Source organism: Oncorhynchus tshawytscha, linkage group LG27 (genome assembly GCF_018296145.1).
Source record: "Oncorhynchus tshawytscha isolate Ot180627B linkage group LG27, Otsh_v2.0, whole genome shotgun sequence".
Classification (NCBI taxonomy): Eukaryota; Metazoa; Chordata; class Actinopteri; order Salmoniformes; family Salmonidae; genus Oncorhynchus; species Oncorhynchus tshawytscha.
The window spans coordinates 12,251,516-12,321,809 of record NC_056455.1 but is presented as its reverse complement, the minus strand read 5'-3'; the positions used below and the strand labels follow the sequence as shown (position 1 = coordinate 12,321,809).

Genomic DNA, 70,294 nt, shown 5'->3' with positions numbered 1-70,294 from the left:
TATAAAAAATAACCTCAAGTCAAAACCGTTACATAAAAAATGGCACCCCAGATGGGACAGCTCAACATTGAGAACTAACCAAAGCAAATCTTTTGTGTGGAATTAAAACAATGGATTCACCCCAAGATAATGTGCTCATCCATGTCATACCTGTCAATGGGAATACACAGGGCCATTCTGACCAAGCTGACAATACAAATCTTAAGGTGAATGGAGATAATGGAGTTGATTTGGGCCAGAGCCCTGGGAATCTCAATGCTCGGTCTGGACCACAGGCCACAGGAGGTCTAACCAGTTACTCACTTATTGACATGGATCTGTGTGGAAGTACTGAGCTAGCCCTCCCTCTGACACCCAACCTTCCTCCATTGTCTGGTTTATCTCCAGAGGTTGTAGTCCTACAACTTCAAGGTGACATCCTTGATATTCGTCGGACTCAACAAAATCTCCAAACTCTTATCCACCATAATTTCAAATGTCTGAGGGAAGAGCAACAACAGAGTGCCATGGAATTCAAAAACTCACTGAGCACTCTAACCCACATGCTGACAGAGCTCAGTGAGAGTGGAAGACGGGAAATGACTGGTGCCATGGACAGGCAGTTTGACTACCAACGAAACCAACTCACTGCCACTCTCCAATGGCGCCTGCAACATCACCACACTGAGGTCCTCAAGGACGTTAATTCTGTTTTTTCTCCCATGGTTGACACTGTAGACCACTTGCAGACAGAACTCTCTAATTGTGTTAAAATGTTGGATGACGTGTCTGTGGACATGGCCTCCATTAGGCACAACTCCTTACACAGAGTTTCCCTGGTGTCCACTTCTGTTCAGACCACTGAGGGCCAAGCTGGCACCTCTGAACAGCCAAGACAAGGCCATGCTGCAGCCACTCCTTGCAGGATGCAATCTACCATGCATCCTGGTGTTCATTTTCATTGTCCGATAACACCCTCCCCCTCTACTTCCTCAATCCCTCCTAGCTCGTTTGTTCATGGTGATTTGAGTAGACGTCATGTGGGGGCGATGCCCATTAAATTGCAATTTCCCACCTTTGGGAAAAAAGATGACAGTCCTGATCCGCTAATGTATCTAGAAAGATGTGACTTTCTTGCCCTCAATCCCCTGGCTGACGAAGAACTCCTTGCCACATTGAGGAATGTGTTGCATGGGACAGCTCGAGACTGGTGGGATATTGCACGTCTCACCACTACCTCCTGGGCTGACTTTGAGGCCAAGTTTTCCTCTGCATTTCTGTCTGAGGACTACACAGATGAATTGGCAGACAGAGTCAGAAATCGAGTACAAAGAGAGAAAGAGAGTATCCGTGACTTTGCATACGGTTACCACTCCCTGTGCAGAAGGTGGAAACCTGGCATTGAGGAGGAATGGTCATTAAATTGATCTTGAAGAACATCAACCCACTACTAGCCAGTCAACTCCGAGAACGAGTCACCACTGTCGATGGACTGGTTCGCTTGGGACAGCAGTTTGAGAAGGACAGAGAATGCCAACAGCAATATGACCAGAGAAAGAAACAGACACCCAAACAGTTACCCAAGACAGACCATCAACAACAGCTAAAGTCTCCAGCCAAGACCCCTCTCATGTTCTGTTGGAGATGTAGCCAAAAGGGACATTCTTCAGCTACATGTCCAAGACCGTATCAAGTAAACCCTTCCAGAAACCACAAATCACAACAGGCCAACACACCTAACTCTCTTCGCAGGAATGACCATCCTACTCTGGGTGCTTTAACCAGAGCGGAAACTCCAAGAGTCACTGCCTACGCCCCCCCCATCGACATCCCCTTCCTTTCAGTTAATACCGCACCAATCAGAAGCTACAAAGTTACATGATTGGGGTTCAAATGTGGCACTCTTCTCTGCCGTTGCTCCGGTACCACTAACCCTTGATAATCCTTCTGACGATCTCCTTTTACAGGCTGTGAGAAGAGCTCAGCTGGAACAGCCAGAGGAGTTAAGGCTGTTGGAACAGCTGCAGAATAATGCTGATGTATGTACTTCAAAGCTAGGACGCACCGGGCTCCTGAAGCACAAAATATTCCTTACACAGGAAATGCCGATCAAGCAAAAGCCATATCGTTTGTCCCCAGCGAAGCTAATCATCCAAAAGGGACTCATTAATGATATGTTAACACAAGATATAATAGAACGTTCCTCCTCTCCCTGGGCTGCTCCTGTTGTCCTCATCCCAAAAAAGACTGGTGGTCTTAGATTTTGTGTGGACTATAGGAAGACCAACAATGTTTCCCAGACTGATGCCTATCCTCTTCCTACCATCCACGAGATCCTGGAGTCATTGTCTGGCGCTGTTGTGTTCACTACCCTTGACCTCAATAGTGGTTATTGGCAGGTTGAGATGGACCAGGAAAGCAAGGACAAGACTGCTTTTGTCTGTGCTGAGGGCTTGTTTTCCTTTTAAGGTGATGCCCTTTGGATTAAAGAATGCCCCTGCCACTTTCCAAAGACTCATGGAGATTGCGTTAGGTGAGCTCAAAGGGAAGATCTGTTTCGTCTACCTGGACGATATAATTATCTACTCTCAGAACAGAGAAAGACACTTTCAAGATCTTCAAGCAGTGTTGGACAAGCTAAGAGAAGCTGGTCTGACCTTGAATATGAAGAAGAGCAACTTCTGCCAAACCTCCCTGAAGTTCCTTGGGCATATTGTGTCTTTTTTGACGGCATTCATGTGGATCCTGAAAAGACTAAGGCTGTACAAGACTTCCCTGTGCCAACCACACTCAAGGCCCTTCAACGGTTCCTTGGTATGGCTGGATGGTACCATCGGTTTGTGTCGAACTTCTCCCAGGTGGCAGAACCCCTCAACGCGTTGAAGCGAAAAGGAGTGAAATTCCAATGGACGGCAGAGTGCCAGACCTCCTTTGAAACCCTGAAACGACACCTCGTCACACCTCCCATTTTAGGTCATCCCAACTTTGATTGCCCTTTTGTTGTTTACACTGATGCAAGTGATGTTGGACTTGGTGCTGTCCTAGTCCAACAGACTGGACTTGGCACTGAAGAAGTGCTAGCGTTCGCCAGTCGGACATTGAATGGAGCAGAACAGAACTACTCCACAACCGAGCAAGAGTGCCTTGCAGTTGTCTGGGCTTTGGAAAAGTGGAGGTACTACCTGGAGGGAAGACACTTCACTGTGGTCACTGACCATTCCTCCCTTGTGTGGGTGTTCAAGACCAACAAACCAAGTACCAGACTCATAAGATGGGCTCTACGGTTGCAAGAGTTCACCTTTGCAGTAGAATACAGGAAAGGAAAATACAACACTGTTCCAGATGCCTTGTCCAGAGCTCCTGCTTGTGATAATGGTGGCCCTCATCTTACATGTGCTACTGTCCTGTCAAGCAGTCAAGACTCGCCCAAAACGGACTTTCCCATCTCTGATGAGGAAATGATGATCCAGAAGTACAGGCTTTGTACCAGACTATCCTGGAAGATGGAGAAAAGATGGTCAATCCTACCACAAAGCTGACCATCATTGAAGACAAAGTCTACCGTGTTGTACAACTACCTCACAGAACACTCTACCAAATGTACATACCTGAAACTCTACGCCTTCAACTGCTTCAACATTTCCATGAAGACCCATTAGCTGGTCATTTGGGCAGGTTCAAAACCTACAAGCGGTTGCAAGCGTTACTGTACTGGCCAAATCTGGGCATGGATGTGAAGTCGCACATCCGAAACTGTCAGGTTTGTCAAATGTACAAACCAGAAGGTAGAAAGCCTGCTGGCAAGTTGCAGCAAACGGTGGTTACCCGACCTTGGGAAATGTTAGGAGTGGATTTGATGGGTCCATTTCCTAGAAGCTCCAATCAGAATGTGTACATGCTTGTTTTTGTTGATTATTATTCAAAGTGGGTGGAGCTATTTTCCCTGCGTCAGGCCACAGCAAGGACCGTCTCTAACATCCTTACGAAAGAGATCCTGACTCGCTGGGGAGTGCCTGATTACATCCTGTCTGATCGAGGTTCCCAATTTGTCTCTGATCTCTTTGAGGAGACCTGCCAAAGATGGAACCTGAGACAGAAGTTGACCACGGCCTATCACCCACAGACCAATCTCACTGAGAGAGTAAATCGAACCTTGAAGACGATGATTGCTTCCTATGTAGGGACCCAGCACAAACACTGGGACAAGCACCTTCACGAGTTTCGATTTGCCCTGAATTCTGCTGTGCAAGAGTCCACTGGAGTCACACCTGCAGAGCTGAACCTAAGTCGTCCTCTCCGAGGACCCTTGGATATGGTGCTACAGCCCCAGCAGCTTACTCCAGACGCTGCTTGCTATGACCAGGTAGTCCATCTCCACGACTTGAGAGCTCTTGTCTCAAAGAACACGATCCAGGCTCGACTCAAGCAGAAGAGAAATTATGATAAGAACAGACGAGACATGCAGTTCCAGCTTCGTGATCGGGTGTGGCTTCGCTCTCATCCTTACTCGAAAGCTGAACAATTCTTCTCTGCCAAGCTCGCTCCTAAATGGCAAGGACCATATAGGATTGTGGAGCAGATGGGCCCTTTGAACTACCGAGTGGTGAAAGAGGACACAGGTGAAGATATGCGCGTTGTCCATGTCTCACGCCTTAAGGCCTGTTACCCTCGGCTGAGGAATTGGAGGCGATTGAGAGCCGCAAGGTCCTGGATATCTTTGAAGAGGAAAGTGAGGAGACTTTTCTTGGATTCCCAGACCCAGAAGTCTCACACCTTAAGGCCTGTGACCCCTCAGCTGAGGAGCGTGAGCTCCAAAAAGTCATGAATATTTTTGGAGAGGAAAGCGATGAGAGACTTTCTCGGTTTCCCGACCAAGATGTGCCTTCCAGGGCAATGGTCGGCTTTTTCCAGGGGAGGGGGTGTGTGACGGTCCTGAATTATTCTGAACCGTCTCAGTGCAGCTCCTTCCAATAGGGCGCTTTCCCTTTAATTCCCTATTAAATAGCCAGCATCAGCTGCGCAAAAGTGGGGTTGTGATGGAGACGTGAATGAGGATGTGTTCAACCCTCAGTGCCGAAGCTTCTCTATTCCGTTTGTTTTGTTGCCTAAGAGAGTTTACCCAGGATCGGATCCACTCTTTGCGTCCGTGGACTACACCTCTCCGTTCTTCGTGGCCTTTCTCCGCTGGAGATCTATTGGCGGATTGGATTGTCTGACTGACCGACTGACTACCACCTTTTTGTATACGGTATTTCATTTGTTTTGATGTGATGTATACTGTGATTTATGTAGTTAGTTGTAGTTGAGGACTTAGTAAGAGTTGATACGCTTTAAAGTTCTGTGGTAAAATAATTGTTATATTGATTGTATGTTTAATACTGGGTTTACGCTACACGGAATGAACGGACAAACATTGCGTGACAAAAGTCACTTGAGTTCACTGAACTCCTTTACCGGGCTGGACTCTTTTTAGGCCCGAGGTACAGGACATTTCTGGAGGAACCAGAACTCATTGTGATATTATTATATGTGTGTAATCATTGTTGTTGCTAATACAACCCACGCAAAAGAATATAGTTGTTTTTGAAGTTCTTTACAATGTTTTAAGGGTTTATGAAAAGTTTATTTCCATCCTGACTTTTACATAAGTCCTTTGTATTGGTGTAGACTTGACGGACCAGATGGGACTCATTCCCACCCAAACTAAAAGGAGAAACCAATGTTTTCTCTGGTAGGCACAACCTACCTGGCACCCCTATAAATAATAACCTCAAGTCAAAACTGTTACAGTATGTACAAACCACCCAGCAGCACCATATGTACAAACCACCCAGCAGCACCGTATGTACAAACCACTCAGCAGCTTTCTAACAACTGCTTACCTCTCTTTCTCTCTTTTAGGTGAAATATGTCACCGGAAATGTGCCTATCAATCATGTTTCCTGTCCTGTGTCCTGTTGAACCATTATTCAGATATTAGTTTATATCAGTGAAGTGTTTGATGACAGGAGAAGAATTGTGTATTGCCTAATAGTTTCGGTTAGAGGGAGAACGCAATGACCACAACAGAGACTCTTTCTCATTCTCCTATTCCTCTGCAAATAGCGATGAATGCAAGGTGAATGTGAGAAACAGGAACATCATGTTAGTGTGTGTGAGTGTGCGTGTGTGTGCGCGTGCGTGTGTGTGCGCGTGCGTGTGTGCGCGCGTGCGTGTGTGCGTGCGCTCCAACCTAGTTGTATCCCCATGAGGTTAGTTACATACATGACCTCAGTGTGATTGTCTGTGGTCTATGTGGTCACCACTGTTGAGTTTTTCCAAATCCATAAGATACATGAGACTGTTGGCTGTGAGAACCACCTTCCCTCTTCCCCATACCCACCACCACACCCCTTTCTCAAGTAGTAGAACCGCTTGCTGACACAAAATAAGAAACAACATGAATCATTCTCCAGGATAAACAAACACTAATGGCAAAGGTTTTTTAGCTTCTGGTTAGCTGTGATCTTCGATATGATAAGAGACTGCCATCTAGTGGTTATAGACACACAACTACAATGACGGAGGACATGACTCTGAACCAGGAGAACTATTGTATTGTTCATCTACAGCAGTATACTGTACAATATGTACATTACCTGTGTGTGCGTGTCTGTGTGTGTGCTCACTCGCTCGTGCATGTACAAGTGTGTGTGTGCCAGGGTCGGAGTTGTGGGCTGCCACTAGTGGGCCTGGCCCGCCCTACCATACCTCCTTGCCCGTCCAAATAAAATATTGAAATATTGATAATTTATTTGACCATGATGCATGCCGACAAAGAAGCCTCAATCTCAGATAACATTTCAGAGCGAGCGAAACAGCGCCCCTCTGTCTCTGTATGTGTAGACCATATATCTGATGCTGTCTGGACAAAATGAGCATGGCATGTCATACATTTTCTGGCCAGACAGCCTTAGATACATGGGCTAGATGTAATAATACAGAGGGGCGCTGTTTTGCTCCCTCCTTTCAGCAGAGAGGACGAGGCGAAGCAAGAGGGCCCACTCTCGCAAAAATCTGTCCTGAATAAGCCCAATGACTTTCTATGGGTATATTATACAGAAAAACGGGACGCCTATAGAAATCAAATGCCCATCCAACTGATTCCTTCGGGCGCTGGCTCTGGTGTGTGCGTGCTTGTTTGTGCACCTGGGTACTCGTGTGCCTGTGAGTGAAGTGCAGGGAATGTAAGCATATATTACTTCATGCAACAGGGCTGGAATTTATCCTAGGAACAGCATCATCAGATAATATTGAAAGGTCTCTTGACTGAAAATATTTACACTGTATTATCCCCTAATGCATTACACAATCTGTTATAATTCCTCCACAATCTCTTCCCCCCACCCATAATAAAATTAAAAAAACATAAACCACCCAGCACAGCCAGGTCCATACTTTCATAACACATCTGACTTCTGTGTTTAATTCATCAGTTCCAAGCAACAGTTGCATGCTGGAGCTGCCATCATTCAGAACCCTCTCATTCAACCTTTCTACTAACCATTCCCAGATGACTATAGTATGATGTCAGGCAGTTTGACTCCTGTTAGACGTTGCCTTGGCTTGATGCGGGTGATAAAGCCCAGGCTATTTTTGTTCTGGGCACAGCCGTTCATATCACCCCCACGCACATAGTTACAGGATCTATCTTCATTCAGTCACATGATAACATGATAACAGCCAGTCAGCCAGCAGCTGCAGTTTATGATGGAGAGCTTCCTCAACCACACAGGAGGTGCTGGCTGGATCTGCTTGTTGAGGAGAGGAGGGAGGAGGAAAGGAGGAGGGCTAACTCCTACTTGGGAAGTGCAGGAATGTTTATTTTCCCATGACTCAGCAGCGAGAGTGAGGTCCATTTCCTGAAACCATGTGATTAATCCGAAGGGGAACGGGTGGGGGGGACTGTAATATCCTGTCCCTCAACAGCCATCACTACCCCCCCTCCCCAACCCCTCCTCATGTAAAGCTGGAGATCCAGGCCATGGTTCTATAGAACTGGTAGGAAAGAGGGGGGGGCATAATAAGAGAAGAGAGGGGAAGACTAGAAGCAAAGAGAAAGGGGGAAAGGGTGAAAGAGCCTCTGATACATCAAGCCAATGCTTACCTCATGCTGATGTGCCAGACATTTATTCACATTCAGGGCTGGCTCCAGAATGATTCAGTTGGAAGGGAATTTGATTTCTATAGGCCGGCCTGTTTATTTTACGGGACTTCCTGTGAGCAAACGCTTGCTAATGGGTGTTATCAGAGGCGATTTTAGCATGTAAATCTTGGTGGGGAAAACACTAAACAATACATTAATTGCACTCTAATGATGACAAACGGTGCCCACAAACTGTTAGGGCCTACATAAAGCTGTCCCAACATCTTACCACTGCTACACTTGGCTCTCAGCGGAGCCTTGTCTGGCAGCGAAACAGTTCATTCAGCCTCATTTACTGCCTTTAAAAAACATAGCTGATATGGCTGACTTGCTTAAACAAATGTGGTTTCTAATGACAATTGAGATGTACAAACTATGGGGACGTCAAGCAGATAAGCGGCAATCCGTAATTTCGATTAAGACAATGAGCGAGCTAGGACGTACGTAATGTTAATCAATATACAGTGGGGCAAAAAAGTATTTAGTCAGCCACCAATTGTGCAAGTTCTCCCACTTAAAAAGATGAGAGAGGCCTGTAATTTTCATCATAGGTACACTTCAACTATGACAGACAAAATGAGAAAAAAAATCCATAAAATCACATTGTAGGATTTTTAATGAATTTATTTGCAAATTATGGTGGAAAATAAGTTGTCTATATAATTTCTCTTCATATGACAAGGAATAGATTGCCAATAGATTGTCGACTTGATTCATGATGATGAATGCTAGCTAAGATTGTGGAAGTATGATGTTGACATGATCAGTCCAATCAAAGCTACTGTACATATAACGTGATTTGACATAATTTTATCTGTGGCCAATGACCTTTAGCCTTCTTGAATGGGCACTTCTATGGCAGCAGCCGAAGGGATAGAATTTTCAATGTCTCCTCTGTCTCCCCAATGTATCCCTGGTGTATTTATACCTGTGTTTTCTGTTTGTCTGTTGCGAGTTCATCTTGTCTTGTCAGGTCTTCCCGGAGTGTTTTCCAGTCTTCCTTTTTCCCGGTTCTGACCATTCTGCCTGACCTGACCCCAAGCCTGCCTGCCGTCCTGTACCTCTCTGACTCTGACCTGATTATGAACCTCTGCCTGCTCTGACCCCAAGCCTGCCTGCCGTCCTGTACTGGACTCCATACGATGGCAGAATGCCATGACCAGCAGACTCAGACCAGCTCCACAATGATGTCTCCCAGGAAAGAGCCACCATTGGATGACACAAGGAGTTATGGAGGGCTCCATACCCTGGCAGAATGCCATGACCAGTCGTCAATACATTGCTGGAGCAATACCACAGATTCCCTACTAGGCAGCGGGCCACACCAGTAATCCCCAAGACTCTCAGCAACCCTGCCAACAGTGGCGTTTCTTCCCAGCCTACCTCAATTTCCCAAGAACCCTGCTTACCTCCTCCAGAGTGCTATGCTGAAGACTCTGGGACCTGCTGGGCCTTTCTCTCCCAGTGCTCCCTCATCTTTGAGTTGCAGCCTTCTTCGTTCCCCGTTGTCTGGGAGAGAGGCTGCTCGTAAGCTGCTCCAGCTACGTCAAGACTCCCATAGTGTGGCAGACTACGCTGTGGATTTTCTCACATTGGCGGCAGAGAGTGCCTGGAACCCGGAAATATTGTTCGACATGTTCCTTCATGGATTATCAGAGGTGATCGAAGATGAGCTCGTAGCCTGGGAGCTGCCCATGGACCTTGTCTCCCTCATAGCCTTGATCAACGGGAGGCTATGAGAACGTAGGAGGGAGAGGGAATCTGAGCCCTGTGGCTCTCACTCACCCTCGATTCCCACCTCGCCTCCGAGGAATCCAGGAGACCCCCGAAGTCTACATGTTCAAGTGAACCCGATGTCACCTGAGTTCTCTCGGGAATCACAGAGGGCTGCCAACTCGCCTCCTTCGGGGCCCATGCAACTGGGCAGGGCTAGATTGTCTCCAGCTGAGCGCGAACGCAGACTTAACAGGATGGATCCAGAAAGATGGACATACAGGAAATCATTCAATTATAGGATTTAGGGTGGGTCTCAATTCAGAATTTTGGAATTGACTCCCATTCAACTCATGAGTTGAAATTCGAATTGAATTAGCCACAACCCACAGGATGTAGAATTAGAGTTTGAGTGACAGGGAGTAGTATTTAATTCAGTGCAATTCAAAGAAATTCTACTGCCTGTCACGATGTTCGTAATAATGATGGTCGGACCAAGGCGCAGCATACGTAGAGTTCCACATACTTTTAACGAATAAAGTGAAACTTAAGCAATTACAAAACAATAAAGAATAAACGAACCTGACGACAATGCTGTGCTAACAGGCAACTAAACATAAACAATATCCCATAACCCACAGGTGGAAAAAATTCTACTTAAGTATGATCCCCAATTAGAGACAACGATAACCAGCTGCCTCTAATTGGGAATCATACAAATCACCAACATAGAAAATCAAACCTAGAACCCCACATGGAAAATATAAACTAGAACAAAAGACCCTAGTCACACCCTGACCTACTCTACCATAGAAAATACAGGTTTTCTATGGTCAGGATGTGACAGTGCCATAGTACATGAGAGAGTTTTATTGAATCTAACAGGTCACACTTCCTGATACCAAAGAATATATCACTCACTTCCTCTGAAAACAATGTTAATTTACTCCTTAGTGATATGAATAGTCAATTATATTTTCTGGACAAGCAATGCAGTTACTGTATATTAGACCACACCTTATACAGTGCTTTTAGAAAGTATTCACAGCCCTTGACATTTAAACACATTTTGTTGTGTTACAGCCTGAATTTACACATATGTTTATCTGTAAGTTCACTCAGTCGAGTAGTTTTCCAATGCCTCGCAAAGAACGGCACCTAGTGATAGATGCGTAAAAAAAAAGAAGCAGACACTGAATATCCCTTTGAGCATGGTGAAGTTATCAATTACGTTTAGGATGGTTTTTAATGGTTAATAAAATATATACTAAATAAAAACACACTAAATGTAAATAACAATAACGAGACTATATACAGGGGGTACCGGTACTGAGGGGTACAGGTTAATCGTCACTACAAATATACAGGCGTTCTTCCTAACTCAGTTGCCGGAGAGGAGCGAAACCGCACAAGGATTTCACCATCAGGCCAATGGTGATTTTATAACAGTTACGGAGTTTAATGGCTGTGATAGGAGAAAACTGAGGATGGATCAACGACATAGTTAATCCACAATACTAACCTGCATGACAGAGTGAAATAAGGAAGGGGGAGATCACAAACTTCAATTCTTCCCAGTCTGATATTGACATGCAAGTGGTAGGTCACATTTTGAAATAAAGCATTTTGTGTGTATGGTACCTGTTACCATGGATGTTATTGCTGTAAGAGCAAGTTAGCTAGCATACTCTAATTGTAGTGGTCACATTAGCTCCCTGCTAATTCACAGTTATTTCCATGCTAACAGACAACTCACGAATCTACAGCCATCAACATACTGTTATCCTGCACATCTAATGTGGTTCCTTGTGTCTATCGTGAGGTACTTACATTAATTGTATTTTGTACTATTTTTGTTATTGTTATGACGTTTGATTACAAAATACCCAGTCTGATATTGACATGCAAGAGGCAAATCACGAATCTACAGCCATCAACATACTGTTGTTGCTACACACCTGAGTTGCTTCAATCAACTGGGATTGCTGGCTGGACAGGCCTTTTTTTTTAAACACAACACAAGAGAGTTACGAAGTGTGATGACATCTGTTACATATGTATATCACAACATGTTTGATGTTGATGTCAAAGATCTAACCCTAACCTTAATAGAAGAGGTATTTGGATTTAATTGAATTTCACTGAATTAAATTTTCCTTTTCCTTTCATTCAAATTCTGTATCCTGTTGACTACTTTAAAAAAAAAAATATATATATATATATATATATATAAGTACTTTTTAGCAGACACTCTTATCCAGAGCAACTGGGCTTAAGTGACCCAGATACAAATAAGAGCAGGAGGAGAGCTGTATCCTCCGTCAGTGTCATCAACTATCACTAGACTGTTTCTGCTGCTCTTGACTCAACTCCTGATTAGACTCTGGTTGGAGGAGACTTGTTGTGCGCCATGGCTCCTGTCCTTAAAATATCCTTGTAAAGTAGACATTTCCTGTCTGTTATCTGGTTCCTGCCTGTTTTTTTGCTTTGCTTATTTTCCTTAAGTACCTTGACCATTGTTCATTAGAGTGTAGAATGTTCCCCACCCATCTATTTGCTGTACAGTGTTGAATGGTTTTTCTTTTAAGATTACTGGAAAAGTGGAAGTAACGTTGATAACGAGTTTTAAGTATCCCGACTGGGAACTCTATGATTGAGGAATTAACAACCACGGCCACCCAAATAACAGTGGATATGGGGAGTAATGGCTAAACCCTTCTGGAGTATGACTCTAGTATACTGTATGATAAAAAAACACACCTAGTTATCAGCATGTGATACGAGTATTCTTAAAAGTTCAGACAGAACCAAGTTTATGCTTTATGGCTGCATTTACACAGGCAGCCCAATTCTGATTTTTTTGGCCCAATTATTGTCAAAAAGCTGATCTGATTGCTCAAAAGACCCACTAGTGGAAAAAAATCAGAATTGGTCTGCCTGTGTTAACGCAGCCAAAAAATCTTTAATTTATAATACTCAAACATTGTGCTGGCTAACATTATGCTCTCCTTGAGTGATTTTTCCCTGAATTACTCCTCATGATGATTGGCAAACAAAGAACAGCAACATCTGGATAGCTGGATCCTTCCCAGAACAGTTTGTATGGAATTAGAGTATACCTTCCCTCAGAGCACATACAGTACGTAGTCCAGATTGGACCCAATCAGGGAAAACAAGTGACTGGTTTTGGCCAGGAAAGTTTGTTAACTTACATAAGCACTGAGTGGCGTGTGACAGAGAAAGATGTATCAGGAGAAAACGTTTACATCATTGTAAAATAGGGACCTTGTAGCAGGTGTAAGAGCAGAAGAGTTTCAGGAGTCAGACAGAATCTGGTGCATCTGGTGTTGACTTTTATTTACAAAAGGGGATGGTGGTTCAGATGTGCAATTGTATTTTATAAATATCAATATTTACAAAAAAAACAACAAAAAAAAGTTTATTTCCAAACCTCACAATTTAACTGGCCAGTGAAAATAAAATGCCATATTGGAGCAGACAAACCTGTCTAGTCCATAAGACTCAGGTTGGGGGTATGTCAGGCTCACGTCAGCCTCCCCTCACTATTACCAAGACGAATCTGGCGGAGAACCTCAAAACAGCCGTTTGTGCTCTCCCTAGGACATACCAATGTCAAATGACATTTACAGGTTAACTTTTTTTGTAACAAAATCATTTTTAAAAATGTTAATGGTAATCATGTTAACTTTGAATAAGAATATGGCAATGTGAAACTTGTAGGCCTACTGGACATTCATGTATGTGTAACAGTATAACTTTAGACCGTCCCCTCGCCCATACCCGGGCGCGAACCAGGGACCCTCTACACACATCAACAACAGTCACCCACGAAGCATTGTTACCCACCGCTCCACAAAAGCCGCGGCCCTTGCAGAGCAAGGGGAACTACTACTTCAAGGTCTCAGAGCAAGTGACGTCACCGATTGAAACGCTATTTAGCGCGTACCACCGCTAACTAAGCTAGCCATTTGACATCCGTTACACTCACCCCCCTTTTGACTTCCTCCTTTTCCGCAGCAACCAGTGATCCGGGTCACGGCACCAATGTAACAGTATAACTATAGACCGTCCCCTCGCCCATACCCGGGCGCGAACCAGGGACCCTCTGCACACATCAACAACAGTCACCCACGAAGCATCGTTACCCATCGCTCCACAAAAGCCGCGGCCCTTGCAGAGCAAGGGGAACTACTACTTCAAGGTCTCAGAGCAAGTGACGTCACCGATTGAAACACTATTTAGCGCGTACCACCGCTAACTAAGCTAGCCGTTTCACATCCGTTACATATGTGACTGATTTGAGCTAAGATTAGCTGATATCGATCACACCATTGCAGATGATCGAGACTGCAGTTCTGTTGTCATCATGAATCATTATTGCCTGGCTACCCAAACTCTTTGCTCCAGTCAAATGATACGCCTACAGACGTTAGTTTCTTCTCTGTTATTAGTCTGGATCTGAGTACCTCCCCAACGATTTCTAGAATGCTATCACATTCGAACCGTTCCAGAAACCAATGGGTTGAGCCAGAGTTGTAACACACGTGGGCAAAGCGGCGTTTTGAAAATTCTGTATGTAGTACTATATGTAGCAAACAGAGCAGCGGAATAATTCAGTTTGAGTCTTCAGACAAGAATCATTATGGAAGTAGTCCTCTGGGCAGCCATCGTTCTGCAACCTGGTCTCAGAGCATTTCCTATCATTCTCTATGTAAATCCGAGACACTCCATGCTATGTTATGTTTCGTATGGTAAGTATTCATTTGTGGATGTCCATCATCCATCTCGTATGATAGGTTACAAGTTACAATTTGTTTGATATGTTACGAATTGCAATTCCAACCCAATGTTAGCTGGATGGCTAGGCAGCTAACACTAACATTGGCTAGCTCTACAGGTTAGGGCTTAAGGTTAGGGTCAAGGTTAGGAGTTAGGTTAAAGGGTTAAAGTTAGGGGAAGGGTTAATTAATATGCTAAAAAGAAGTAAGTTGATGCAAAGTTGCTAATTAGCTAAAGTTTTCTGTGATGAGATTCGAACGAACAACCTTTGGGTTGCTAGACGTTCACGTTATACGCCCACCTACCATCCTTTCATTTTTGTCATAAGTAACCTACAATCTTATGTAACCGTACCAAACATAACATATCATACTAATTTGAGTGTCCTGGATTTGACGTTAACTGTGTTACGTCTAGTCTATGAGACCAGTCTGGGTCAGCTGACAAGTCAGGGTTGTTTTTATCTTTCTAAAACTCAGGACTAAACGCAGAGCATGTGCAGACTTGGTTGCAAGTGTGTGTTCTGAGAATAATATGTGTTTCACAAACCCTGATTAATCCTTGTGGGTGTTTAGTTAGAAACCCCCTTTCAAAAGCTCTCAATAATGTTTGGGAAAGTACCCGCTACCCAGAGTACTCAACCCACTTCCTCATCCACTCACCAGGCCTTATTCTAATTGGCAAGATATGGGAAATGGCTATTAAATTCCAGTATCCCCATGAAGAATGTGTAGACACAGAAGGGCGTTTGTTTAGCTCATGTATTCTACATAATGATATTTCAGAGTGTCAGGGATTAAATGAACAACAACCAGATTGTTTTAATGTGCTCCACAAAATGTAACCATGTTTTACTTGCTATCTTTTACACTTTTAAACAGCTTACTGAACTGTGTTAACAACGAGACTGTTGACTGTACTCAGAAGTGTGAGAAAATACAGTCTGGTCACCAAAGCTGACGTGGTCTTTAGTTTGTCAACAGGGTACAAGGTCACGCCGTCAGTGTCCTGTATCAAGGTGTTACAAAGCTATCAGAAGCTGGCCTTGGAGTGGGACACACACTGACTGTACGCACACACACACACACACACACACACACACACACACACACATGTACACACTGAGAGGCACAGAGAGCAGTGAAACAGTGAGGAGAGAGAAATGGAATGGGATAGGCCTGCAAAAAGGTGAATAGATGAATACACTGTAAGAGGGACACAAGGGACAAGGGGCCACATTCTACATTTCAGAAACAGTGCAAAGAGGGTGCCAACATTTTCCTTTTCCCAATTTCTACCTTCTGGAACACACTGTACTGTTTTCCTCTGTGTTGGTGTATTCATTTGTCTGGTGCGTTCTCTGTTCTTTTTATGTTGCCAGCAGGGATGTACTGTCCTGCAAATGATGCACTGTTGTCACGTGTTCTGGTGTCAATGTTGCTCAAAAAAAAGGACTGAAAGTGTCATGTTAAGGGAAAGTCATGTGTGGGATGAACAGCTACTGTGTTTCAAATCCTCTAGTATATTTGCATTTGTTTGACATGTCGCTCTCTGAAACATCTGAGTACACTGAGGTGCAAACTAGTCCTTTGATCCACAGGAAACTGAAATGTTGTATCCACAGGAAACTGAAACCCAACATGCAACGTGTCAACTCCCTCCAGGTCTCTCTGCTTTAATGTACAGGGGAGCTACAGGATCTCTGGTCAATCAAAACATACACAGGGCTGACAAAGGGCAGCGGGAGGGAAGCTGAGTGTTGGTTTCCTCAGTTACAGTTCTGAAAATATCTGTCCCATTTGACAACTATTTACTTTGCCTTTGACCTTGTTGCTTAGATACGCAGAGCCCCTGTGTGGAGATTAAAGTTTCCTTTTGGCTGGTGGTCAATAACAACATCTTTGATCTATCCATTTACATTGAATACTATTGTTCACATTGAGTGTCTGTGTATGAACTTTCTATAGCGTTTTTGGACATTGACTAGAGACTTTACATGTGGATGCAGGACATATAACACAGACTCAGAATGTCTTGAGAGCACTACAGTATGAGAGCACTATTGAATAGTGAGCGTGTCAGAGACATGATTGGAATTCAAATGCTTGTTTTTGCAACAAGAACACACTGTTTGTTCTTACGGGGAGTCCAGTCCTCCCCTGTATATCACTTTTTCTCTCCTCTCCCTTCACCTCCCCTTTCTCTGACAACTAGTTAGAACAGCCTCTGACCCTAACTCAAGTCTAGAACTGCTTAGAAATAGCAGCAGCTGGAATTTTGTAAATACTTCTCTTGTTCTGATCCCCTGGTATGACTTATCATCACGTATCTTATAAACACAGACAAGACCTGGGCTGATGGATGATGTAGGGCTAAGAAATCATCTAAAAGGCTTGAGCTTTAGCTAAATAATTCCATTGTATTAGTCCAGACTCCTACTGTAACTAGACTGAGGGACCCATTCAGACGAGTAGCAGATACGCCTTTTGATTGGATGGAGCTCTTGAGTTTCATCCCACCTGCACTTGCCCACCTGTGGGTTGCTATAAAGCCTGTATAGTGTATAAGATAGTGAGGCATTTCTGTGTTCTCAACATCTCTATTCTAACTAAATATCAGTCTAAGTCAACAGAGATGTTATTTGTGGATGGAGCCATCCCACCGCCCACTACCTCCCCCTCATCTGATGACTTATTATATCATCACCACTTCACCACTCAGTTCTGCATCCACTCTACCAGAGCACACATCACATGACCAAGATATTTAGTACTTTCCACAAGTCTCATAAATAGACAGGAAACTGCAGAGAGAAACTGGAAATAACAGGTCATTCTAGAATGCACAGAGATTCCGCCCTACTGCGCTAATGTCAACACTATGAAAAATTATAATAAAACTATGAATATAAATATTGTGAAATTAAATAGATGCAATCAATTGAGCGACTGTTCCCCTGAAATAAATAATATGCACAACAAAATTAAAAGACAAATGACTTATTATGTAAATGTGATGGAACTGTTAATGTTGTTTGAAATGGAAGAACACAAACACTGCATCACATTGCCTAATGCTGTTGAGTGGGTGTCAATCTGTGAGCTGGTGACCTGAGATGATTAGGCATAAAGCCTTTCAGCAAAAAATTAATATTGCTATTTAAATCTCTATCTTTGTTACATCTGCTCCTGCCACGCCCTCTACTGCTCATCCTGTGTCTCCTTGACTTGCCGCCACTCCCCCAGTACTCTCTCCCTCTCTCTCTCTGTGTGTGTGTGTGATTGTGTGGGCGGAGACAGGTGTGCTGGAGTCAGAGCAGATCCCCACCAGCTGCAACCTGTTCCATAATCAAGACCTTTACAAATACTCAGCCCTGCCACTTCCACACTGCCAGATTGTAATCTCTGCTCAGTCAGTCTACGCTGCTTGCCGTTTGTTGTGCCTGGTTTCCTTGCCTGACGCTGTTTTCCGCTCATCTACAGTTCTGCCTGCTCTGACTCTGGTCCTTGTCTCCAGTTCCACGTCTAGTCATCCTGCTACTCTGTCCTGGATTCCCCACTCTACTACTCCCTTGGATTCCCCTCCAGACCTGCTTACCCTGTCCCAACCCCTCTCGCCTCAACCTCCGCACCTGGTTTCCTGCAACCCACCCGAGCTTCCCCTGGCCTGCACACAATCTTCCCCGTTTTTCAATAAATACCTTGGTCACTTTATCCCAGTCTCCTCGTCTGAGTCTGCTCTTGGGTTCCCCTGTTCCACCCGGTGTAACTATCTTGTCATTTTCCATCAATCTTTTTAGTTCCCTGACTATAGGCATGCCTTGTGATTGGGCTACACACAATCCACAACTAGGCTATAAAAAAAAATAAAAACTATTGATCCTCTTTGACTGAATGATATGCCTACTACTGGTGTTTTCTGAATTGTTTCATTTCTTTCTGAACAGACAAAAATTCTATAATTTTGGCAAATGTATTTCAATTTATCAGTGGTGAAATAAATGATTAAGAGCAACGCTGAGGAGATGACAGTTGCAAGCTCGTATCTATCAGAGCAGAGAGAGGTCACAATGTGAATGTCAAATCTAGTTCTATGAGAGATACAGGCGCGCTTCTCTCTCCGACCACAGGCGTTGGTCTGTAGACCCTACAATGTTTCGCAAACCATAAACCGTGTCGGGCCCAACTCGAATCAATTCTTACTGTAGAATATCAGGCACGTTTTCACATTACGTTTTTTAGGAGGCAGAATTAATACAGAGCAGGCAACTTGAATGAACTCTGATTGCTTTTATTATAATGTTTACATTACAAACAGTGGAAATCATTTTTCATGCGAAGAGAGCTACCGCATCATGGAAAATGGGTTCCGGAATGAAAAAGTCCAAACGAGGTGCCGGGTCCTGTTCCATGGAAATTCCCCAAGTTTATATTGTTAGGTTTCTTGCGCTTGATGGCTGAAATCGTTCGAAGGGGTCTTCCAATAAAGAGCACGTGACTTCTCAGTCTTTCCCGGTCCTGTTCTTGTAATTCAATACAGAGCCAAAATATAATGTGAGACAACTGACCGCTGCGCCTGTTGAAGAGTTGGGCTGTAGTATGCATGTGGGGACTGGACACTTGGACATCAGACACTGACCGCAAGGAATACCTACATTTTTCTACGTCTTTCTGGGAATAAAATATTAGTTTAATATCAAATGTGTGAAATAATATTTAGTCGGATTTTTCTTGGGTTTCCCGTACTTCTCTGGATGGCAGGTACAGTTAGTTTTGTTATACCGGTATTGAAAGATTTACGAATTTCAAGCAGAATAGGAACATTGATAACGCTAAACTATACCAGACATTCCAGTTAAGAGGGGTAAGAACAATTAAAATCCGCAATAACTGGATCGTCTTTCATAGTGCCCAGAGATAAACTAAGAACCAATAAAACGTTTTGGAATAACCAGGAGAGGGCAATGTAGTAGCGAATAAGATCTGTATGCTGGCAGTGAAGATGATGTGACATATGACACAAAATGTATTTTTTTTAAAGTTGTGTCTTAATGGTTATGTCTTTGTCCAATATAAAACGTTCAAAAATGTATTTCCTAGATTTCGATTACTGATTAGCAACTGCCTTCTGAAAAAGGCAACTCATTTGAACCTCTTGTTAGTTTACCATTCATCATTCTAGGCCTAGACATAGGATAATTTTTGTTTAAAGCTACAGTATGTCTGTTTGAGAATGCAAATGAGCTGATTATGGTCTCTGCCATGTGGTCTGACCTGTAGGTGGGCTGGCACATGCCTCCTGTCCTCTTGAGCTCAACCCTCCCAGATTGGTGGTGAGATATGGAGACTCAGTCTCAGTCAACTGCAGCACATCATCCACAGACCACGAGGGGATGGGCTGGGAGGCCACATTCGGAGGTACAGGTTTAGAACCAGATGTCATTGTTGTCACCTGGACTGTGAAGAATTTGACAGACTGGACAATACAACCTAAATGCTACATCACATCAAAAGATGGAAAGCAGTGTTTGGAAACGTTCCCTGTCATTTTATACAGTAAGTTGTTTTTCTTTTGCGTCTTGTAGTGAGTTTGGTCAGTGAAAAAACTATTATTTTGTTCTCACTACATGTAACTATTTTGTCTCTAGAGACTCCAGACAGAGTCTCCATCTCTGTTCTGAACCACTCTGGTCCCATGGTGGAGGGGACACAGTACCAGCTGCAGTGTGACATTCAGAACATCGCTCCTCTACAGAACCTGGTTGTGAAGTGGTACAAAGGGAATAAACCCTTAGATAATGTAATTTACAGTAACATCAGTAAAAGACCAGAGGATGTGTCAGCTACTCTGATGATCAGCCCCAATAGAAATGATGATGGAGCTCAGTATAGATGTAGAGCAGAACTGGACCTGGGACCAGAGGGACCACAACCCCATCCTACAGTGACATCAGAACCTCTCAGCATTACTGTGCACTGTGAGTTTATCAATACTCGATCTTGCCTCTGTACCCCTGACCAGGAGGGAAGTTCTACAACTGTGTACGTTTGAAACTGTCTAAAAGCACCTCCTTTTCTCCTCAGACGCTCCTGAGTTCCTTCCAGGAAATGACACAGTGGAGGTGAGTGCAGGCAGTGATGTGTCTCTGGACTGCAGTGCTGAGGGGAACCCTCCTCCTGAGCTGAGGTGGACCAACAACACTGCAGAGGGAAATGCCAATGAGACCACTGTGGGGCACCTGCGTACTCTCAATATCTCCAGAGTAACAGCTAATGCAACTTACAACTGCACAGTCACAAATAGACTGGGCTCCATCACCAAGCAGATACATGTCTTAGTAGATGTACCTCCACAACAACACCCAACGATGTTCTCCACAGCACCCTCAACTCCAGGAACTATGACCACCCTTCCAGGAACAGCCAAGCCAAAAGGTATTTTCCAGCTCATCTCTGTGCTCACATTATTTAATTCACCCTCACTTATCTCACAAGGCAGAACAGTTTATATTTGATGTGGATTTCACATTGATGTCTTCATTCTTGTATGTTTTTACAGTAGTTACCTTTCCTCTTGAGCTCAACCCTCCCAGAGTGGTGGTGAGATATAGAGACTCAGTCTCAGTAAAATGCAGCACATCATCTACAGACCATGATGGGATGGGCTGGGAGGCCACATTCGGAGGTACAAGTTTAGAACAAGATGTCAACGTTGTCACCTGGACTGTGGAAAACCTTACTGATTGGACAATAGAACCCAAATGCTACATCAATCTCAATGATGGTGAACAACCCTCAATAGTACTTCCAGTCATTCTCTACAGTGAGTATTTTCCTCCTTGTGAAAGGTATGTTTCTATTTAACTGTATATCAGCATTGAGGGTTTTTTACATTGTTGAACCTCATCTACAGAGACTCCAGACAGAGTCTCCATCTCTGTTCTGAACCACTCTGGTCCCATGGTGGAGGGGACACAGTACCAGCTGCAGTGTGACATTCAGAACATCACTCCTCTACAGAACCTGGTTGTGAAGTGGTACAAAGGGAATGAACCCTTAGATAATGTAACTTACAGTAACATCAGTAAAAGACCAGAGGATGTGTCAGCTACTCTGATGATCAGCCCCAGTAAAGATGATAATGGAACTCAGTATAGATGTAGAGCAGAACTGGACCTGGGACCAGAGGGACCACAACCCCATCCTACAGTGACATCAGAACCTCTCAGCATTACTGTGCACTGTGAGTTGCTGAGAACTGTTCATATATACAAACCATGCTAACGTTGTATAACGTTTGATAATATCTTGTCTCGAAGCACATTCCATAATTGCCTAATGTTCTACGGTGAAGTCTCACTCCACTGTCTTTTAATGTTAGAAGAAAATAATCAAACGTACAATTGTGTTTGTTTCTTTCACTGCAGTAATTCATTCAAGAAATGTGTTGTCATATTTTCACCACCCGCCTTGTTACTCCCTCCCTCTCTCTCTCTAAGATAAGCCATGCATCAATGCATCTCGACTGCCAGTGAGGATACCTGTGTTCAGGGGCTATCCTGAGGAGTTAGTGTGTGAGGCTGAGGGTTACCCACAGCCCAGGATAAAGTGGGTCTATGACCCAGCGAAGCATGTCAGTGAGGCGGGAGGCAACCTGACTGTCTTTGAGGCAGGGCTCTACAACTGCACCGCCACCAACGACGTGGCGACGAGCTTCATTGTGGTAGAGATGGTTTTAAATGGTAATGGAACCTTTATTAAACTGTATTAAACCCTTTATTAACCCATTATTTACTGTTTATGTAAGTCTTGTAGGACGTTTTCTTCTTGCTGGTCTGCTTCCTCCTCCCGTCTTTCTGGTCTCCTTTCTCTCTTTGTGTCTGCTATTCTTTGGTTGACGGATTAATGTTCTCTGAACAAATTGTCTTATTAACTTTTCACTCTGCAGTTTTCCTCATTGTCCTTTACCCGTTGACTAATCCAATACCTCTTAGTTACTGGTTTCTGAACTGCTCTCCTCCTGCCACATTCTGTAGTCAGATACATGTAGTACATCTCTGTTGTGTGAGGGAGTTTGAACCAAAGCTGAAAAACATGAGGAGATGACGAGGGGAAAGTATATTTTCGTACACATATTAGATCAGGCATCAAACAAACTCCTTGGGGAGGGCACCTGGTGAGGCTAGGTAGAACATCCATCATTCATTGAAGAGTGTTGGGTAAAGTTGTTGAATATTTGGCAGTTTAGCTCAGTACTGACTGTTTCCTTGTAGAAGACTATTTCAAGGGTAAAGTTGAGCAATGTCCCAACTCTTACGGTATGTTGAAGATATATGTAGATATGACTGGTGGGATCATGTAATATGTGCTTATTCTTTCCTGTTGGAGGAAGTAGGATAAATCAGTGTATTGACGCTTCTCTATTTGATGGTGAAAATGGTTCAGTCTGAGGTGGCGCCAGAACCTTAACAGAGTGTGATGGATTAATGGGTGTTTGTTGTTATGTCTCTCTGGTCACAGAGGACTACCTGCGCCTCATAGCGGGCTTCGTGGCCTTCATGGTCATGGTCATCTTGGTCATCTTGGTCGTCATCTACTTCATCTACTACAAGAACACCAAGATGGGCCGCTACAGCCTGAAGAAGGCCAAGCTCAGCAGTACGCCCAACGGCAACGTGGCGCAGAACGGCGGCCGGGACACTCTGCTCCCGATGACTGAACTGTCTCAGCCAAACATCTACTTCTAGGAGAACCGAGTTTTATTGGGATGGGCCACTGAATGAAGAGCCCTCTTTCCCTGCTGAGAGACTAAGTGACTAAGTGAGAGACCAAGTGGTTGAGGTGGTTGAGGGGCTGGTCACAACTCATTCAGCTGTCAGATGCAGGTCTGGATTGTGATAGTTGGGAGTGTCTCCTGACTCTCCTCCAACCTCCCTATGCTTCATATGCACTCCCTTTCCTCTTTAGCACTAAGATGTTAAGTACAGATCAGTCCCTCTATTTCCCCTTCTACTGAAGAACCTGATGAGGTAGAATAACCTCTGTTTTTTAGTGTGAGCTATATGATCTATTCTACACATTCAAAGTGTAGCTGATCTTTTCTCTGAAGGACAAGAAGGGGCAGCAAATGGACAAGGTGAAAGCTTTTTGGGAATTGGCTTAATTGAAATATATGTTTTATATGACTGGTTTTGGAAAAACTGGTTTGTGTTGCATAAGCACCAACAAGGGAATTGTTATGTCATTTTGAATGTCTTTTTAAAGTTTTTTTAGTTTGGTCTGACAATGTAATTTCTGTCACATTAAGCAATTGCTTGAAGAGCAGCACATGGTTAAAATTGTGAGAATGTCTCCTTTGCCTGGATGTGATGTCTTGCTTGTGACAAGAAGCTTGGAGTGTAAACCTGCAGTACAATGGAGGCTGCTGAGGGGAAGGCGGCTCATAATAATGGCTGGAACGGAGTGAATGGAATGGCATCAAACACGTGGAAACCATGTTTGATGTATTTGATACCATTCCACTAATTCCACTCCAGCCATTACCACGAGCCCGTCTTCCCCAATTAAGGTGCTACCAACCTCCTGTGCTACAGTATATGCACACAACCTCTTTAGGTTGTGAGCACAATGATCACTGAAACCAATTAATGTAGCCTACATGTGAAAAGTATTATTTCCCCAGAGTACGAATTATATCGTGACATGAAGGGGGTCTCCAGTTTTTTACGCGACTTCCTACATTTTTTGGGGGGGGGACTAATAGTAAAGATGTATTGTAATGGTAAACATTATTACCTTTTAATTTGGCATGAACACAAACAGTCATGATGCGTTCATCTGATTCTCAAAGAAATCACTTTAAAAAATGAAGCTACCTGTGCACTTTTGTTCACAAAATAATTCCAGCTTCCAACAGTGCACCCGCCATTTCATGAAGGGAAAGAGACATCTGTTACAAAACACCAAAAAGTGTGAGGACATTCGGCGATTGTCAGGAAGCCTACACTCTTGTAGCCTGAATTCATTGATGCGTCTTGCTGACAAATTGACAGAAAAAAATATATAAAAATCTGGACACCTGAAAAGGGGCTGAAATACGGGACGCAACTACAGCTGTCTGTCCCAAGCTCATGCTAGGGCCCAGTTGAAACATTGTTGCAAAGCTCAAAACAGACATCAGAGAGGCAGACAGGCGGAGAATGAATGCGATTGAAAGAACAGTGGGGAACTCATTTAGGGGAGCTCATGTCTCATTTGGGGGTCAGAGCAACTCTGTTACTACTCTACACTGTTCCACTGCATCTGGAGTGTTCAGTGTTTTAACTGCATCACTGTAATGCCTGACTGCATCTGAGTTCTGAATGTGTGGAGGTACAGGCTGGTGGCGGTGGTGTATCACCGTCCAAACTGCAGCAACTACGTGATGCCATCGCGTCAGCATGGACCAACATCCCTGTGGAACGTTTTTTGACTTGTAGAATCCATGTCCCGAATAATTCAGGCTGTTCTGGAGGCAAAGGGGGTCTGACCCGGAACTAGATGGGTGTACCTAATAAACTGGCCAGGGAGTGTATATAACTACAATGTAAATGCATACGTTTTAGGCTACTTCATGTGAACTCAAAGCCTTTTGTGTATGTAATATAAAATATAGAACTGTATATTTATTAAAGTCTGTTAAAATGAGTGCCTCAACATTTAAGGGCCCATAGAGTACCTGGCGAATAGATTGAAAGGTGGGGGGGCTTATAGGGAAGGAGAGAACATATTGTACAAAGGGATGGTCAGTATCGAATTTCTATCAATATTGGTCCTCTGGTTGTTAGGAGAGAAAGTATCTCCCCTGATCCCCTTTCGCCACTGTGTGTAGTCTACACAAACTTCTGTGGCTTTTGTTTCACAGTCCTCTCATGTCAATACTACTGTATTAAGAAACCTTTTGTAAAATATTGCTTTGAGTTATCATTAAAATATTTAGTTTTTTATTATGATAATTATTGTTGTATTCAGTGGCGACCCGTCATTTGAGACCCATATTTTTAGCAAAACAATGATGTGTATATATATATATATATATATATATAAGTAATATGTGGTAATATATATATATATATACTAACAACTTGGGGGAATGCTTGCCTGTTTTGCATGTTATTTTGGCATTTATACGTGTCAAAATATATATATAATTGGGTTAATAAAGCTGAATACAAACATGGTCTCTTTCTTTGTTTTCTTGAGTAAGGCAGCTCCAAAATGCAGGTGTTTCATCACAGCTCAATGCTTTCTGTGGTGGTGGGGCGGGTCAGCAGAAAATAAGAACAATTCGCTGTGATTGGCTCAGTGTTCTGTCACTCATGGGGACCTTATGCAATCGCCAAGCTTCAGTCATTAGTAAGGGTAGACATCCAACATTTCAGGCCTTTGGGTCCTGCCATAGAGTTATATTAGAAGTGCCCTTCCAAGAAGGCTCAAGGTCATTGGCCACAAAAATGATGTCAAATCACATGTACAGTAGCTTTGATTGGACTGATCATGTCAACATTATACTTTCCTAATCTTAGCTAGTAGTCATCATCATGAATCATGTCTACTGGCAAATCCTTTTTAATCCTTGTCATATTAAGAGAAATAATGAAGAGAAAATAAGGCCATTCGACAAACATTACACAACAATTTGGACTGCTGTTGGGACTCTTTATGTAGGCCCTAACAGTTTATGGGCACCTTTTCTCATCGTTATAGTGTAATTCATGTGTTGTATTGTGTTGTGTAGTGGCTTTGCTGGCATGCATCCCACTTTTTTTTTTGCCCCACCAAGATGTACATGCTAAAATCGTCACTGATTGTATTGTGAAAATGACTGAAAAAACAATTGAGGAAAATGTGTTAAGATTGCTCTAAAAATAGGTTTATCTAACACAAACATCAAAATGTCCTTGTCAGGAAGTAAATTATATATTTCAAAATATTCTTTAACTGTTACATTTGTAGCCACAAAATGTAATTTAGGCCCCTATGGCTTTGCCTAATACATGCTCACCAGACCGGACACTTCGCAAGCGCGAGCATTGCAAAATAAATGTAGAAATCCATGTTATTCAAGTATTGCACCCACGCTGCTCGCACATGCCAAAGAGCGTCTGTGTTGCCAAGGGCTAAAAGGCTGCGCGCATGCGCCATCTACTCCGAAAATTAATCCACACAATAAACGGCCAAACGAATCGTTTCTAGTCATCTCTCCTCCTTCCAGGCTTTTTCATCTTTGAATTTATATGGTGATTGGCATCTACACTTTCATAGTATTACCACGACAACCGGCAAAACATTTAGTATTTTAATCACCCACGTGGGTATAACCAATGAGGAGATGGCACTTGGGTATCTGCTTCTATAAACCAATGAGGAGATGGGAGAGGCAGGACTTGCAGCTGATCTGTGTCAGAAATTTGGAATGACTTCTATTTTACATGCTGACCAGACCGGACAAGTCGCGTGCACGAGCATCACCAAATAAATGTAGAAATCCATGTTATTCAATTATTGCACCCACACTGCTCACATGCCAACGAGCCTCTGAGTTGCCAAGGGCTAAAATAGAACTCCTTTCTATTTCTGACGCAGATCGCGCTGCAAGTCCTGCCTCTCCCATCTCCTCATTGGTTATACCCACGTGGGTGATTGAAAGACTAAAAGTTTTGTCGGTTGTCGTGGTAATACTATAAAAGTGTAGATGGATCACCATATAAATTCAAAAGATGAAAAAGCCTGGAAGGAGGAGAGATGACTAGAAATGATTTGATTGGCCGTTTTATGTGTGGATTAATTGTCGGAGTAGAGGACCTTGTGCATTTCAGGTAAACTAACAACTCAATGTTTATATCCCAGGACAAATTAGCTAGCAACAGCAAGCTAGTTAAATAGGACAAATTAGCTAGCAAGGTAACTAGCTAAATTGCCATACATGTTTAATGCTTTTCGACCTGTCCCCAAATGAATGTCATTGGTTCAGAGTTTGTTTTGATATGTTAACCTGCGTGTAGTGATCGCGTTTGGTGTAAGGGGACAAAATACATTTATGTACGAAGGCGGTTTGGGTTCCATGTTAGCCCTAATGAATTATCGAAGAGACCTGAACACGTACTAATTTGTTCATTTCAAAGAATCTATCTCATAAGATTTGTGTGATTTTCATAACTTTATTTTTATTGTACGTTGCTCATATGAGGAATCTACAGGATTTCAAAACAGCGGGTCATCATTCTGATCTTGCACAACATTTCCTTTGCGACGCGCGCTTTGGGAACTACGTCATCGATTAAGCAACGGAAGCCCATTCATTTTCTATGAAGGAAGAGAAGTGTGCGGGGCGAGGGAGCGTGAACAGGGTGGGACCAAAATTGTTGAAAGTCCGTATATCCATAATCTTTGGGAAAGTTTAACTATTGAACTTTTGTCGCTTACGCGACATCTCGTTGCTATTGACCAATCGAAGCTCACCATGGTTTCCAGACCCTACTGGATTGGCTGTTGATACTTAGCAGTATATGGCTTTCTAGCACCAACATGAGGGCGGTGATTCAGGGTTGCCATGTTCGCGATTTTCGTACAATTGAGCAACTTTGAAAACGATGACGCGGATGAAAATGTATCCTAATTCACTATGACCTGCTGCTGACAGTTTCTGAGTGATGATGGGGAGGGCCAGAGGGGTTGTGTGTGTGTGTGTGTGTGTGTGTGTGTGTGTGTGTGTGTGTGTGTGTGTTAAGATGCTTATTTACAAAGACGGCTTTGGAACAGCAGGTTAACTGCCTTGTTCAGAACAAAATATTTATACCTTGTTAGCTTGAGGATTCAATCTAGCAACCTTTTGGTTGCTGGCCCAAATACAACCCTTTAACTATTTGCACATCGTTACAACACTCTATATAGAAATAATATGACATTTGAAATGTCTTTATTTTGGAACTTCTGTGAGTGTAATGTTTATGTTAATTTGTATTGTTTATTTCACTTTTGTTTTTTATTTACTTCCCTTGCTTTGGCAATGTCAACATATGTTTCCCATGCCTGTGTAACCGATGTGAAATGGCCAGCTCGTTAGCATGGTGCGCGCGAATAGCGTTTCAATCGGTTTAGCGTTTCAAATTGAATTTTTAGCAGTTGTAGGTAGGCTATTTAGATTGTCATTATGGCGTTCTATTTCCAAACCTTTTTCTATAAAACATTAACACGCTAGAACTGATGCGCATCAAGAAATAACGGCACAAAACTTTAGGTGGTCTAGTGCGCATTAGATAAATTCACTAGGTGGTTTAAACTGCATTCTAATGTCGACTTTGCTTATTTAAAACCATAGTAAGCGAAGTGTTTTACACATGCTCAGTGGAAATTTTAAATTGAAGTTATGGAACTCCCTCGCATGCTTCTGTTAAGGGAAAAAGACCACAATGAAACTGACATTAAAAGTGGAAATGATATCCCACATTTGTATCTGTTGGCCATCATGTAGCCTATTAAATTCTATGTCTATGGCGGCTACTGTAGCCTAGAATTTGATACATGACTATATTACTGGAGTCATTGCAAATCGATTTGTGCAAGTGTAACGGATGTGAAACGGCTAGCTAATTAGCGGTGGTGGCGCTAAATAGCATTTCAATCGGTGACGTCACTTGCTCTGAGACCTTGAATTAGTAGTTCCCTTTGCTCTGCAAGGGCCGCGGCTTTTGGGTAACGATGCTTCGTGGGTGACTTGTTGATGTGTGCAGAGGGTCCCTGGTTGGCGCCCGGGTATGGGCGAGAGGACGGTCTAAAGTTATACTGTTACACAACTTAATAAATAGCCTATACCTTCACTTTATTGTTGTTGTAGCCTTGTGTTATTATGTAATTATTAATGGCCATGTTTAGTTAACAGTTCTAGTGCGATTGCCGATCAGCTGTAATTAGAATGCATTCGATTGAAGGTAACAGTCAGTCAGATTAGGCTACAGGTAAAACTAAATAAAACACTGAATGACAAGCATAGGCCTATTCAGTTCATATCCATATTATTAATATTTGATTCAGTGATTAAAATTACGACCCCATTCTTACTAGCCTGTTCCAACAGGGCAACAGAAACTCTTCTTTCCTCAAAATCGCCTCGCTACTCATGTTGAATAAATGAGTCTGTCAATTTGAACAAAGCAAACTGCTAAATCGTTCATTTTACATCTTGCCTACATCTTGCCTAGGTTACTTTAGGCCATCTCAATTTAGATGTAAATCAAATCAAATCAAATCTAATTTTATTTGTCACATACACATGGTTAGCAGATGTTAATGCGAGTGTAGCGAAATGCTTGTGCTTCTAGTTCCGACAATGCAGTAATAACGAACAAGTAATCTAACTAACAATTCCAAAAAAACTACTGTCTTATACACAGTGTAAGGGGATAAAGAATATGTACATAAGGATATATGAATGAGTGATGGTACAGAGCAGCATAGGCAAGATACAGTAGATGATATCGAGTACAGTATATACATATGAGATAAGTATGTAAACCAAGTGGCATAGTTAAAGTGGCTAGTGATACATGTATTACATAAGGATGCAGTCGATGATATAGAGTACAGTATCAACGTATGCATATGAGATGAATAATGTAGGGTAAGTAACATTATATAAGGTAGCATTGTTTAAAGTGGCTAGTGATATATTTACATCATTTCCCATCAATTCCCATGATTAAAGTGGCTGGAGTAGAGTCAGTGTCATTGACAGTGTGTTGGCAGTAGCCACTCAATGTTAGTGGTGGCTGTTTAACAGTCTGATGGCCTTGAGATAGAAGCTGTTTTTCAGTCTCTCGGTCCCAGCTTTGATGCACCTGTACTGACCTCGCCTTCTGGATGACAGCGGGGTGAACAGGCAGTGGCTCGGGTGGTTGATGTCCTTGATGATCTTTATGGCCTTCCTGTAGCATCGGGTGGTGTAGGTGTCCTGGAGGGCAGGTAGTTTGCCCCCGGTGATGCGTTGCGCAGACCTCACTACCCTCTGGAGAGCCTTACGGTTGAGGGCGGTGCAGTTGCCATACCAGGCGGTGATACAGCCCGCCAGGATGCTCTCGATTGTGCATCTGTAGAAGTTTGTGAGTGCTTTTGGTGACAAGCCGAATTTCTTCAGCCTCCTGAGGTTGAAGAGGCGCTGCTGCGCCTTCCTCACGATGCTGTCTGTGTGAGTGGACCAATTCAGTTTGTCTGTGATGTGTATGCCGAGGAACTTAAAACTTGCTACCCTCTCCACTACTGTTCCATCGATGTGGATGGGGGTGTTCCCTCTGCTGTTTCCTGAAGTCCACAATCATCTCCTTAGTTTTGTTGACGTTGAGTGTGAGGTTATTTTCCTGACACCACACTCCGAGGGCCCTCACCTCCTCCCTGTAGGCCGTCTCGTCGTTGTTGGTAATCAAGCCTACCACTGTTGTGTCGTCCGCAAACTTGATGATTGAGTTGGAGGCGTGCATGGCCACGCAGTCGTGGGTGAACAGGGAGTACAGGAGAGGGCTCAGAACGCACCCTTGTGGGGCCCCAGTGTTGAGGATCAGCGGGGAGGAGATGTTGTTGCCTACCCTCACCACCTGGGGGCGGCCCGTCAGGAAGTCCAGTACCCAGTTGCACAGGGCGGGGTCGAGACCCAGGGTCTCGAGCTTGATGACGAGCTTGGAGGGTACTATGGTGTTGAATGCCGAGCTGTAGTCGATGAACAGCATTCTCACATAGGTATTCCTCTTGTCCAGATGGGTTAGGGCAGTGTGCAGTGTGGTTGAGATTGCATCGTCTGGACCTATTTGGGCGGTAAGCAAATTGGAGTGGGTCAATCACTGGCTATAGGCTACCTGCATCTAGTTAACCAAACCATGGCAGAGTTACAGTCATGAACCCAGATTTTAGTCAGTAGGCCTAGCCTATGCCTATTGAAATGACAAGTCAATCTCGCAAATAGGCCATTTATAACTGTTTATAGTCTTAACATCTTGCACATAATAAAGTCACAAATGGCAGTAAATTGCCCAACATTAATTTTTTAAGTGTGTGGTTTGAGCCCTGAATGCTGATTGACTGAAAGCTGTGGGTATATCAGACCATATACCACAGTTATGACAAATTACTTTTTACTGTTCTAATTATGTTGGTAACCAATTTATAATATCAATAAGGCACCGCTGCGGGTTTGTGGTATCAAGGCACTATGCATTGTAGCCTTTAGCCATGGTATATTGGCCATATATGGTACCACACCTCCCCAGGCCTTATTGCTTAATCATAGCAGTCAAACAAGTTAAATCAACATCCAATGATAAAAAAATATCTGGCGAGTTTAATGAGTGCTAATTATAATTTCTCTTGCACCATATTTAAATTCATTTTAGTCAAGTTAGCTCGCAATAATTATTGTTTTGATAGAAAACCGAATTTAGCTCCATACGTCATTACAAGTTACGTTGATATGTATTCTTAATTCGCTCGATGACGTTATGGAAAAGGCTTATATTGATTAAATGTCCCAGCTCCTCTCAGGCATTGGGGGAGGGTTTAAAAAAATGTGATTTGGCTAGCAATTTATTCTGACATGGCAACCCATGGATGGATAGAGGATGTGTACTCGTGTGGGAAAGCGTTTGTGTGCGCTGCTGCTTTTAGTTTCGATTACCATAGTTATACGTTTTCAAGGTGACGGTCAACATTGGGATATATTTGCTGGATAAAATAAATATGGTGAAAGGACTTTATGGATTTCTGACACTCGGTGTGTTGGTGTTTACAGGTAGGGTCTACAGATCAATGTTACTACTTTTTTGTTAAACTACAGATGTTTGCTGTTCCCGTTACGGTATGAGTTTCCCATTATGTTTAAACAACTCAATTACTATTTAATTATATTTTCAGGGTATGATGATTAACTTACTGGAAGTCATAGTGAACTTGTTTTTGACTATTTGAAGTCCAATCTCTCCCACTGAATCAATATGTCTCTGATCAAGAAAGAGCTCTATTGATGGGTGTGGTCGATTCATTTGGAAGAAAAGCAATTGCTTTTCTCTCTCGAATTTGGTCCCTTAGAACTGTTTCCCAAACTGTGGGGCGGTCCCCCTAAGGTGCAATTTCGAAATTGGGTAGTGTGTCATCAGTTCCTCTTGTCATGTCAGCCATTGTATACCTTAGAGAGATATTTATAACTTGTCAGAAATGTCCAGATCAACTAGCCCAGGTGTACTCAACTACTATTTGAGAAGGTCCGGTCACACAAATTTCCTAGGAGGTAAAATTCTGGGTTGGTATTATCTTTATCTGCATAGTAACAAACCTCCACCTCGCAAGTCACGACCCATATGACTTCAAATTGTTCACAATCCTTTTGTTGACAGAAAGAACATTTAGCATGATTTAAGCTAATTTCCCCAAAATGCTCCATATTTTGCTATGGGCGGGGATAATATTTTTGCGGTTTTAAAGCAAATTTCTGGCAATTATACAAATTTAGCATTGTCTTAAATGTGTTCATATGATAGCTGAGTGAGTCAACAAAATCAATGGGGGACTCCTGGGGGTCGAGGCACACATTATGGCCATGATCACTACAAGATTTAGATAGCTGGTTAGCCTAACATACCTACCTAGCTAACATGGGTTAGTTGATCAACTGTGCATTTCTGACAGATTAGAAATAGCTCTCTAATGTCTGTCAGTGAATGACACAACAAGAGGAAAACTTCCCATACACTACCAAATGCAAAAAATTGCACCTTGTGCATTCTGCTGTTACAGCTCTCAACCACATGAATACATTGAAAGCCTGAGTTAAAAAAAACATTTTTTAAAGTCGGGACACATGTCAGCATATGTTTAAAAAAAAATAAAAAATGACCCATAGATTTTGTTGTAATGTTTGAGTCACTTAGATACACATTAGACATGGCAAAATGTATAGAATAAAAATGTTACATTTTCTCAGTGCTTCATGAAAAAAATGGTAGAATTGCAGAAAATAAGCTTTAAACCTGAATGATTTTCTCTTCGCCAACCAGAGGGGTGTGAACAGTTTTTGACATGAAAAGTGCTTTTGCCCATAGAAATAGACGCGGCTCGTGCGCAGGGTGGCACGGATTGTTCCCCAATGCTGGAAGGGGGGTATGAGTGCAGAAGTTTGGGAATCCCTGCCTTAGAGCACTATCAATATTAAAACAAGTTTCATTCATTTACTCCCTTGTTCCTGACTTGACTGAGTGACATTGCTTCTGCTAGTTGTTAAAAAACAATAGGCAACTTTCTCACCCTCTGATAGTGAAATGTATGGCCACAGTCAAACCAGTTGTCTTGGCCAGCAGAGAGTTTGTGATACAAACCAGCAAAAATACTAGCAAAGATATATTTATTGACAGACAATGTATTGTGATGTCAGTGTTACTTTATGGTTGTATGTAATCATTGCCATGTTGTTCACATGTCATGTGCTCTGACCGGTAGGTGGGCCTACACATGCCTCCTTTCCTCTTGAGCTCAACCCTCCCAGAGTGGTGGTGAGATATGGAGACTCAGTCTCAGTCACCTGCAGCACATCATCCACAGACTATGAGGGGATGGGCTGGGAGGCCACATTCGGAGGTAAAAGTTTAGAACAAGATGTCAACGTTGTCACCTGGACTGTGGAAAACCTTACTGATTGGACAATAGAACCCAAATGCTACATCAATCTCAATGATGGTGAACAACCCTCAATAGTACTTCCAGTCATTCTCTACAGTGAGTATTTTCCTCCTTGTGAAAGGTATGTTTCTATTTAACTGTATATCAGCATTGAGAGTTTTTTACATTGTTGAACCTCGTCTACAGAGACTCCAGACAGAGTCTCCATCTCTGTTCTGAGCCACTCTGGTCCCATGGTGGAGGGGACACAGTACCAGCTGCAGTGTGACATTCAGAACATCACTCCTCGACAGAACCTGGTTGTGAAGTGGTACAAAGGGAATAAACTCTTAGATATTGTAACTTACAGTAACGTCAGTAAGAGACCAGAGGATGTGTCAGCTACTCTGATGATCAGCCCCAATAGAAATGATGATGGAGCTCAGTATAGATGTATTTCAGAACTGGACCTGGGACCAGAGGGACCACAACCCCATCCAACAGTGACATCAGAACCTCTCAAAATTAATGTGCACTGTGAGTTCCCTCTAGTCTTATTTTCAATCATTCCATTCATGTTTACAGCTGATCATTTAGTTTGATCTGATACCCTACTGTGATATTTAACGGAGTATTCCAATAATCTGTTATCTTCTCATGGTTTCACCCTCCCAAAACTCTGAATCTTGTGGGAACAGTCCATGTTGATTGGTTATGTTTATCTTATTTCTCCTCATTCTTCAGACCCCCCAACCTTTTCCAGACCTGAAGCTGAGAACCACCTGGACATCAGAGTGGGGGAGGAAATCACCTTAAACTGCACGGCTACTGGAAGGCCCACTCCTAAGTACAGGTGGCAGTCTTCAGATTTCCAAGAAGCTCTTTTCACCCCCCCGTCCGAGGTCCCAGGAACCTACACCTGCACTGCCTACAATCAGATAGGCGAGATCAGCAAGACATTCACTGTGAATCCCAAACCTAAAGGTAGGATCATGTTTATAATTAGTACCTAGTCTTATCTTTTTCACAAATGCTTCTATTCTCACCTACTACCCCTCCCTCTTCCCCTCTTGTTCCCCCTTCACTCACTTACTAGGTGCATTCGTGTTACCCTTTACCAGAATGAGACTGTCCATTGGTACGGGTACATCGTTAGATGACCACAAGTACTTTGTTACTTTGCAATTATTACATTGTAACTACACTGTACATATGAAACTAGCTACCATGGAAATATGTTTTTCAGGACATTTCATGTAAAGTGGGACCCAATTTTCCTGTACCATGAATATGTGTTACTTTCTTAATATTTCCCAAATAGACTGCTCTGAGAAATGTCTCCTTTGACAGTATATTTAAATGTCTAAATATTGCTCCTGTTTCTCCAGGCAGTCGTGGAACCACTGCAGGGATAGTGGTGGTCATGCCGGCTTTCTTTGCTCTAGTGTCTGTCTGTCTGTCTGTGTGGTGCATCACAAACAAATAAATAAACCCTCATTAACCACACCCTCTTCCCACAGGGGACAGAACAAAGTTCTGGGTCATCATAGGATTTGGCCTGGGCCTGGCCATTGTGGTCGTGATTGTCTATGCCGTTGTCAAATACAGAGCAGGTCCCAACTCCATCATCTGACCAGGCCAGAGGAAGAGCAATTCTATCGCCAGTGTGACCAGCAGGACTTCCTCAATAGACACTGTATGAATAAGAATGGTTGTTTATTGAATTACTATGATGGAACGCTTCAATCCTGAATGGCTTATAAATCCAAAGAGTGCTTTCTATTAGCCTTCTCCAACCAATAGCTTTGTGCCATTTGGACGTGGTGATGCGTTGTTTTGAATGTGTCTTGGGCTGTGTCCGTGTGAGCATGTTGCGTGACACTACAAATCATTCATTCACATGCATGTGTGTCCTGTTTTATTATTTATTTTATAATCAAGCATACCTGAATGTAGTCTCTTCTCACAGCCACTGTGTCTCTGTCACGCAGGTAAAGCGGCTGTATAAACAGGCTAGCCTGATCGCTGTAGTCCGATGACCGCACCAAGTGACCTTATGTGACTGTACAGTGAGAAATGAGCCATGCAATGCATCACTTCCTGTCTAATGCCTTTTTTTTCCTTGTTGCTCTAAAATGGTGGTACCAGAGCCTTTTAACCGATTTAAGTTTGCTGGTCCAAGAGCCACAGGAAGCTTCTCTTCACTATTGCTAATTTTGTTCTCTGCCCACACTCTTCCGCTATCTCTCTTTTACTGTCACAGCACCCTTGATTCTCAGTAATGTCTGTATGTTTGATGATAGCTTTAATTGTTTCTTTCACTTTCTCAACCTATATCTGCAGACCATAGGGAAGCGAACATGAATCCCATGGACACAGTCTCAGGGCTGTGAGGAGAGAAAGGCCACTGATGTGTTTTATCTAGCTCAGGTATTTTAATAGTCTACACAGTCATATCTCACCATAGGTGGCTCCCGTGGTCCTTTACGATGTTGCTATACTGTGTGTTAGTCGAAACAATACTCTGTTTTGACGAGTGGAGTGGCACAGTCCTTCAATCGTTGTCTTTTTTTTGTTGAATCACAATCAGAGGTTTGTTTATTTTTTTTGTATAACAATTTTAAAACATTCATGCTAGATATTTCAAGGTATGGTTACAGTGTTAAGTGCAAAGTATGTTCAGTTCACGTTGTACAGGGCTGGAATAGCATTGGTACGGTTTGAAATGGTGCTTGTAAGGTCCACAGAACTATTTGAGTTGCACGATGTAAACTAGCTTTTTACATGTGATGTTTGTGTCGCTAACTAACTATGTGTATATTGTCCATTTGATTTCAGCACTGAATGTTGTTATATGCCATCTTTAACAGTTGCTAACACTCATTCTCTACTTTATTTAGACATTTTTGTCAGCTTGCTTATGTTTATATGACTCGTGATATCTGTGTGTTTCCATCTGACTGCCCTTCCGTTCAGACATTTAGTTATCTATTCGGAATGTCAGTACTTGTTAGGCTCAGCATTGTCAGATTCAGTTTCAGGAAGTGTTCTACTGCAACTGATTTAGGTTAGAATGATGCTGTCTTTCATTTCCATTTCAATAGTGCTCCAAAATTGGTTGACAGTTTTGCATCGACAATGCAGGAGATGTTTACCATGCATACACAGCATTCGCTGTCAAACATCAACCAGCTATGCTCATTGAGTTAAAGCTTTGAAAGAATCAGTCTTTCACTGTGACATGTTCCTCTACTGTCTTTTGTATGCCATTGGGAACCTTTCTCTCATACATCACTGTAACACTGACACCTCCATACTAATCACTACAAACTAAGGTCCATGTAAAGCGACGAATGGAAGTCCATCTGTTATCCTGCCTACAGTGGCTCATATAAATACTTCCTTTTTCAGAATTGAGTGTGTGTCCTTTTTGTGTCTCTCTGGTTCTGCTTCATCCTGGTGAAGGGGACTTCTGCCCTGCCAAGAAACACTTTGTGTGTGCAGCCTGACTGTTGCTATAACAACCTGGCTGCAGTGTAGACTTATAAGGGCAATTTGCCAGCACATTTAGTCCTAGAGCAAAAACATGTTATATTATACACACATGATCATTTTCAGAAACAAGTGTACAATAGTGTACTTCCACAACAAACAAGGGCACAGCATAGAAACACAAAACAGAGTCGACATACTGTAGACACAGAATTGGCAGCTGAGCCTTCTATAAATACACCCAATAAGCATCCAATTACTGAGCAATGTTTCTGGCAGCCTGGTCACGGCTGGTGCTGTTGTGCAGTGGTGGTACATTCTGATCACAGTGTGAGGCCTACACACTACATACCGGACAACAAGTCCAACAATCCAACCTGCTGAGTCTTGACAAAGCATGGGGTCTCCAAGCAGTGTGCGCATGGGAATCAAACATGCCTGCAGAAAAGAGAGTAGAACTGCAATGTGAGTTCTCTCAAACCATCTATGTATATGAATCCGCAGTCACACGGGAACTGTTTGAGGCAAGTTACCACAGGTCATTGGGGTTTCATTTCAGATTAAAGAACTGAAAATTGTAACCGTAGCACCCTTCTGAAGTCCTAGAACTCTGTATGGGTATTTTCTAAAAACAGAAAAGAGCTGTCATAGTAATAGCTCGGGGTTGTGCTGCTGTAACAATACACGATAGCGAACAAAAATACAAAAGATCTAGGCTGAGATTCTAGGAGTAGGAACACATATTGGGCTGAAATATATCATGGGTCTGATATTTTAACTCTCATTGAACATTAAATACAGATTCTAACTAAACCACAAATAAATGATTAAAGGAAGAATTTCCCCTGTGGGATGTAGGCCTAATGAGTTACCATTGAGGAGGTCTGGCCTTGATGCCTGTCAAACTTCCTTAGCCCCCTCTTCTCCCCCTCGGGGCCCTGCAGTCAGACACAGACTACGGTATGAGAGCCCTCGTTTGGTGAGGGAGGGCTTTTGTTAGTAATCACAGTTCACTTTGGAGTTGCCAAGCAGGACCAAGTCGGAATTCCACTCGCCTTTCAACTCCGACCATAGTGGACCTCATCAAAGTCTGCAAAAAGATGGAAAACTACTTTCTAAAATGGATCCTAACCTTTTGCATGTTCTGCACCGGTAAGATGTTGCAAGAGACAACATTTTATTATTCATAAGATTTGCTTATTCTCTGTGGAGTTGAGGGTTATGGGGCATCTGCAGTAGAGGCCCCCTTTGTATTGACGAGTTTGTAGTCTGAAGACGTTTTTTGGCAATAGAATTGGTCATAAATGGTTTTAAAGCACTTTGGCGAAATACTATTATATAATATTGCGTATATGAGTGTGTGAATTATTTACCTGTGCTTTGTCCACTGAAATTAAATTTGCAACCCAGAGATGATGGCAAAGTGAAACCTGCATCCCACCCAGGCTTATATCCACAGTGATACAAACTGATCATAAACACCTGCTAAAGTCACACAATCAAATCACTGCAAGCAACATTTTCCTGGTATCTGTAAATGTGATTTTATTTAACAAATATGAATGTTTCGGATATGCCAGCAATAATATAACTTTCTAACTAGATTATGTGATGATCACGATGATAATGAAAAAGATTGTGAAAATGATGATGCTGATGAAGACAATGTAACGATGATGATGATATTGTCCATGTCTCAGTGTCAGGTGAAGGATGCTCTCTGGAGCTGAAACCCTCCAGGGTGGTGGTGGGGTTTGGGGAGGCTGTGTCTGTCAGCTGTGAGGCCTCTCGCCCGGTGCGTGTCCTAGGCTGGGAGTCAGCCATCGGGGCAGCACACACCCAACAGGATCGTGCTGTCCAATGGAAGGTGGACAGTCTGATCGACTGGATCGAGGAGCCTATCTGCTACGGAGTCTTCTTCACTGCACCCAGACAGTGTGAGGAGAAACTCAACCTCATCCTTTACAGTGAGTCAACCTGGCCTACATAAAGCTGGCTTTTTAAAATCTTAGCTCAATTTAAGGCAGAGCATGGCTGCAGTACATGCATCAGGCCATACTTCATAATGATGAATTCTATTTGTGGCGACTACTACTACATGTACGTGTTGTGGCGACTACTACTACATGTACGTGTTGTGCTTGACCCACTAACCAGCTGATCTTTCACAGAGACTCCAGACAGTGTCACTATCAGCTCAGCGAACCACACTGGTCCCATGTTGGAGGGGAAAGAGTACCAGCTGCTCTGTGATGTCCAGAACATCGCCCCCGTTCAATACCTCACCCTGAGGTGGTACAGAGGGCAGACTGAAGTTTACAACCACTCTTTCTCTGATCTGACCCCTGCCTCCCCTGTCCAAGTATCCTCCATCCTCCTGATCACCCCAACCAAAGCTGATAACGGAGCCCAGTACAAGTGCGTGGCTCAGCTGGACTTGGGACCAGAGGGACCACAACCGCCTCCTTCAGTGACATCAGAGCCTCTCAACGTCTCTGTGCACTGTGAGTCTATTGACACAACCCAACCATTAATAGTTTCATGAGAAACAATGAAATCCAATTGTGTTTGTGTATTCATTTATATGCAATATCCATCCCTTTCCCTTATACTTATTTTCTCAGACCCCCCATCCTTCCTCAGTCCTGAGGCTGAGACCCTGGACATCGGTGTAGGGGATGAAATCACATTAAACTGCACGGCTACAGGAAGCCCCAGTCCTGTGTACAGCTGGCAGTCTTCAGATCCCAAAGAGAAGATGGAGGACCAACCTGTTTTTACCTCTTCCTCCTTGCTTCCAGGGACCTACACCTGCATTTCCTCTAATAAGATTGGCAAGAAGAGTAAGCAGTTCATCATCAAGACTAAGTCTTAAGGTAGGAGGACACAGTGAAGGGGGCATTGTTAAATGCAAACATTTAGAGGATAGAACTAGCATTCTCTACCATCATACTTGTTATAGAAGCCATTGATATTATTTGGTATGTAATCTGAGGAGTCAGAAGGTAAAAAAGGGCCACGTTGGAGGTATGTGACTTTTCCCACAGTGGAGTGTTGGCTTTACAAAACAAAAGTCCAAGTTTGGGGGATTAGCAGAGGGAAGATATTTTCTGTCTCTAATATCAATTGCACGGTTTTGTTACAGGTGTGAGAGCGTCATCATTGTCAGCCAGACCATCGCACAGAAAAAAAGGAATCGCCTTACATTTTTAAAGACTTTGGTCATGTAATAGTTTATAGTATCATATTATTGTGTTATGATTGATTCTTGTTGTTATTGCAACATAAAGTATACTTTGACGTGTTTAAATATATATGTAGGGTATACAGTTCACTTTCAGTGTGGAGAACCCTAGAACGCGAGGCAGTGTGAATAATTCTATCCATTAATTAGCTATCCATTAACTTTATTGTTGTTTGTTCTTTCTCTCTTTATTATGTGTCATAAAAACACTAATAAAATTACTAATTTATATTTGTTGTATTATTATCAATGATGGTAGGCTATTATTATTAAATCTACTAAATAATATATATCTATTTTTTATTATAAAAATATTATGCTCCACCCACATGCCTTTGCCTTGACGTTCTTCAATGACGAGTTTACGTAGATACGTCTAAACGGAAACTTCCAGGGTTTCTTCCTTAGCTAGCTAATGCTACATTGTGCACTATTGTTGTTTAGCAATATATTAAGTAAATATATTATCTACCGATATAATTTCTAACAAGGTTTTAAGTTAGCTAATTTAAAATCGATTATTTTCACTTTTAACGTGCTCTTGCTACAAGCAAATTGTAGCCTGCTAGCTAGGTAGCTAGAATGACAAGTAGGATAGACTACAGCGTGTGGGACCACATTGACGTTTCAGATGATGAAGATGACACTCATCCAAACATCGATACACCCAGCCTTTTCAAATGGAGACATGAGGTAACGTTATGTCGATTAGAGTGATGCATTTGATAGCTACTTGGTCTCTGTGAGTTAGCTAATTATCACATTATTAGCTAGCTTTCTAGATTTGCAGATGCTGTAGCTAGCTACGTTATGTAAACAGCCTGCTTTCGCAGATAAACGCAATGGAAAGATAAACATAACATTTGGCGTTATGTGTTGTATATCTAGTTATCCTCGATGAGATCCCTTTGTCCTGACCCCTCTCCCCACCATCACCTAGGCGCGTGTGGAACGAATGGACCAGTTCATAAAGGCTGGTGAGGACCTGGAGAAGGGGCTAGCTGAATCTAAGCGCAAGTTGACTGAAGCACAGAAGAAGACCAAGAATCTGTCCAGTTCAGTCACGGACGATGCCAAAGCCGAGCTGAGCAAGGCACAGGCCGAGGAGAAGAGGCTGAAGAAGGAGGAGCGAGACTGGGAGAAGAAACTGGAGGACCACCGGCGGGAAGAGAAGAAAATGCCATGGAGCGTAGACACACTCTGCAAGGAGGGCTTCAGCAAGGTGGGTTTAGTGTGTGGAACCACTGATGCGCCCTGGCTGATGGTGATGGTTATTTGCTGATGCCACTTGTCTTGCCCCACTCCGATCTCTCTCTTTCTCTCTCTCTCTCTCTCCTTCTGTCTCTCCTAGAGTGTTATGAACGTTAAGCCAGATGTGAAGGAGGACACCGAGGAGCAGAAAGAGCAGAAACACAAGACCTTTGTGGAGAAGTATGAGAAAGAGATCAAACACTTTGGTGAGAGTCATTATCCTATTCTTTGTTGTCCCCATTCTTTGTGGGTAGTTGTCATGTCCATGGTATCTGTCTCTGTTGTCAGGTATGATGAAACGCTGGGACGACAGCCAGAAGTACCTATCAGACAACCCTCACCTGGTGTGTGAGGAGACGGCCAACTACCTAGTCATCATGTGCATTGACCTGGAGGTGGAGGAGGTGAGTGCAGAACCGTAATACGACAAACCTCACCTCTAATAACCCATGAGGGATTTCATCCACTATACATTATTCCAGAGGACACTCATCAGGGTCATGTTCAGTAGGGCACAGGGTAGCAAAATGTTTTGAAACAGAAAATGATAGTGTTTCTTGTTGAACAAGTCCAGGTAGACCCTTCCTGTTTCAGATCATCTTCTTACATTTGGTGCATAATGAACACAATCCTGGTGTAGAGAAGGTTATGAAGTAGGTTAGTAAGTGATCGTCTGATCCTCTTTATTTGCCCAAACATGCCTCAGTACGAAGTACACATGCAGTTTCCTTTTCTTGATACAGATGAGCATAGACAAGGGTTAATGTCAGTGTCCTGTTGATGTTTTCCTCCTGTAGAAGAAAGCGCTGATGGAGCAGGTGGCCCACCAGACTATAGTGATGCAGTTTGTCCTGGAGCTGGCTAAGAGCCTTAAGGTGGATCCCCGCGGTTGCTTCCGTCAGTTCTTCGCCAAGATAAAGGTTTGTTTGTGTGTAAAGGTAATACATTTCCCACTTGCACTCAATAGCAAAGCATATAGACATATATATTTCCCTCTCTCAGACTGCAGATCAGCAGTATCAGGATGCCTTCAATGATGAGCTGGAGTCCTTTAAGGGGAGAGTGCGCGGCAGGGCCAAGATTCGCATCGAGAGGGCCATGAAGGAGTACGAAGAGGAGGAGAGACAGAAACGCCTGGGGCCCGGAGGACTGGATCCTGCTGAGGTGTATGAGTCTCTACCTGAGGTACAGGACATCTACTGCTGCACCTCCTCCTTCATTTAGCACCGTCCTTCCATCATAATCATCATCCCTATCTCTGTTTTTGGTTTTGCAAGTTAACAAACCCAAAGATTGGAAAGCTGCTGCAGTCATCCCCCTCTTCAAAGGGGGAGACACTCTAGACCCAAACTGCTACAGACCTATATCTATCCTACCCTGGCTTTCTAAGGTCTTTGAAAGCCAAGTTAACAAACAGATCACCGACCATTTCGAATCCTACCTTACCTTCTCAGCTGTGCAATCTGGTTTCCGAGCTAGTCATGGGTGCACCTCAGCCACGCTCGGGTCCTAAACGATATCATAACCGCCATCGATAAGAGACAATACTGTGCAGCTGTACTCATCGACCTGGCCAAGGCTTTCAACTCTGTCAATCACCACGTTCTTATCGGCATACTCAACAGTCTTGGTTTCTCAAATGACTGCCTCGCCTGTTTCACCAACTACTTCTCAGATAGAGTTCAGTGTGTCAAGTCGGAGGGCCTGTTGTCCGGACCTCTGGCAGTCTCTATGGGGGTGCCACAGGGTTCAATCCTCAGGCCGAGTCTTTTCTCTGTATACATCAATGATGTTGCTCTTGCTGCTTGTGATTCTCTGATCCACCTCTACGCAGACGACACCATTCTGTATACTTCTGGCCCTTCTTTGGACACTGTGTTAACTAACCTCCAAATGAGTTTCAATGCAATACAACTCTCCTTCTGTGGCCTCCCAACTGCTCTTAAATGCAAGTAAAACTAAATGTATGCTCTTCAACCGATCGCTGCGCACACCTGCCCGCCCGTCCAGCATCACTACTCTGGGCGGTTCTGACTTAGAATATGTGGAGAACTACAAATACCTAGGTGTCTGGTTAGACTGTAAACTCTCCTTCCAGACTCACATCAAACATCTCCAATCCAAAGTTAAATCTAGAATTGGCTTCCTATTTCGCAACAAAGCATCCTTCACTCATGTTGCCAGACATACCCTCGTAAAACAAAACGGACTATCCTACCGATCCTTGACTTCAGCAAATTGCATGCAGTCTATCACACTGCCATCCGTTTTGTCACCAAAGCCCCATATACTACCCACGGTAACCTCTATGCCCTCGTTGGCTGGCCCTTCATATTCGACGCCAAACCCACTGGCTCCAGGTCATCTATAAGTCTTTGCTAGGTAAAGCCCGTCTTATCTCAGCTCACATGTCATCATAGCAGCACCCACCCGTAGCACACGCTCCAGCAGGTGTATTTCACTGGTCACCCCCAAAGCCAATTCCTCCTTTGACTTCCTCCTTTCCTTACAGTTCTCTGCTGCCAATGACTGGAACTAACTTCTAAAATCACTGAAGCTGGAGACTCATATCTCCTCATTATCATCCTCCTCATCATCTTTTTTTTTTGCCTTTACCTCCCTTATCTCCCCTCATTTGCTCACATCGTATATAGATTTGTTTATTGACTGTATGTTTGTTTTACTCCATGTGTAACTCTGTGTCGTTGTATGTGTCGAACTGCTTTGCATTATCTTGGCCAGGTCACAATTGTAAATGAGAACTTGTTCTCAACTTGCCTACCTGGTGAAATATATATATATATATTTTTTAAAATAATAACTTTAAGAACCAGCTGTCAGAGCAGCTCACAGATGACTGCACCTGTACATAGCCCATCTGTAAATAGCCCATCCAACTACCTCATCCCCATACTGTTATTTATTTTATTTTGCTCCTATGCACCCCAGTATCTCTACTTGCACACTCATCTTCTGCACATCTATCATTCCAGTGTTTAATTACTATATTGTCATTATTTCGCCACTATGGCCTATTTATTGCCTTACCTCCCTTATCCTACCTCATTTACACACACTGTATATAGACTTTTTCTATTATATTATTGACTGTATGTTTGCATATTTCATGTGTAACTCTGTGTTGTTGTATGTGTCGCACTGCTTTGCTTCATCTTGGCCAGGTTGCAGTTGTAAATGAGAACTTGTTCTCAACTAACCTACCTGGTTAAATAAAGGGGAAATTAAAAAAATAGATTTTGTCCTTTTTGTAGGAGATGCAGAAATGTTTTGACGAGAAGGACATTGCCATGTTGCAGACTGTCATCACGAAGCTGGACCCAACGGTAGGTTACAAAACCAAATCCATTCCTGTGTTTCTTTTGTTGTATTGTCTTCCACGTGCTCAGGGCAAGCACACCGACAACATACATTGTTCTACAAATGTAAAAGCACGCTGAATAGTGACACAAAACCTCCTGAAGTTGTTACAAATTGGTACTCTGAATGTCATTGTTCCCACCCGTCAGGAGGCTAAGGTCCACATGAAGAGATGCATCGACTCTGGCCTCTGGGTCCCTAACTCAGGGGCAGACGAGGGAGATGACAAGGAGGAGGACGCTACTTATGAAGAGCTGAATAAGGAGATGGGCGAACAGAAGATAGAATGATTGACATTAATTGACTTTACGAGGATGATATTTTCATCTATGTAGTCGTCACTTCTATTGCTACTCCCAATGTTTTTTTCATGAATTTCTCCTTAACGCTTTGGAACAGTGTAACCTCTCTGTGGTGATGTCCACTCTTTGTGGACAACAGTATCACACCAATATCACTTGCTGAATGCTTTTCTTTTTTTTAAACATAATTCTTGCTTGGGCCTTTATTAGTGAAGCTGTATTCTTAAATGTGTTTGTGCCTGTACATAGTCTCTTTGGGTGTGTGTGTCAGCCAGCCAGCCAGCCAATCTGTTGTTTACCTTGTATTTGTGTGCTTTCAGTTGCTGGGGAACATTGTTTCTCTTTTTCATTCAATAGTCTCACTACTGGTTCTACATGTATAGGGAAGGCAAGGCAGGATTTCAGTTCTTGATGTGATAGAATTATACATAGTGATGTAACGTGGGATAGCCTAGTAACTGAGGTTGAAATTGGATCATATCAACATGTGACATTTTGAATCCAGTGTACTGGCCCCTTATGACCTTTTTGCTCATTGTTTTCTCTCCTTAATTTGACCAGCAGGTGTCACCTCACATCAACTTTTAAGTTGATGGGATAATCACTTTTGAGTATTATTTGCTATTAAAAATATCACTGATGTGGTTTACATGACTCAGGATAGGGTGTTATTGAATTGAGATTTATTAGAAACATTGTAAGATAGTTTCACCTGTCTTCCATTGCATTATAATGCTTAGTGCAACAAACTAATATGGTCCAGACACACCAAGACAGTCGTGAAGAGGGCACGACAACACCTTTTTCTCCTCAGGAGACTGTAACGGTTTGGCATGGGTCCCCAAATCCTCAAAAAGTTCTACAGCTGCACCATCAAGAGCATCCCGACTGGTTGCATCTGGGGCCAAGCTTCCTGCCGTCCAGGACCTTTATACCAGGCGGTGTCAGAGGAAGGCCCAACAAATTGTCAAAGACTCTGTCACCCAAGTCATACTGGAGCGCCAAGTCTAGGTCCAAAAGGCTCCTGAGCAGCTTCTATCCCCAAGCTATAAGACTTCTGAACAATTAATCAAATGGCCACCCGGACTATTTACATTGACCCCGCTTTTGTTTTGAGACTGCTGCTACTCGCTGTTTATCATCTTTGCATAGTCACTTTCCCCTACCTACATGTACAAATGACCTCGACTAACCTGTACCCCCGCACATTTATTCGATACCCGTGCCTCCTGTATATAGCCGCCTTATTGTTATGTTTATTCTACTGTGTTACTTCTTTATTCTTACTATTTGATTTAGTAAATATTTTCTTGAACTGCACTGTTGGTTAAGGGCTTGTAAGTAAGCATTTCACGATAAGGTCTACATCTACCCTACCATTCAAAAGTTTGGGGTCCCTTAGAAATGGCCTTGTTTTTTAAAGAAAATCACGTTTTTTGTCCATTAAAATTACATCAAATTGATCAGAAATACAGTGTAGACATTGTTAATGTTGTAAATTACTATTGTATCTGGAAACGGCAGATTTTTTTAATGGAATATCTAAACTCAGCAAAAAAAGAAACATCCTCTCACTGTCAACTGCGTTTATTTTCAGCAAACTTAACATGTGCAAATATTTGTATGAACATAAGATTCAACAACTGAGACATAAACTGAACAAGTTCCACAGACATGTGACTAACATAAATGGAATAATGTGTCCCTGAACAAAGGGGAGGGGGTTGCCGGTGATGTCTGGTGAGGACCTGCCTTTACAACAGGCCTACAAGCCCTCAGTCCAGCCTCTCTCAGCCTATTGCGGACAGTCTGAGCACTGATGGAGGGATTGCGCGTTCCTGGTGTAACTCGGGCAGTTGTTGTTGCCATCCTGTACCTGTCCCGCAGATGTGATGTTCGGATGTACCAATCCTGTGCAGGTGTTGTTACATGTGTTCTGCCACTGCGAGGACGATCAGCTGTCCGTCCTGTCTCCCTGTAGCGTTGTCTTAGGCGTCTCAAGGTACTGACATTGCAATTTATTGCCCTGGCCACATCTGCAGTCATCATCCCTCCTTGCAGCATGCCTAAGGCACGTTCATGCAGATGAGCAGGGAACCTGGGCATTTTTCTTTTGGTATTTTTCAGAGTCAGTAGAAAGGCGTATTTAGTGTCCTAAGTTTTCATAACTGTGACCTTAATTTCTTACGGTCTGTAAACTGTTAGTGTCTTAACGACCGTTCCACAGGTGCATGATCATTAATTGTTTATGGTTCATTGAATAAGCATGGGAAACAGTGTTTAAACCCTTTACAATGAAGATCTGTGTAGTTATTTGGATTTTTACTCATTATCTTTGAAAGACAGGGTCCTGAAAAAGGGACGTTTCTTTTTTTGCTGAGTTTACATAGGCGTACAGAGGCCCATTATCAGCAGACATCCCTCCTCTGTTCCAATGGCACGTTGTGTTAGCTAATCCAAGTGCATAATTTTAAACGGTTAATTGATCATTAGAAAACCCTTTTGCAATTATGTTAGCACAGCTGAAAACGGTTGTCCTGATTAAAGAAGCAATAAAACTGGCCTTCTTTAGACTAGTTGAGTATCTGGAGCATCAGCATTTATAGGTTAGATTATAGGCTCAAAATGGCCAGAAACAAAGAACTTTATTCTGGAACTCGTCAGTCTATTCTTGTTCTGAGAAATTAAGGCTATTCCATGCGAGAAATTGCCAAGAACCTGAAAATCTCGTACAACGCTGTGTACTACCCCCTTCACAGAACAGCGCAAACGGACTCTAACCAGAATAGAGTGGGAGGCCCTGGTGCACAACTGAGCAAGAGGACAAGTACATTAGAGTCTGGTTAGAGAAACGGATGCCTCACAAGTCCTCAACTGGCAGCTTCATGAAATAGTACCCGCAAAACACCAGTCTTAACGTCAACAGTGAAGACGCGACTCTGGGATGCTGGCCTTCTAGGCAGAGTTGCAAAAGCCATATCTCAGACTAGCCCAAAAAAATATAAGATTAAGATGGATAAAAGAACACACACTGGACAGAGGAAGATTGGAAAAAGGTGATGGACAGACAAATTTAAGTTTGAGGTGTTCGGATCACAAAGAAGAACATTTGTGAGATGCAGAAAAAATGAAAAGATTCTGGAGAAGAGCTTGACGCCATCTGTTAAGCATGGTGGTGGCAATGTGATGGTCTGGGGGTGCCACCCTGTGGATGGTGCTTAATTGGAGCCAATTTTCTCATACAACAGGACAATGACCCAAAGCACAGCTCCAAACTATGCAATAACTATTTAGGGAAGAAGCAGTCAGCTGGTATTTTGTCTATAAGGAGTGGCCAGCAGTCACCGGATCTCAACCCTATTGAGCTGTTGTGGGTGCAGCTTGGCCATACGGTACTGTAGGAAGTGCCCATCAAGCCAATTCAATTTGTGGGAGATGCTTCAGGAAGCATGGGGTGAAATCTCTTCAGATTACCTCAACAAATTGACAACTAGAATGCCAAACGTCTGCAAGGCGGTAATTGCTGCAAATGGAGGATTCTTTGATGAAAGCCGTTTGAAGGACACAATTATTATTTCAATTAAAAATAATTATTTATAACTTTGTCAACGTCTTGACTATTTTTCCTATTAATTTTGCAACTCATTTCATGTATGTTTTCATGGAAAACAAAGAAATGCATAAGTGACCCCAAACTTTTGAACGGTAGTGTATTTCTTGAACTGCAATGTTGGTTAATTAAGGGCTTGTAAGTAAGCATCTCACAATAAGGTCTACAACTGTAGTATTCGACGCAAAAACGATTTGATTTGAGCTATCCCACAAGCCTACTGTAGTACAGCTGGTTCAAGGGGAGTGGCCAAAAGTGTCTTTCGGTGTTTTCGTCTTGTAGCTGACTTCTCTATCTGTGCGCTTCACGGGAATGCGTAGGAGTAGGGGAAACACGCTTTAGGAAATCATAAGAGTGGACTTCGGTTCAACCTGCATTGGATTTTCTAACTACACGTTTTAGGAACGCAACTAAATGGTAAGAAACCTAGCCGGGTTTATTCCAGCATTGGCGGATAAAGCATACTATATCAGTATTATAGGAAGTGGGCTTTATGCCTCTGGTTTACAATTGTTTACAGTACACAGTAGGCTATATTCCACCATCTCCGTGAGCAATCAGGTTGATGACGAAGTGATTAATGTATTGGTGAGAATATATATTTGAAAATGTAGGAACATTGGATAAATTAAATCCGGATTTTCGTGTCATGTTATCGTTAAATGTTCGTCTTTACTGATATTTATGTGCAATACCCGGAAGGCCTTACTAGAAAATATTGGATCATATCGCGAGTTCTCAGAACATGGTAATAATGCTGAACAATTACATGGTAACAAATCTATTTGATCCAGATGTGATTACTTGCTACAATAAGGCTTACATTGTATTTGAGTATATTTTTGTCGTTGATATTAACAAAAACCCACGTATAAAGTATAAAACGCATGTCCTTAATTGTTATCTGGATGTTACTATGTAATTGATTACAGGGAAATACTTTTCTCTTACTTCCTCCCTGTCACAGGTGTAGTGACTTAGCCTGGTCCATAATGTCTCGAAGTGGCCGCTCCAAGAGTACCAGGACAGGGTCATCCACAGGCCAGTGTGAGCCTCCTCAGGGACCAGGCGTCCATGTCTATCTGTTTTGGACCAAGGGAGGGGAGCGCTATCTGACCCACACAGAGGGTAAAGTGACAGCCGAGGAGCTTTCAATCTCTGCAGCACAGACTGTGGGTAAGAACAAGTGCCATTTATTGTTTTAATGAAACAGAAACAATATTTTGTTTGAGTATTGAGCAATAATTTAGGGCATTCAGGTTAGCTGTGTGGTGTTCTGTTGTTTGAGGACATTGGCAGCCTGGCACGTAAGGGTGTGTTTGAGTTGATGACTCCAGGCATCTGGCTTTTACAGTGCATTCGGAAAGTATTCAGACCCCTTCCCTATTTCCACATTTTGTTACGTTACAGCCTTATTCTAAAATGGATTAAATCGTTTATTTTCTTCATAAATCTACACACAATACCCCATAATGATTAAGCAAAAACAGGTTTTTAGAAATGCTTGTAAATGTATAAAAAAAACAACTGAAATATCACATTTACATAAGTATTCAGACCCTTTACTCAGTATGGTGTTGAAGCACCTTTGGCAGCAATTACAGCCTCGGTCTTATTGGGTATGATGCTACAAGCTTGGCACACCAGTATCAGGAGAGTTTATCCCATTCTTCTCTGTAGATCCTCTCAAGCTCTGTCAGGTTGGATGGGGAGCGTCGCTCAACAGCTATTTTCAAGTCTCTCCAGAGATGTTCAATCGGGACATTCAGAGACTTGTTCCGAAGTTACTCTTGCGTTGTCTTGGCTGTGTGCTTAGTCGTTGTCCTGTTGGAAGGTGAACCTTCACCCCAGTCTGAGGTCCTGAGTGCTCTGGAGCAGGTTTTCATCAATGTACTTTGCTCCGTTCATCTTTCCCTTGATCCTGACTAGTCTCCCAGTCCCTACTGCTGAAGAACATCCCTACAGCATAATGCTGCCACCACCATGCTTCACCGTCGGGAGGGTGCCAGGTTTCCTCCAAACGTGATGCTTGGCATTCAGGCCAAAGAGTTCAATCTTGGTTTCATCAGACCAGAGGATCTGGTTTCTCATTATCTGAGAGTCTTTAGGTGTCTTTTGGCAAACTCCAAGCAGGATTTCATGTGCCTTCTACTGAGGAGTGGCTTCCATCTGGCCACTCTACCACAAAGGACTGATTGATGGATTGCTGCAGAGAGAGTTGTCCTTCTGGAAGTTTCTCCCATCTCCACAGAGGAACTCTAGAGCTCTGTCAGAGTGACCATCGGGTTCTTGGTCACCTCCCTGACCAATGCCCTACTCCCCCGATTGCTCAGTTTGGCTGGGCAGCCAGCTCTAGGAAGAGTCCTAGAGTCCGGTTTCCAAACTTCTTCCATTTAAGAATGATGGAGGCCACTGTGTTCTTGGGGACCTTCAAAGCTGCAGAAATGTTTTGGTACCCTTCCCCAGATCTGTGCCTCGACACAATCCCGTCTCAGAGCTCTATATACAATTCCTTTGACCTCATGGCTTGTTTTTTTGCTCTAACGTGCACTGTCAACTGTGCGACCTTGTATAGGCAGGTGTGTGCATTTCCAAATAATGTCCAATCAATTGAATTTACCACAGGTGGACTCTAATCAAGTTGTATAAAATTGATCAAAGATGATCAATGGAAACAGGATGCACCTGAGCTCAATTTCAAGTCTCATAGCAAATGGTCTGAATTCTTATGTAAATAAGGTATTTGTTGTTTTTTCTTTTTACATTTGTTTAAAAAACTATTTTCACTTTGTCATTATGGGGTTTTGTGTGTAGATTGATGACATTTTAAAAATGTAATCCACTTTAGAATAAGGCTGTACCGTAACAAAATGTGGAAAAAGTGAAGGGGTCTGTGTACTTCCTGAATGCACTGTATGTCATTGAAAGGGTGTATCCAAGGTGTACTTAACCTATATATCTGTCCCCCTAGGTATCACTCCACTGTGCCATGTCCTGTTTTCCCTGTATGACCCTGAATCCCACTGCTGGTACAGTCCCAACCATTTCTTCAACCCAGAAGAGCAGACAAGCCTGACACTCCATTATCGCATGAGGTTAGTGTTTGTGTGTGTTTAAAAAAGGCCATCCCGTCCCCTCCTTTCTACCTAGATTTCCCTCACACTCCCTTCATTTTCCCTTGAGTCCCGTTAGTTTGGCTGTTCAGCCTACCTCAGTTAGCCCTGCCGTTCCCAAACAATCAGAGCTCTTGGAAAGGCGCAACTGGACACTACACCCACTCAGGACAGAGTGTTATCTTTGTCCAAAGAAAGAAGACGCACATTTCTGAGGTCAATTTTTTTTATTGTGGACAGCAACAAGAATACCTGAATGTGGTGCGTGCATCAAAATAATCACAAATCATTCGGAGTAACACGAGTACTATTCCACCAAGATTCACTCCCAGTCAAGATTCATGTTGTATGACCAGAAGTGTGTGAAGAGAGAGGAAAAGGAAATTAAAACCCTGAAAAGAGAAGCATCGTCATTGTTCTGACGGGACATCCTGTGGAGGGTCAGAACCCAGAGAAGCATCAGCATTCTGTGATGGATGTAGTCTATCACAGTGCCATCCGTTTTATCACCAAAGCCCCATATACTACCCACCACTGCGAACATGTATGCTCTATATGTATATGTATGCTGTATGCTCTCGTTGGCTGGCCCTCACTACATATCCATCGCCAAACCCACTGGCGCAAGGTCATCTATAAGTCTTTGCTAGGTAAAGCCCCGCCTTATCTCAGCTCACTGGTCACCATAGCAACACCCACCCGTAGCACACAGTCTAGCAGGTATATTTTACTGGTCATCCCCAAAGCCAACACTTACTTTGGCCGCCTTTCCTTCCAGTTCCCTGCTGCCAATGACTGGAACAAATTGCAAAAATCTCTGAAGCTGGAGTCTTATATCTCCCTCTCTAACTTTAAGCATCAGCTTACTGATCACTGCACCTGTACACAGCCAATCTGTAAATAGCACACCCGACTACCTCAAAATTGTTTTGACCAGACATCTTGTGGAGGGTCAGAACCCAGAGAAGCATCAGCATTGTTCTGAGTGGACATCCTGTGGAGCATCAGAACCCAGAGAAGCATCAGCATTGTTCTGAGCGGACATCCTGTGGAGCATCAGAACCCAGAGAAGCATCAGCATTGTTCTGAGCGGACATCCTGTGGAGCATCAGAACCCAGAGAAGCATCAGCATTGTTCTGAGCGGACATCCTGTGGAGCATCAGAACCCAGAGAAGCATCAGCATTGTTCTGCGTGGACATCCTGTGGAGCATCAGAACCCAGAGAAGCATCAGCATTGTTCTGAGTGGACATCCTGTGGAGCATCAAAACCCAGAGAAGCATCAGCATTGTTCTGCGCGGACACCCTGTGGAGCATCAAAACCCAGAGAAGCATCAGCATTGTTCTGAGTGGACATCCTGTGGAGCATCAAAACCCAGAGAAGCATCAGCATTGTTCTGAGTGGACATCCTGTGGAGCATCAGAACCCAGAGAAGCATCAGCATTGTTCTGAGCGGACATCCTGTGGAGCATCAGAACCCAGAGAAGCATCAGCATTGTTCTGAGTGGACATCCTGTGGAGCATCAAAACCCAGAGAAGCATCAGCATTGTTCTGCGCGGACACCCTGTGGAAGGTCAGAACCCAAATCCCAGTCAGCATAATTGTGCTAGCAGGTGAGGGCATTCACAGCTGACCGCTCAGAAGGGCGAGGGCATACCAGCCAACTGTTTTTATAGTGTGTGTCAAATCAAATTTTATTTGTCACATACACATGGTTAGCAGATGTTATTGCGAGTGTAGCGAAATGCTTCTAGTTCCGACAGTGCAGTAATAACCAACGAGTAATCTAACCTAACACTGTGTGTGTGAGAGAGAGAGTGTGTGTGTGTGAGAGAGACTATGCACTGTATGATTTTTATGTACAGGCATATTTATATAGGGAATTTTCTCTTTCGGTTCCCAGGTTTTACTTTCGGAATTGGCATGGGTTGAGTGAGAAGGAGCCGTCAGTGTCGCGATATGCCCCACGGTCAGGGACAGAGCACGGGGGCTCACCTCTACTAGAAATGACCTCCCTGGAATACCTCTTCTGCCAGGTGAGTTTCAGAAAGAGGCGTGTTTTATCCAAAATGTGTTTGTATTCATATATTCCTGTGGAAGTATGCATTAACATAATATTCCTGTGTCACACGGACGTTTTCATATTGTGAAAAAACTCATTTCCCTTTTCTTTCTCTTAGGCAAAGTTTGATTTTGTGAATGATGTCACGCCGATGGAGGATGCTCAAGGAAAAGAAGAGCTGAGTCGCTTTAAGAATGAGAGTCTGGGTATGGCTGTGCTGCACCTCTCTCACCAGGCCCTGTGCTCAGGCTGCACGCTACAGGAAGTGGCCAAGTCTGTCAGGTAAGCCATGAGTCAGAGGGGATGGGTGCATTGTTTAGGAAGGGCTTTGACAAGGTTTCAGACATTACTATAGTCTTGAGGCTGTGTTGAAAAATGGCACCTTATTCACTATCAAAACTAGTGCATTATAGAGGGAAACTAGTGCCTTTACAAACGCAGCCGTAATGTTTTGATTGACTGCCATATTCCCCTTGCCATACTGTAGCTTCCTTCGCTGCATTCCGAGATCCTTCTCCAAACATATAGCGAGGGACAACTTCCTGACCAAGATCCGTATCCGGCGTGTGTTTGCTGACTTCGTGAGGACCTTCCAGGAGCACACTGTGGACGTAGGACGCCTGGGCTCCCAGGAGGTCATGTATAAATACCTGTCTACTCTGGAGCACCTAGCCCCCTGCTTCGGTACCGAGACCTTCCTCGCGGCCCAACTGGAGCTGAGGAAGGACGGGGGCGACTGGAGCGGCTCCTACCTCAACACCAGCCACGCCCACGGGGCCTCTGACCCTGAGAACTTTGGCCCTCGGGTCATGCATGAGGTCATGGTGTCTGGTACCAAGGGGATTCAGTGGAGGAAGATCACAGTGCAGAAGGTATTTCTGTCTGTCTCATTGGATGTCTATCAAGCTCTTTGACTGCTAGTTAGAACTGTGAGTTGCCTTTGTGTGTTTCTCGTAGTGTGCCTTCTGTGGGATGCTCTGTAAGTTGTGTCTATCCATTCTAGGCCCAGGCCAACAGTTACTTTGGGAACGATTACTTAGGGAATCGGAAAACTGTGAAGCAATCGCCCCTCCAGCAAGAACCTAAATCCTCTGACACATGGATGTCTTTCTGCGACTTCCCAGAAATCTCCCACATCACCATCACTGGAGCCAACGTCAGCATCATTAAACAGGACAACTTCTCTATGGTTCGAGCACCTGCCTCTCAACTGCTTTCTGTTGGGCCCCAAACCTATCTTGAGATACACACACGTAGCTCCATGTTTTGTGCAAATCCCCCATTGACAACAGTGCATGATTTATGCAAAAACCTAAGTCAAGTGTGCAGATCTCAAGTTAAGTTTGTGTGTGAAGTTGCATCTTACTATATGATGTATGTCTGTATGGAAGTGGAGTGTCTGACTGAAATGTGTGATGTTGTCTGAGGATGATATGTTTATATGTGTGCAGGAGGTTCAAATGAATTCCAGCCTTGAGGCTCTGTCTTTCGTCTCCCTGCTGGACGGGTACTTCCGGCTTACTGCAGACGCACACCACTACCTGTGTCACGAGGTGGCTCCGCCCAGGGTAGTGCTCAGTGCCACCAATGGTCTCCATGGACCAATGAAGTGAGTAACACACACACACACACACACTGCCCTGGTTCCCACTACAATTCTGACTGTCTTTTTCAGTGATGACTTTGTGCTGCAGAGACTGAGGAAGGAAGCAGTTGAAGAGGGAGCCTTTCTTGTGCGCTGGAGCGTCCTCGACTACCACCGCATCATATTAGCTGTTCTAAACAAGAGTCAGGTAAACGTGCCTCCGCACCAAGCCCTGAAGGACGAGGCACATGGAAAATGTAGAGTCCGAAAATATGAAAAGCAATACAATGTCATTAGAAGTTATATATTTGGATGCATGTGTGTGTCTTTGCTGGCTTCCTATAGAATGGACAAGCTGCAATTCACAAGCAGTTCAGGATCCTGCATAGTGGTTCAGTGTTTGCTCTGGAAGGCTGGGACCGGGAGTTCTCCAGTGTCAAGGAGCTCACCGACAGCCTCAAGACCTTTGTGCTCAAGTCTGGCACGGACAATTTCACTGTGAAGAAATGCTGCCTACCCCGACCTGCAGGTTAGTTTGTGTGTGATGTGTTTTTTTATAGATGTGCATTGGTGCTGTTCTGCCCCTAACATACCACAGCTCAACATATGTACAGAGATGTTATTCTGTAAGGATGTGTTGTGTGTCCATGTTTTCCTATACTGTATTTAAATGAGTGTTTGTGTGCTGCAGAACTGTCCAACCTCTTGGTGATGAGGCAGGGTGCGGACCAGTGTGTTCAGCCTGACTCTGTGGCCCTCTGTCTGACTCAGCTGAGGTTCCATCAGATCAAAGACAAGGAGATCACCCAGGTGAGAGAGAGGGCATTCTTGCTGCACCCTCGACAACCACTGTGATTATTATTATTTGACCATGCTGGTCATTTATGAACATTTGAACATCTTGGCCATGTTCTATTATAATCTCCACCCGGCACAGCCAGAAGAGGACTGGCCACCCCTCATAGCCTGGTTCCTCTCTAGGTTTCTTCCTAGGTTTTGGCCTTAGTAGGGAGTTTTTCCTAGCCACCGTGCTTCTACACCTGCATTGCTTGCTGTTTGGGGTTTTAGGCTGGGTTTCTGTACAGCACTTTGAGATATCAGCTGATGTACGAAGGGCTATATAAATAAATTTGATTTGATTCTCTTCTATATATCTCTCTGTCAGCGCCCTTCTTTGTGTATGTTTCACCTGGGTTATATTCAGTAGGGCACACCTTTGCAACAGTACCTCCCAGTTTCACTAAATTCCAATACATTTTTCCCTACTGAACACTGATGCTCTTCTCTATCTTTGTCTGGTTTGTACCCAGTACTTCTAAAATAGCTGTATGTCTGGTTGTCCTTTGCTTAGGAGCAGCATCTGGGCCGTGGGACCAGGACCAACATCTACTCTGGCAGTCTGTTGGTGTGGGGCGGAGTCGAGGAGGAGGATGAGGAGGACAAGTGGAACAACAATCTTACTGATCGCAAAGAGATCCGAGTGGTTCTTAAGATCTTGGACCAGAGCCACAAGGACATAGCGTTAGTGAGTTACCATTAATGTATCATTATCCTCTTACAGGAATTGATTGCGTGATGAGTACCCTTACCTGTGACCTGAAGACTAGCTCGTTGTGATAATGTCTGGACTGGGTTGGAACCATCCCAGGTTCCAACCCAGTGTGCCTCAATCACACAACGGTTACCTTGTTGGTTCGAAGCTACCGTTTTCACGGTAGACTCTGTTAAATGTGAACCTTTGTTTACAATGTCCTGATAATCCTTCCTCTTTCCTGTCCTCTCGTAGGCATTCTTTGAAACAGCCAGTCTGATGAGCCAAGTATCTCACAGTCACCTGGTCTTTGTACATGGAGTGTCTGTCAAAGGATCTGAGAGTAAGTCACCATGGCACTACTCAACCTCACTTCCTCATTCAGCTGTGCAACCTCCTTCTTCAGTACTGACACTTCCCTCTCAGAAGGTTAATTGTATTGATTGTTTGAATTACTAGGCAACAGGACTGGTGTACAGTACAACCACAAGCCTGACTCTCAGCCAAACCGTAGCCTTTAAATTAGACTCAATACAGTGAAGTGTCGGTCATCTCTAACAGTAAGTGGTGTGATCCTAGATAATAATCCTTGTCTTTGACCTGTCTGCAGACATCATGGTGGAGGAGTTTGTGGAGTTTGGGCCTCTGGATGTGTTCCTGCGAAGGGAAAGGGCGCTGGTCACCCCTCAGTGGAAATTTACTGTAGCCAAACAGCTGGCCAGTGCCCTGAGCTACCTCGTAAGTCAGCCTGATACCCTCACATCACAACAAACTAAGATTACTCCTCACTCATTGTATGAAACAATGACCTTTTAGGATGTTGATCTCCTGTCCTCTGTGATAGTCCCGTTTCAAACTCTAAACCCTTGTGTCCATAGTTAATGTATTGCCAACCCTCATCTCCCACTATTGAGTGTCCTGAATGTACTTTATGTTGTTACCTATACCACCTGGTTACTGCAGGAGACTAAACAACTGGTACATGGTAATGTCTGTGCTAAAAACATTCTGGTGGCTCGTCGTGGTCTGGAGGAGGGCACCTTTCCCTTTGTCAAGCTGAGCGATCCAGGCATTGCCCTCAACGTGCTGTCCAGAGAAGGTTAGTTCCTACTTGAACAATAAAACAGTTAGTTCCTACCAGACCACTTCCATGTTGGGCAACACCCACTACATGATAAATAGAATCTCTCTACAGTGAGTTATTTTGTCAACCCTCAATTTCCGTCTCTGGTGGTTTTTCTTGGTCTTCATTCTTTTAGATCAGATTGAGTCACAAGAAGCCCTGTGCAAACCACTTCCTGGTTGCTGTGAGGCCCACTTCCTGGTTGTCTTGCACTTGCCATCATATTGACACTTAGCAGGAAGGCTTTAGAGGTTATTTAGTTTGTGTTGTGAGACCATGTGATTCATGAACCTACTGAATGTAGTGGTATTATATAGCCTGGTCTGACTTAGACTGTCTCAATGCCCTACAGAGCGTGTCGAGCGAATCCCATGGATCGCCCCGGAGTGTGTGCCAAGCAGTGCCCCATTCGGCAGTGCTGCCGACCAGTGGAGCTTTGGAGCCACACTGCTGGAGATCTGCAACAATGGAGATTTGCCCATGAGTGGCAGCACGCTCACTGAGGTACCTACAGCCCTATTGTCACTGCCCTTCAATTCTCCTCCCTCTAATCATAACTCATTATCTGCCATCCTCTTACCATGCCTGTGATTCATACTGACCCCTGATCTCTCTCCTGCCAACAGAAAGAGCGTTTCTACGAGACGCGGAGTCGCCTCACCGAGCCCTCGTCGCAGGAACTGGCCAGCTTCATTAGCATGTGTTTGACCTACGAACCCCGGGAGAGGCCGTCCTTCCGCACTGTGCTTCGAGAGCTCACTGAACTACAGATCAAGAGTATGTCCTCTCCTTTTATTATTTGAATCAGTCTGTTTCTCTCCGTTTCCTCTTCTAGCATTTAGATTGACCACATTTTCGTGATTGATTAGTGTTGCTTTAATGTTGCTCTCCTGGTTTCTGATCAGATCCTGACATATCCCCTTTGGAGTCTCTCCCGGACGCTGACCCCAACGTTTTCCTCAAACGCTACTTGAAAAAGATCCGGGACTTAGGAGAGGTGAGTTAATTTCTCCGCAGGACAACATGACTCTTATAAACCCCTCTGTGCTCTTCATCTTCTGTTGTGCTTTGTGATCTACTGGCGTTATGTAAAACATTATTCCCTGGCCTCCCTCTAACTGAGAGAATGCTTTGTGCTCTCTCCCTTTGTCTCCAGGGTCACTTTGGGAAGGTGATTCTCTATGTGTATGACCCAGCCAACGACGGGACAGGGGACTATGTAGCAGTGAAGGCCCTGAAGCATGAGGGAGGCAGCCATCTCCGTGAAGGCTGGATGAAGGAGATTGAGATCCTCAAGTCTCTTTACCACAGCAACATAGTCAAGTACAAGGGCTGCTGCTCTGAGCTGGGTGAGTGGCATGTGATCCAGTCAAGCTCACCTGTCTGTCATCCACCTGCTGTATATGACTGGCAGTCTCATTTTCATACAATGCTTGTTTATTACATTTCTTGCTTGGCTCCTTCCTACAGGTGACATGTTCATGTGTGGGGGGTTTCCAGCATCTGTTCACATTTACATGTGTAGTTTAGCGTCTGTATGTATGAGTGACTGCTGTAAATGCCTGTTTCGTTGTCTCCACAGGAGGGCAGACGGTGCAGCTGATTATGGAGTTCCTACCTCTGGGCAGCCTCAGAGAGTACCTAGCCAAACACCGCCTGGGCGTGGCTCACAGCCTCCTCTTTGCACAGCAGATCTGCCAGGTGAGACAGGAGCACTGCACGGGGGGGGCTGGTAATATAAAGATATATGTAATCTAGATTCCTTCTAGGGTTCTGCTTAGTTCTGTAGCAGGTACACTGTTTGGGTTCAAGTTGAAGATTTCCTATCCAATATTGGAGTATTGTTTTATACAACAATAGATTAAAGTACTCTATTTTCTTCTCTAACTGCTACTCTTTCACCTTGGTCTCCCTCATCTCTCCTCCTGCTCTTTTGGCTTTTTTTCCTTTTTAAGGGGATGGATTACCTGCACTCGAAGCGATACATCCACCGGGACTTGGCTGCCCGGAACGTACTGGTGGAGAATGAGCATCTGGTGAAGATCGGGGACTTTGGCCTTACCAAATACATCCCAGAGGGAGATGTTTACTACCGCGTGCGTGAGGATGGAGACAGTCCTGTGTTCTGGTGAGTCCTGGAGCCATTGAGCAATTACTTCCCTTCTGGGCTGCTAATTTAGAGTCCAGATGTGTGCATTAAAAGGTATCTTACGATAACCTTTGACTTTATTTTACAGGTATGCAATTGAGTGTCTGAAGGAGAGCAAGTTTTCCTTCTCTTCAGACATTTGGTCCTTTGGCGTGACGCTCTATGAGGTCCTGACCCACTGTGAATATCGTCAGAGCCCTCCAGTGGTACGAAACGACACCCTCTGTCTCCGTCTAAATCCGCATGATCCATTTAACCAAGGCCACCAACCCTTTACATAATTGTGATGCAGTCTGTGTGCGGTTTGCTGAGTGTATTAATTGTGACGTGTGCGTTTTGTATGTGTTTTTAAAAAAAATAGAAGTTCTTTCAGATGATGGGCATAGTGAAGGGTCAGATGACGGTGATGGTGCTGATCAAGCTGCTGGAGAAACACAATAGGTTGCCCTGCCCCCGAGACTGTCCTAGCGAGGTAAAGCATACAGCTAAACACTCTCACACAGTCTTCATTATTTCTGTAAGCCAGATGCACCTAGGGAAACAAACCTGTCTTTGTTTTGAACAGGTCCGCATGTTGATGCAGCATTGTTGGGACTTTGACCCCGCGAGACGGCCATCTTTCAAATCCCTCATTGCGTCCATCGAAGCGATTCGCAACAAATCAAAACTGAAAAATTGGGCGTGCAAAATTATTCAGCCCCCTTAAGTTAATACTTTGTAGCGCCACCTTTGCTGCGATTACAGCTGTAAGTCGCTTGGGGTATGTCTCTATCAGTTTTGCACATCGAGAGACTGAAATTTTTCCCATTCCTCCTTGCAAAACAGCTCGAGCTCAGTGAGGTTGGATGGAGAGCATTTGTGAACAGCAGTTTTCAGTTCTTTCCACAGATTCTCGATTGGATTCAGGTCTGACTTTGACTTGGCCATTCTAACACCTGGATATGTTTATTTTTGAACCATTCCATTGTAGATTTTGCTTTATGTTTTGGATCATTGTCTTGTTGGAAGACAAATCTCCGTCCCAGTCTCAGGTCTTTGCAGACTCCATCAGGTTTTCTTCCAGAATGGTCCTGTATTTGGCTCCATCCATCTTCCCATCAATTTTAACCATCTTCCCTGTCCCTGCTGAAGAAAAGCAGGCCCAAACCATGATGCTGCCACCACCATGTTTGACAGTGGGGATGGTGTGTTCAGGGTGATGAGCTGTGTTGCTTTTACGCCAAACATAACGTTTTGCATTGTTGCCAAAAAGTTCAATTTTGGTTTCATCTGACCAGAGCACCTTCTTCCACATGTTTGGTGTGTCTCCCAGGTGGCTTGTGGCAAACTTTAAACAACACTTTTTATGGATATCTTTAAGAAATGGCTTTCTTCTTGCCACTCTTCCATAAAGGCCAGATTTGTGCAATATACGACTGATTGTTGTCCTATGGACAGAGTCTCCCACCTCAGCTGTAGATCTCTGCAGTTCATCCAGAGTGATCATGGGCCTCTTGGCTGCATCTCTGATCAGTCTTCTCCTTGTATGAGCTGAAAGTTTAGAGGGACGGCCAGGTCTTGGTAGATTTGCAGTGGTCTGATACTCCTTCCATTTCAATATTATCGCTTGCACAGTGCTCCTTGGGATGTTTAAAGCTTGGGAAATCTTTTTGTATCCAAATCCGGCTTTAAACTTCTTCACAACAGTATCTCGGACCTGCCTGGTGTGTTCCTTGTTCTTCATGATGCTCTCTGCGCTTTTAACGGACCTCTGAGACTATCACAGTGCAGGTGCATTTATACGGAGACTTGATTACACACAGGTGGATTGTATTTATCATCATTAGTCATTTAGGTCAACATTGATCATTCTGAATAATTTTGCACGCCCAATTTTTCAGTTTTTGATTTGTTAAAAAAGTTTGAAATATCCAATAAATGTCGTTCCACTTCATGATTGTGTCCCACTTGTTGTTGATTCTTCACAAAAAATACAGTTTTATATCTTTATGTTTGAAGCCTGAAATGTAGCAAAAGGTCGCAAAGTTCAAGGGGGCCGAGATCCCATTCATATGAAATATTTACTATCCAGAAGAGGAGAGGAGCTGTCGTTCCACATGATTTGTCACTCATTAATCATGTGAACATTATAACACTTCAATTGAGGCATGTATATTACCAACCGTTTCTCTTTATTTCTGTATTGGTGTAAATATAAAACATTTACTGATTTTATTGTATCATATCATGTTTTTCCCTATGTTTGTATGTATTAAATGTTTGAGTGGGCGAATGTTGAAAATGAAGCATTTGTATCCCTTGATGGTGTTTAATAAATTTGACCAAAGCCCCAAAAAATCCAGGTTGTGAATTGTTAGTTCATCATTTGTAACACTTTCACCGAATGTAAATGATCAATTGTGTATTTATTTAAAAAAAGGAGAGTTGAGTGCAAAGCAAAGGGAAGTCCACTTCTGTTTGCCAACTTGAGCAAACTGTCTACTCAGATATGGTATGATAAACATGCTAAGGTCCAGTGTGCCTAGAGGCGAAAGCTAATTTGATTACATGCCTAAATAATTTCCCTATTAGTTGAGTTTTTCCTAAATAAAATAACATTTCCTGTCAATCAGGGACATACACAGCTGAATGTAATGCAAACACCTCAACTTCTATTGAATCAGAAATTATATAGTGATTTTATTAATATGTTCATACCGGTAATTCAATTCAATGTACTGGATCATGTGGGTTTGTTGAATTTGTAGTGGGCGTAACTGGTTTTGATTTATGACAGGCAAGCTACAACTACCCGCCCCGCTCATGACGTGACGTGGTATAAAAAAATGCTTCTTCTCGTCCAATTAGAAGCCGAGTTGCGCCCATGTGTGTATTGTTTAAACTGCTCAAATCTGACGGTGTTGTCATTTTCAGAAAACTTTCAGGCAAAGGTGATGGCGGCCGCGGTGTCCGTTAGCGCAGCTGGCAGAGAAGAAAATCCAAATGCAGGGCCCAATTTCGCTAGCCGTCCACTTCACGAAAACTATGACCCCGCTGTCGAACACGAGAATTGGGTGTCCAGGGATCCCGAGCCCAGTGATGGAGATGCATCATCGGACAACGAGTGTCAGCGAAGGGTCGATGAAGAGTTGACGAAGCTTAGCCCTGAAGAGATTGAGAGTCGCTTGGACAGAACTCGTCGAGAGTTTTACAATCGAAGGAAAATCATAATTAAAAACCTGCCATCCGATGTTAGCAATCAGGTACGTTTCCTAAACTTTTTTTAGTTTTCAGTAACGTTAAAAAGCTAACGCGGGTCAGTAATTTCATCAGATCAAGCCCAGGATGCAGCTCGTTAATCTAGTAAACGTTATGTAAAAGATAAATAACTACACCCGTGCCATGAAATTGACATCTACCTATATTACCAGTAATTTAACGGAGTTCGCTGACTTTTGGTTATGTCTTTATTCTAGTTAGCTATCTTATTTTAACGTTAGCTAGCACAGTTTCCTAGGAACTAACAATGATTTGCGAACTAATCGTAGTTCCTAATTATGTGCCAATAAACTTCTATTTGCGCTCTCAAAGTATTGCTACGTGGTAGGTGATGTTTGGTGGTTATTCACGGCCTGGCTGTAATTGCCCATTCCAGCTTCACGCGTGTTTGATGGACAAGTTGAAAGTGCAGAATTAAAATCCTCGTGCGGAAAGGCAATGCTAGTTGCTAACGTTAGCAGAACTGTTTGTTTTGTTTTGACCAGTAATTGTCAGGCTATGGATTGACATACATTGTATGTGACTGGTTCAAAAGTCTCGTTAAATTATTTTCAGGTACTGTCCCTCATTGAAACAAACTTCATGGCCCTGGAACATTTCGTTAAAAAAAAGAGAAGTTTGAACATGCTTGACTCGTGGGGAACTGTGGCCTGTGCGCGTTTCATTGTTTGCCTGGGTGCATATTGGGAGTTCGAGATGGGAACGTGAGTAGCAGTGACAAAGGGTTGAAGGTGTAGAGGGAACGTAGCCGCTTTCAGAAAATGCTAGACAGCATTGCGATTCGTTTGTGGAACAGGCAAAGCATTGTGGAACAACATTTCTCCTAGCACAGTGAATGGGCAACTTTTTTACACCATTGCCCGATAGCTGGGGATGACTCTGCTTTTGTTTCATATTGGCAAAGACACCTGCTTTAAGCAATCATCCTAAATTGTTTTGATCAATACTTCTGAGCATTTAGGTACTACAGATGGTCTATACTCAAATAGTGTTGTGGCAAGCCCTTGCCAATGTCACACTATCCCTAATTGGACACTTAAACTGATAGCAACATGCTTCGACCCCCCCAAATGAATGGCAAAGCAGGTCAGTGAATAAAAGTAGACATGTAGATGGAGCTACACAACAGATGGCTTTAGATTAGGGATGTTCACACATCACATTAGTTTGTCATGTTTTCAAGTGATTGTAGTGTCTAACACTTAGTTTAAAGCAGAATTTATGCCTACAATACTCCACCGTTGGTAGGGCATCTCTGGCCAAGGAGGGCGTTTAAAAATATTGGCTGGAGAGTTCTATGGAAAAAAAATGTAGGGAAACACTGATTGTAGCTCACCATACTTTCTCCCTTTCAGGAGGTACATGAGCTGTTGCGCAGCTATGACTTGAAGTACTGCTTTGTGGACAAATACAAGGGAACAGGTAGGTAAAAAAAGACTAAAATGTAAGACTAATTGGATGCAGCAGGCTCTCTGACAGAGCTAGACAAACACATTCCTCAACTCTCTTCCTATTTTGAGCAATGTAACCTTCCACGTAGTTCTTTAAAGTCTTAGCTCATATTCTCTCTTCTCCCCTCAGCGTTTGTCACACTGCTCCATGGGGAGCAGGCACAATGTGCCATCAAAGAGTTCCACCAGCACATGCTGCGGGAGCGGGAGATCTCTGTGCAGCTGCAGCCCACCGACGCGCTGCTGTGCATCGCCAACCTGCCCCACGCCTTCTCCCAGCAGCAGTTTGAGGAGCTGGTGAGACCCTTCGGCAACCTAGAGCGCTGCTTCCTGGTCCACAGCGCCTCCACTGGCCACTCCAAGGGCTACGGCTTCGTGGAGTACATGAAGAAGGACTCTGCGGCTAGGGCTAAGTCTGAGCTGCTGGGGAAGCAGCTGGGCTCCAGGATGCTGTACGTCCACTGGACTGAGGTGGGCTCCCTCACCTACCCCCTGCTGCACTCCAGGTGTCTCTGTGTGGACCGTCTGCCCCCCAGCCTGCTGACTGCCCAGGACCTCAGCAATGCCCTGGCCGACACGCACGCACCCATCTTCTGCCAGGTCAGTCACATGTGAACACGCGCGCAGGAACTCCCAACGACCTCTCACACAAACTTGCACTGATATTTTCAGAGGATTTAACATGTGTATCTGGCTCTCATGAATAGTATATATCTAGTAGCTTTTCTCAGTTCAATTTGTATCGGAGTGCCTCCAGTATACTCTAGTAGCAAGCAGAACATACCTGCTTGTACTTTTGGCACATCTTTTTACTTTGTTAGTCATGAAAGCTGTTCCAACTGTTTCCCCTAGGTTTTTTGTTGAAGCAGTGGTGGCAGAGTTAGTGTGTACATGACTAATGGCACGGTATTAGAGGCCCTCTTGGCCTCAGACACCATTTTGTTTTAAAGCTAATTTCTTGCAGTTCTACACATTTTGTCGTTGTGCAGAGGAAATTAGCAGTTTTAGAGAATTTCTTGCAATTATACATTTTGCCATTGCTTATACCCTTTTCTTATGCTATCTGGGTGACTCAAACCTATAACAAAATCAATGGAGTGCCAATGCAATGACATGTTTAAATGTGATTGTCCCGGACTGTTTATACTTTGATTGTTAGTTCTTAAAGATCAGAGCTCCATTGTCTTGTCTACATACTTTATATCTGGTTGAAACTGACTGTTTTACCATCCTGAAATATATTTTTATTACAATTTTTCAGTGGTGGCCATGATTTAAAAACGGTGGTGGACTGCTGCTAAGTGCATGTAGGGGAAACACTGCAACTGCTTTTGTTTACACTGAGCAAGTGTGTTTGAGGTAGCTGTGCTACAGGGTTCAGATGGTTGTGTTATGTAACATGGGTCATCTATAGTGATGGCAGGGTCTTGGGCAGTTCACATAAAGGAGGTCGCTATAGGTGGGAGTATTTTTGTATGAATCTGGCTTTCGAGCCCTCACCTTTGACCTGTTTTTCCTGTGGCCACTTGTTTCTATAGCAATGAGCTTTGCTGGTTTCTATGGAGATGACCATCTGACTCCCAGGTGGTGTCAGTCAGCAGGCCTTTCTGGAATGAGACAGGGGTGTTCTTTTGGCACCATAAGCACACAGTCATTCATATACCATTATGGCACAGTAGTTTGAGGTCTGGCAGAACACTGTTGTGTAATAGTGCAAGTGAGGCAATTGAACTATTGGACAGGTTAACTCAGGAATATGAAACATTTTTTTCATTGCTCACTTGGTCTTACATTGTTTATTGCCTTTTTTGTAGATCGACAAACTGGAGAGAATTTATTGGTAATTGCTTCTAAACGTTGAGACTCTAGTAGTAGCTGTGGCAAACTGGAGAGAAGATTTGGGAACATGAAGTCCCAAGTGTTTTTTTCTACTTTATATTATAGAATGCCGCTGGGCATGATTAAATTTAATCCCACCTACTGTCTCTAGTAGAGGTCCACCGACTAATCGGAATGGCCAATTAATTAGGGCGAATTTCAAGTTGTCATAACAATTGGTAGTTTTGGATGACGATTTTGTCTTTTTTACACCTTTATTTAATCTTTTTAACTGGGCATGTCAGTTAAGAACACATTCTTATGTTCAATGATGGCCTAGGAACGGTGGGTTACCTGCCTTGTTCAGGGGCAGAACGACAGATTTTTACCTTGTCAGCTCAGGGATTCAGTCTTGCAACCTTACGGTTAACTAGTCCAACGCTCTAACCTCCTGCCTCACGAGGAGCCTGTCTGTTACGCGAATGCAGTAAGAAGCCAGGGTAAGTTGCTAGCTAGCATTAAACTTAATCAATCATAATCACTAGTTATAACTACACATGGTTGATATTACTAGTTTATCTAGTGTGTCCTGCATTGCATATAGTTGTTGCAGTGCGCATTCGCGAGAAAAAAAAATGTTGCTCCAACGTGTAACTAACCATAAACATCAATGCCTTTCTTAAAATCAAACGGCAATATATATTTTTTTAACCTGCATATTTATCTAAAATAAATCCAGTTTACCAGGCAATATTAACCAGGTGAAATTGTCACTTCTCTTGCGTTTATTGCACGCAGTCAGGGTATATGCAACAGTGTGGGTCGCCTGGCTCGTTGCGAACTAATTTGCCAGAATTTTACGTAATTATGACATAACATTGAAGGTTGTGCAATGTAACGAGAATATTTAGACTGGATGCCACCCGTTAGATAAAATACAGAACTGTTCCGTATTTCACTGAATGAATAAACGTTTTGTTTTCGAGATTGTTTCCGAATTCGACCACATTAATGACCTACGGCTCCTATTTCTGTGTGTTATAATTAAGTATGATTTGATAGAGCAGTCTGACTGTGATGATAGGCAGCAGCGGGCTCATCAGCATTTATTCAAACAGCACTTTCGTGTGTTTTGCCAGCAGCTCTGCTGTTTATGAATTCAAGCCTATCAACTCCTGAGATTAGGCTGGTGTAACCGATGTGAAATGGCTAGCTATATAGTCATATAAAAAATACTATAACTACAACCTAAAACCTCTTACCTTGGAATATTTTAGTCTCATGTTAAAAGGAACCACCAACTTTCAGGCTACCCACACTGTTGCATATACCCTGACTCTGCGTGCAACAGGCAGTTAACCCACTGTTCCTAGGCCGTCATTGAAAATAAGAATTTGTTCTTAACTGACTTGCCTAGTTAAAGGTTTAAAAATATATATGTGTATGTATATGTTCTCCTATTCTGAGCAAGGAACTTAAACGTTAGCTTTCTTACGTTGCACTTTTACTTCTCCACACTTTGTTTTTGCATTATTTAAACCAAATTGAACATGTTTCATTAATTTGAGGCTAAATAGATTTTTATTGATGTATTATATTAAGTTAAAGTGTTAGTTCAGTATTGTTGTTGTAATTGTCATTATTACAAATACATTTTTTAAAATCGGCCGATTAATCGGCAGCCGCTTTTGTCCAAAAGGTATCTGTTTTTTTTGGTCCTCCAATCGGTATCGGCATTGAGAAATCATAATCGGTCGACCTCTAGTCTCTACCATTGTATCAAATACTCCTTTCTACTAATTGTGGTGAGGAAATCGGTGTGGATGGTGTTTTTAAAAATGTCAAGATGTTTAATATTACTGAATTCTGTGTAAACCTATTTAAATGGCAAATGTAGTCATTAGTTTTGGACTGATTGCATAAGGAATCCATATTTAACTCAATTTTCCTTTATTCAGTTGGCTCAGGGCCAGGATGACAGTTTCCGGCGGTTTGCCATGTTGGAGTTTTCCTCGGCAGAGATGGCTGAGCAGGTGCAGAGAGAGGCTGACGGCAGGGCGCTAGGTGGGACCCACATCCGCGTCTCCTTCTGTGCCCCTGGACCCCCGGGACGGAGCATGCTGGCTGCCCTCATCGCTGCCCAGACCATGGTAAAGACTTCTTGGTTGCCACATCAGACCATATGTTTGAACTATTACTCCCTTATGTTACTGTGGTAAAACAACTGTTCTGAATGGCTCTCTTCTTCCCTCTCCACAGGCCCTGAACCGAGGGAAAGGTCTCCTCCCTGAGCCCACAGCCATGCAGATCCTCACAGGCCTCAGTAACCCTGCCACCCTCAAGATGCTGCTCAACCCCCTCACCCAGGGCAGGAAACAAGGTGAGTAAGATCATACCATTTCCTAAAGGAAGACAATGTATGGTATGAGTCTCTTACCCTGCTGTTAATGCTTTAAAGCAGGTGTGTCAAACTCATTCCATGGTGGACCTAGTGTCTGCGGTTTTTTTTTTCTCCTTTCAAGTAAGACTTAGACAACCAGGTGAGGTGAGTTCCTTACGAATTAGACCTTAATTCATC

At 43.3% G+C, this 70,294-nt stretch overlaps 6 protein-coding genes across 7 annotated transcripts in view; all 6 read left to right on the top strand.

Moving 5' to 3' along the window:
• Nucleotides 1–19,205: 19,205 nt before the first annotated feature.
• On the top strand, nt 19,206–25,659 carry LOC112226078 (intercellular adhesion molecule 1). The gene is made up of 8 exons (XM_024390300.2): nt 19,206–19,437; nt 19,957–20,232; nt 20,325–20,654; nt 20,761–21,111; nt 21,236–21,499; nt 21,590–21,919; nt 22,176–22,418; nt 23,197–25,659. Exons 1-8 carry the CDS (start codon nt 19,377–19,379, stop codon nt 23,421–23,423), a joined length of 2,082 nt encoding a protein of 693 aa, XP_024246068.2. The 5' UTR covers nt 19,206–19,376; the 3' UTR covers nt 23,424–25,659.
• Nucleotides 25,660–27,399: 1,740 nt separating this feature from the next.
• LOC112226084 (intercellular adhesion molecule 1) lies at nt 27,400–37,760 on the top strand. Of its 2 annotated transcripts, none has more exons than XM_024390317.2 (5): nt 27,400–27,533; nt 34,189–34,464; nt 34,555–34,884; nt 35,092–35,331; nt 35,868–37,760. In XM_024390317.2, exons 2-5 carry the CDS (start codon nt 34,302–34,304, stop codon nt 35,978–35,980), a joined length of 846 nt encoding a protein of 281 aa, XP_024246085.1. In that variant the 5' UTR covers nt 27,400–27,533; nt 34,189–34,301; the 3' UTR covers nt 35,981–37,760. The 2 variants fall into 2 exon arrangements, with proteins under 2 accessions (XP_024246085.1, XP_024246083.1); XM_024390315.2 differs by lacking the exon at nt 27,400–27,533 and adding an exon at nt 31,900–32,488.
• Nucleotides 37,761–38,773: 1,013 nt separating this feature from the next.
• Nucleotides 38,774–41,312, top strand: LOC112226086 (hemicentin-1). Its single transcript, XM_024390319.2, has 5 exons — nt 38,774–38,991; nt 39,540–39,806; nt 40,011–40,343; nt 40,464–40,715; nt 40,985–41,312. Exons 1-4 carry the CDS (start codon nt 38,940–38,942, stop codon nt 40,712–40,714), a joined length of 903 nt encoding a protein of 300 aa, XP_024246087.1. The 5' UTR covers nt 38,774–38,939; the 3' UTR covers nt 40,715; nt 40,985–41,312.
• Nucleotides 41,313–41,439: 127 nt separating this feature from the next.
• LOC112226081 (hsp90 co-chaperone Cdc37) lies at nt 41,440–46,668 on the top strand. Its single transcript, XM_024390309.2, has 8 exons — nt 41,440–41,776; nt 42,024–42,305; nt 42,435–42,540; nt 42,623–42,738; nt 43,132–43,254; nt 43,337–43,519; nt 45,607–45,678; nt 45,862–46,668. Exons 1-8 carry the CDS (start codon nt 41,666–41,668, stop codon nt 46,000–46,002), a joined length of 1,134 nt encoding a protein of 377 aa, XP_024246077.1. The 5' UTR covers nt 41,440–41,665; the 3' UTR covers nt 46,003–46,668.
• Nucleotides 46,669–49,886: 3,218 nt separating this feature from the next.
• LOC112226073 (non-receptor tyrosine-protein kinase TYK2) lies at nt 49,887–61,172 on the top strand. The gene is made up of 21 exons (XM_042307330.1): nt 49,887–50,041; nt 50,592–50,800; nt 52,596–52,719; nt 54,643–54,775; nt 54,920–55,083; nt 55,289–55,673; nt 55,805–55,990; nt 56,253–56,410; nt 56,477–56,594; nt 56,732–56,915; nt 57,078–57,196; nt 57,738–57,911; nt 58,173–58,260; nt 58,528–58,655; nt 58,881–59,016; nt 59,393–59,544; nt 59,667–59,817; nt 59,946–60,037; nt 60,197–60,389; nt 60,623–60,741; nt 60,996–61,172. The coding sequence occupies exons 2-21, from the start codon at nt 50,617–50,619 to the stop codon at nt 61,170–61,172; spliced, it is 3,165 nt and encodes a 1,054-aa protein (XP_042163264.1). The 5' UTR covers nt 49,887–50,041; nt 50,592–50,616.
• A 2,885-nt stretch (nt 61,173–64,057) lies between these two features.
• The window catches only part of raver1 (ribonucleoprotein, PTB-binding 1), a 12,037-nt gene continuing 5,800 nt past the window's right edge, over nt 64,058–70,294 (top strand). The window contains exons 1-5 of the mRNA XM_024390299.2: nt 64,058–64,431; nt 65,803–65,869; nt 66,029–66,498; nt 69,675–69,866; nt 69,976–70,096. Of these exons, the coding sequence (XP_024246067.1) occupies nt 64,123–64,431; nt 65,803–65,869; nt 66,029–66,498; nt 69,675–69,866; nt 69,976–70,096 (1,159 nt within the window). The 5' untranslated portion in view covers nt 64,058–64,122. The remainder of the gene's footprint in view (nt 64,432–65,802; nt 65,870–66,028; nt 66,499–69,674; nt 69,867–69,975; nt 70,097–70,294) is intronic.

Coding starts and splice junctions, on each gene's coding strand:
- LOC112226078 (XM_024390300.2), top strand. CDS start 19,377: ATGTGTGAAATAATATTTAGTCGGATTTTTCTTGGGTTTCCCGTACTT. Junction 20,233..20,324: donor GTTCCCTGTCATTTTATACA/GTAAGTTGTTTT, acceptor TTTTGTCTCTAG/AGACTCCAGACAGAGTCTCC. Junction 22,419..23,196: donor GGTAGAGATGGTTTTAAATG/GTAATGGAACCT, acceptor CTCTGGTCACAG/AGGACTACCTGCGCCTCATA.
- LOC112226084 (XM_024390315.2), top strand. CDS start 32,437: ATGGTGAAAGGACTTTATGGATTTCTGACACTCGGTGTGTTGGTGTTT. Junction 34,885..35,091: donor TCTCAAAATTAATGTGCACT/GTGAGTTCCCTC, acceptor CTCATTCTTCAG/ACCCCCCAACCTTTTCCAGA. Junction 35,332..35,867: donor TGTGAATCCCAAACCTAAAG/GTAGGATCATGT, acceptor CTCTTCCCACAG/GGGACAGAACAAAGTTCTGG.
- LOC112226086 (XM_024390319.2), top strand. CDS start 38,940: ATGGAAAACTACTTTCTAAAATGGATCCTAACCTTTTGCATGTTCTGC. Junction 38,992..39,539: donor CTTTTGCATGTTCTGCACCG/GTAAGATGTTGC, acceptor TCCATGTCTCAG/TGTCAGGTGAAGGATGCTCT. Junction 40,344..40,463: donor TCTCAACGTCTCTGTGCACT/GTGAGTCTATTG, acceptor TTATTTTCTCAG/ACCCCCCATCCTTCCTCAGT.
- LOC112226081 (XM_024390309.2), top strand. CDS start 41,666: ATGACAAGTAGGATAGACTACAGCGTGTGGGACCACATTGACGTTTCA. Junction 42,306..42,434: donor GCAAGGAGGGCTTCAGCAAG/GTGGGTTTAGTG, acceptor TGTCTCTCCTAG/AGTGTTATGAACGTTAAGCC. Junction 43,255..43,336: donor AGTTCTTCGCCAAGATAAAG/GTTTGTTTGTGT, acceptor TCCCTCTCTCAG/ACTGCAGATCAGCAGTATCA.
- LOC112226073 (XM_042307330.1), top strand. CDS start 50,617: ATGTCTCGAAGTGGCCGCTCCAAGAGTACCAGGACAGGGTCATCCACA. Junction 55,674..55,804: donor GGAAGATCACAGTGCAGAAG/GTATTTCTGTCT, acceptor TATCCATTCTAG/GCCCAGGCCAACAGTTACTT. Junction 60,390..60,622: donor GGGCTGCTGCTCTGAGCTGG/GTGAGTGGCATG, acceptor TTGTCTCCACAG/GAGGGCAGACGGTGCAGCTG.